The sequence below is a fragment of the Engystomops pustulosus genome, chromosome 6 (genome assembly GCF_040894005.1).
Source record: "Engystomops pustulosus chromosome 6, aEngPut4.maternal, whole genome shotgun sequence".
Lineage (NCBI taxonomy): Eukaryota > Metazoa > Chordata > Amphibia > Anura > Leptodactylidae > Engystomops > Engystomops pustulosus.
Window position 1 is genome coordinate 188,313,771 of NC_092416.1, and position 72,089 is coordinate 188,385,859.

Genomic DNA, 72,089 nt, shown 5'->3' on the forward strand with positions numbered 1-72,089 from the left:
CTATAACCCCAATCATCCAAGACTATAACCTCCACCATCCAGCACTATAACTCCCATCATCCAGCACTATAACCTCCACTATCCAGCACTATAACTCCCATCATCCAGCACTATAACCTCCACTATCCATCACTATAACCCCAATCATCAAGCTCTATAACCTCCACCATCCAGCACTATAACCTCCACTATCCATCACTATAACCCCAATCATCAAGCTCTATAACCTCCACCATCCAGCACTATAACCTCCACTATCCATCACTATAACCCCAATCATCCAGGACTATAACCTCCACCATCCAGCACTATAACCCCCATCATCCAGCTCTATAACCCCTATTATCCAGCACTATAACCTCCACTATCCATCACTATAACCCCAATCATCCAGCACTATAACCTCCACCATCCAGCACTATAACCCCCATCATCCATCACTTTAACCCCATCATCCAGCACTATAACCCCATCATCCAGCACTATAACCTCCCCCATCATCCATCACTATAACCTCCCCCATCATCCATCACTATAACTCCCTAACATCCAGCACTATAACCCCCATCATCCAGCTCTATAACCCCCATCATCCAGCACTATAACCCCCATCATCCATCACTTTAACCCCATCATCCATCACTTTAACCCCATCATCCAGCACTATAACCTCCCCCATCATCCAGCACTATAACCCCATCATCCAGCACTATAACCCCCATCATCCATCACTATAACCCCATCATCCATCACTATAACCTCCCCCATCATCCATCACTATAACCTCCCCCATCATCCATCACTATAACTCCCTAACATCCAGCACTATAACCCCCATCATCCAGCTCTATAACCCCCATTATCCAGCACTATAACCCCCATCATCCATCACTTTAACCCCATCATCCATCACTTTAACCCCATCATCCAGCACTATAACCTCCCCCATCATCCATCACTATAACCCCATCATCCAGCACTATAACCTCCCCCATCCATCACTATAACTCCCTAACATCCATCACTATAACCCCCATCATCCATCACTATAACCCCCATCATCCATCACTATAACCCCCATCATCCATCACTATAACCTCCCCTATCCATCATTATTACCCCTATCATCCATCACTATAACCCCCATCATGCAGCACTATAACCCCCATCATGCAGCACTATAACCCCCATCATCCATCACTTTAACCTTTCCCATCCATCACTATAACCCCCATCCTCCATCACTTTAACCTTTCCCATCCTTCACTATAACCACCATCATCCGGCACTATAACCCCCATCATCCATCACTATCACCTCCCCCATCCTTCACTATAACCCCTTACCATCCAGCACTATAACCCCCATCATGCAGCACTATAACCCCCATCATCCATCACTATAACACCTGTCATCCATCACTTTAACCTTTCCTATCCAGCACTATAACCCCCATCATCCAGCACTATAACCCCCTGCTGGTGTGATGATGTGGGGGCCATGGTATTGGACAGACACCCCTAGCGGTGATAGGAGGACACACTGCCCCCTGCTGGTGTGATATATGTGTATAGGACAGTCACCCCTAGAAGTGATAGGAGGATACACTGCCCCTGCTGGTGTGATGATGTGGGGACCATGGTATAGGACAGTCACCCCTAGTAGTGATAGGAGGACACACTGCCCCATGCTGGTGTGATGATGTGGGGCCATGGTATAGGACAGTCACCCCTAGAAGTGATAGGAGGACACACTGCCCCCTGCTGGTGAGATGATGTGGGGGCCATGGCATAGGACAGTCACCCCTAGCAGTGATAGGAGGACACACTGGCCCCTGCTGGTGTGATGATGTGGGGGCCATGGTATAGGACAGACACCCCTAGCAGTGATAGGAGGACACACTGCCCCCTGCTGGTGTGATGATGTGGGGGCCATGGTATAGGACAGACACCCCTAGTAGTGATAGGAGGACACTGCCCCCTGCTGGTGTGATGATGTGGGGGCCATGGTATAGGACAGTCACCCCTAGTAGTGATAGGAGGACACACTGTCCCCTGCTGCTGTAATGATGTGGGGGCCATGGTATAGGACAGACACCCCTAGCAGTGATAGGAGGATACACTGCCCCCTGCTGTTGTGATGATGTGGGGACCATGGTATAGGACAGACACCCCTAGGAGTGATAGGAGGACACACTGCCCCCTGCTGGTGTGATGATGTGGGGGCCATGGTATAGGACAGACACCCCTAGCAGTGATAGGAGGATACACTGCCCCCTGCTGGTGTGATGATGTGGGGCCATGGTATAGGACAGTCACCCCTAGTAGTGATAGGAGGACACACTGCCCCCTGCTGGTGTGATGATGTGGGGCCATGGTATAGGACAGTCACCCCTAGCAGTGATAGGAGGATACACTGCCCCCTGCTGGTGTGATGATGTGGGGGCCATGGTATAGGACAGACACCCCTAGTAGTGATAGGAGGACACACTGCCCCCTGCTGGTGTGATGATGTGGGGACAATGGTATAGGACAGTCACCCCTAGCAGTGAAAGGAGGACACACGGCCCCCTGCTGGTGTGATGATGTGGGGGCCATGACATAGGACAGACACCCCTAGCAGTGATAGGAGGACACACTGCCCCCTGCTAGTGTGATTATGTGGGGCCATGGCATAGGACAGACACCCCTAGCAGTGATAGGAGGATACACTGCCCCCTGCTGTTGTGATGATGTGGGGACCATGGTATAGGACAGACACCCCTAGGAGTGATAGGAGGACACACTGCCCCCTGCTGGTGTGATGATGTGGGGGCCATGGTATAGGACAGACACCCCTAGCAGTGATAGGAGGATACACTGCCCCCTGCTGGTGTGATGATGTGGGGCCATGGTATAGGACAGACACCCCTAGCAGTGATAGGAGGATACACTGCCCCCTGCTGGTGTGATGATGTGGGGCCATGGTATAGGACAGACACCCCTAGTAGTGATAGGAGGATACACTGCCCCCTGCTGGTGTGATGATGTGGGGCCATGGTATAGGACAGACACCCCTAGGAGTGATAGGAGGACACACTGCCCCCTGCTGCTGTGATGATGTGGGGCCATGGTATAGGACAGTCACCCCTAGCAGTGATAGGAGGACACACTGCCCCCTGCTGGTGTGATGATGTGGGGACAATGGTATAGGACAGTCACCCCTAGCAGTGAAAGGAGGACACACGGCCCCCTGCTGGTGTGATGATGTGGGGGCCATGACATAGGACAGACACCCCTAGCAGTGATAGGAGGACACACTGCCCCCTGCTAGTGTGATGATGTGGGGCCATGGCATAGGGCAGTGAACCCTGGAAGTTAAAGGAGGATACACTGCCCCCTGCTGTTGTGATGATGTGGGGACCATGGTATAGGACAGACACCCCTAGGAGTGATAGGAGGACACACTGCCCCCTGCTGGTGTGATGATGTGGGGGCCATGGTATAGGACAGACACCCCTAGCAGTGATAGGAGGATACACTGCCCCCTGCTGGTGTGATGATGTGGGGCCATGGTATAGGACAGACACCCCTAGTAGTGATAGAAGGACACACTGCCCCCTGCTGGTGTGATGATGTGGGGACAATAGTATAGGACAGTCACCCCTAGCAGTGAAAGGAGGACACACGGCCCCCTGCTGGTGTGATGATGTGGGGGCCATGACATAGGACAGACACCCCTAGCAGTGATAGGAGGACACACTGCCCCCTGCTAGTGTGATTATGTGGGGCCATGGCATAGGGCAGTGAACCCTGGAAGTTAAAGGAGGATACACTGCCCCCTGCTGTTGTGATGATGTGGGGACCATGGTATAGGACAGACACCCCTAGAAGTGATAGGAGGACACACTGCCCCCTGCTGGTGTGATGATGTGGGGGCCATGGTATAGGACAGACACCCCTAGCAGTGATAGGAGGATACAGTGCCCCCTGCTGGTGTGATGATGTGGGGCCATGGTATAGGACAGACACCCCTAGCAGTGATAGGAGGATACACTGCCCCCTGCTGGTGTGATGATGTGGGGCCATGGTATAGGACAGACACCCCTAGTAGTGATAGGAGGATACACTGCCCCCTGCTGGTGTGATGATGTGGGGCCATGGTATAGGACAGACACCCCTAGTAGTGATAGGAGGACACACTTCCCCCTGCTGCTGTGATGATGTGGGGCCATGGTATAGGACAGTCACCCCTAGCAGTGATAGGAGGACACACTGCCCCCTGCTGGTGTGATGATGTGGGGACAATGGTATAGGACAGTCACCCCTAGCAGTGAAAGGAGGACACACGGCCCCCTGCTGGTGTGATGATGTGGGGGCCATGACATAGGACAGACACCCCTAGCAGTGATAGGAGGACACACTGCCCCCTGCTAGTGTGATGATGTGGGGCCATGGCATAGGGCAGTGAACCCTGGAAGTTAAAGGAGGATACACTGCCCCCTGCTGTTGTGATGATGTGGGGACCATGGTATAGGACAGACACCCCTAGGAGTGATAGGAGGACACACTGCCCCCTGCTGGTGTGATGATGTGGGGGCCATGGTATAGGACAGACACCCCTAGCAGTGATAGGAGGATACACTGCCCCCTGCTGGTGTGATGATGTGGGGCCATGGTATAGGACAGACACCCCTAGCAGTGATAGGAGGATACACTGCCCCCTGCTGGTGTGATGATGTGGGGCCATGGTATAGGACAGACACCCCTAGTAGTGATAGGAGGATACACTGCCCCCTGCTGGTGTGATGATGTGGGGCCATGGTATAGGACAGACACCCCTAGTAGTGATAGGAGGATACACTGCCCCCTGCTGGTGTGATGATGTGGGGACCATGGTATAGGACAGACACCCCTAGTAGTGATAGGAGGATACACTGCCCCCTGCTGGTGTGATGATGTGGGGGCCATGGTATAGGACAGTCACCCCTAGCAGTGATAGGAGGACACTGCCCCCTGCTGGTGTGATGATGTGGGGCCATGGTATAGGACAGACACCCCTAGCAGTGATAGGAGGACACACTGCCCCCTGCTGGTGTGATGATGTGGGTGCCATGGTATAGGACTGTTACCCCTAGAAGTGATAGGAGGATACACTGCCCCCTGCTGGTGCGATGATGTGGGTGCCATGGTATAGGACAGTCACCCCTAGCAGTGATAGGAGGACCCACTGCCCCCTGCTGGTGTGATGATGTGGGTGCCATGGTATAGGACTGTTACCTCTAGAAGTGATAGGAGGATACACTGCCCCCTGCTGGTGTGATGATGTGGGTGCCATGGTATAGGACTGTTACCCCTAGAAGTGATAGGAGGACACACTGCCCCCTGCTGGTGTGATGATGTGGGTGCCATGGTATAGGACTGTTACCCCTAGTAGTGATAGGAGGATACACTGCCCCCTGCTGGTGCGATGATGTGGGTGCCATGGTATAGGACAGTCACCCCTAGCAGTGATAGGAGGACACACTGCCCCCTGCTGGTGTGATGATGTGGGTGCCATGGTATAGGACTGTTACCCCTAGAAGTGATAGGAGGATACACTGCCCCCTGCTGGTGTGATGATGTGGGTGCCATGGTATAGGACAGACACCCCTAGTAGTGATAGGAGGACACTGCCCCCTGCTGGTGTGATGATGTGGGGGCCATGGCATAGGTTAGTCACCCCTAGGAGTGATAGGAGGACACACTGCCCCCTGCTGGTGTGATGATGTGGGGGCCATGGTATAGGACAGTCACCCCTAGCAGTGATAGGAGGACACACTGCCCCCTGCTGGTGTGTTGATGTGGGGGCCATGGTATAGGACAGTCACCCCTAGAAGTGATAGGAGGACACACTGCCCCCTGCTGGTGTGATGATGTGGGGGACATGGCATAGGTGCCTAAACTACAACAAAGACCCGCTTATTTATCGCAAAGTGCCAACACAGAAATTTAATTTGTGATTTATACTCCCTTCTCTGTCACAGTTTTCATTGATACCAGCACCCGAGGACACCAATAAAGCAGAAAATAGTCCCAGGTAGCGCTGTCACTTTAAAATAGCTCTGTGCACAGCAAGTCCTGGGTTGTCTGCGACTGCAGGAAGATACATGGAGTCATCTCTGGTGATGGCCTGGGTGCCCACAGAAAGGGCTCTGAGTGCCACCTCTGGCACCAGTGCCATAGGTTAGCCATCACTGGTATAGGACAACCACCTCTAGTAGTGATAGGAGGACACACTGCCATGTGGGTGCCATGGTATAGGACAGCCACCCCTAGTAGTGATAGGAGGACACACTGCCCCCTTCTGGTGTGATGATGTGGGGGCCATGACATAGGACATAGTATTGTGGGAACACGTGGCGCCTTGGGGGGCAGGGGATGATGGTTTTGAAGGGGTCTGGAAGTATGATAGTGAAGATGAGATATGGAGGGAAGGGTAGGAAGGGGGGCTGCTGCGGGTCCTGTGGAACGCAGGAGTATCTGCGGTTAGATAAGTAGATAGCGATAAGACAGTAAAGTCCAAAGAAAAGCACAGGTAGGTGTGTGCGCGCTGCCCCTACGGCTAGAATTGTGGTAGAGAGGTAAAAAAAACTCCAAAAAGAGTATAGGAAGAACTTTTTCTGTAAAATATATAGTATTTATTTTTCAGAAAAAGTTCTTCCTATACTCTTTTTGGAGTTTTTTACCTCTCTACCACAATTCTAGCCGTAGGGGCAGCGCGCACACACCTACCTGTGCTTTTCTTTGGACTTTAATGACATAGGACAGACACCCCTAGCAGTGATAGGAGGACAGTACCCTCTCCTGTTGGGATGTGTGTAGACTGTGCGCGGTGGTTTTACTTGGGGAGACCGGGGAGGGGTGACTGGAAAGGTGTTCACACTTCATAAGTATTGCTTTAAATGTTCTTATATATCGATGACGCGTTTCGGAGAAGCACCGTCTCCTTCTTCAGATCAACGCGTGTAGCAAGGAGACGGTGCGTCTCCGAAACGCGTCATCAATAAAGCAACATTTAAAGCAATACTTATGATGTGTGGACACTGAACGATTACCATCCAGCTAGCGCCGTTCCAGTCACCCCTCCCCGGTCTCCCCAAATAACATAGGAAAACCACCCTATAGCGTCAGCAGCCTATAATCTCCATCACATAGTATTGCTCTGTATGTGACCTTGTATTGTATATTATATGACATCTTATGTATTACATGTCCTATTATGTTTATGCTCTCTAGTTCATTACATTGCATCCCCCATTGTGTGACTCTATACATTTCTATGACATAGTATCACACCCTATCACCCTCCCCCGCCCGGCCCTCTATCTGTGTTACACCCCCGGAACCAATATTCCCCGGAACCCTCTGGCGGCGCCGCTGTAGTAACGCCGATCCCCGCCCCCCTGCGCACTGTTTTGGGACATGCACACAAGGGTCAAAATACCGAGTTGGCGTTTTCGTGTCGGTTCTTTGCAGTGCTGCGGTACCGGAGCGTCTTCTCCTCGTGAACCCCGGCTCCCCCAGGCCAGCAGAGCTGTGTGAGTGCAGGGCTCCGGGGGGCGCAGTGCCGGCTCCTATATGACCGCCTCATCCCCACATACATGGAAGAAAGACTCCGGGAAGCGGCGGCTCTGGGAGACCTGGAAGAAGTGCAGCAGCTGCTGAGCTCAGGGGTGGACGTCAACTCCCAGAATGAGATCAACGGATGGTGAGGGTTATCCTCCCCCAGTGTACCACCAGTGTAATCCCCCCCCCCCCCCACTGCCCCTGTACCCATCACCCCCTCTGCCACTATCACCTGTGTACCCTACACTGCCCCTGTACCCATCACCCCCTCTGCCACTATCACCTGTGTACCCTACACTGCCCCTGTACCCATCACCCCCTCTGCCACTATCACCTGTGTACCCTACACTGCCCCTGTACCCATCACCCCCTCTGCCACTATCACCTGTGTACCCTACACTGCCCCTGTACCCATCACCCCCTCTGCCACTATCACCTGTGTACCCTACACTGCCCCTGTACCCATCACCCCCTCTGCCACTATCACCTGTGTACCCTACACTGCCCCTGTACCCATCACCCCCTCTGCCACTATCACCTGTGTACCCTACACTGCCCCTGTACCCATCACCCCCTCTGCCACTATCACCTGTGTACCCTACACTGCCCCTGTACCCATCACCCCCTCTGCCACTATCACCTGTGTACCCTACACTGCCCCTGTACCCATCACCCCCTCTGCCACTATCACCTGTGTACCCTACACTGCCCCTGTACCCATCACCCCCTCTGCCACTATCACCTGTGTACCCTACACTGCCCCTGTACCCATCACCCCCTCTGCCACTATCACCTGTGTACCCTACACTGCCCCTGTACCCATCACCCCCTCTGCCACTATCACCTGTGTACCCTACACTGCCCCTGTACCCATCACCCCCTCTGCCACTATCACCTGTGTACCCTACACTGCCCCTGTACCCATCACCCCCTCTGCCACTATCACCTGTGTACCCTACACTGCCCCTGTACCCATCACCCCCTCTGCCACTATCACCTGTGTACCCTACACTGCCCCTGTACCATCACCCCCTCTGCCACTATCACCTGTGTACCCTACACTGCCCCTGTACCCATCACCCCCTCTGCCACTATCACCTGTGTACCCTACACTGCCCCTGTACCCATCACCCCCTCTGCCACTATCACCTGTGTACCCTACACTGCCCCTGTACCCATCACCCCCTCTGCCACTATCACCTGTGTACCCTACACTGCCCCTGTACCCATCACCCCCTCTGCCACTATCACCTGTGTACCCTACACTGCCCCTGTACCCATCACCCCCTCTGCCACTATCACCTGTGTACCCTACACTGCCCCTGTACCCATCACCCCCTCTGCCACTATCACCTGTGTACCCTACACTGCCCCTATGCCCATCACCCCCTCTGCCACTATCACCTGTGTACCCTACACTGCCCCTATGCCCATCACCCCCTCTGCCACTATCACCTGTGTACCCTACACTGCCCCTGTACCCATCACCCCCTCTGCCACTATCACCTGTGTACCCTACACTGCCCCTGTACCCATCACCCCCTCTGCCACTATCACCTGTGTACCCTACACTGCCCCTGTACCCATCACCCCCTCTGCCACTATCACCTGTGTACCCTACACTGCCCCTGTACCCATCACCCCCTCTGCCACTATCACCTGTGTACCCTACACTGCCCCTGTACCCATCACCCCCTCTGCCACTATCACCTGTGTACCCTACACTGCCCCTGTACCCATCACCCCCTCTGCCACTATCACCTGTGTACCCTACACTGCCCCTGTACCCATCACCCCCTCTGCCACTATCACCTGTGTACGCTACACTGCCCCTGTACCCATCACCCCCTCTGCCACTATCACCTGTGTACCCTACACTGCCCCTGTACCCATCACCCCCTCTGCCACTATCACCTGTGTACCCTACACTGCCCCTATGCCCATCACCCCCTCTGCCACTATCACCTGTGTACCCTACACTTCCCCTGTACCCATCACCCCCTCTGCCACTATCACCTGTGTACCCTACACTGCCCCTATGCCCATCGCCCCCTGTACTATAACCTGTTTGACCCCTTCTGCCCCCTGTAAACTGCTATCACCTGTGTTCCAGCCGCTGCCCCTGGGCTCATAGCTCCCTGTACCCCACTATCATCTATGTGTTCACCCCACCTCCACTTTGCCTCTCTGTAGCCCACTATTATCTGTGTGACCCCCCACTACCACTTTGCCCCCCCTGTACCCCGCTATCATCTGTGTGACCCCACTACCACTTTGCCCCCCTGCACCCCGCTATCATCTGTGTGACCCCCACTACCACTTTGCCCCCCTGTACCCCGCTATCATCTGTGTGACCCTCTGTGCCTCACTGTGTGTACCAGCCACTCACCCTGTGCTTATCGCCCCTTGCAGTACCTGGCATCACCACCAGTACTCGCCTTCACCCCCTGTACCCATCACTGCCCCTGTTATCGCAGTGGGAGGGGCTTGTGATATCACAATGTATTTTATTATTGTCAATTTTTGAGGGTAAATCTTTGTAATTTCTGATTGAAAAAAAATCTACCAGGGGCGGTAATAATGGCCGGGGATTTGTGTGAACACATCCCAAGAATAGAGGAGTTCCCCCCCATTGGTACCCAGTATGAAGGGTGCTGCTGTTTAGTACCCGCTGCAGGATCAGGACCCCTCACAAGGGAAGAGATCAGCATCTGCACAACATGAGACAATGGGGCAGCACTGAGCTGCAGCTCCCAAAATTTCACTTAAATGACGAGATAGGGGATCAGAATCTGGTCCGATCCCCAGCAATCCTAGGAATGGGGTCTGTAAGTGCCTTGTGTGACTCTCTGTGTTCTCTGTCCCCCAGGACCTGTCTCCACTGGGCTTGTAAGAGGAATCACCTACGTGTGGTCACCTACCTGCTAGAGGCCGGGGCAGACAAAGACATTTTCACAAGCAAAGGCGAGAAAGCCGCCCAGCTGACATCTAAGAAAGACATCAAGAGGGTCCTAGGAGGTAAGAGCGGCAACAGACCACCCAAAATAAGCTCTAAGTATGAAGTAAAGGTGAGGAGTCCCAGCACCACAGAGTATTTCAGGAGAGGAGCTGATCATGTGGGGTATAGACTGAGAGTTACATAGTGGGGGAGCAGGACACAGCAGCACAGAGTATTTCAGGAGAGGAGCTGATCATGTGGGGGGTATAGACTGAGAGTTACATAGTGGGGGAGCAGGACACAGCAGCACAGAGTATTTCAGGAGAGGAGCTGATCATGTGGGGTATAGACTGAGAGTTACATAGTGGGGAGCAGGACACAGCAGCACAGAGTATTTCAGGAGAGGAGCTGATCATGTGGGGTATAGACTGAGAGTTACATAGTGGAGGAGCAGGACACAGCAGCACAGAGTATTTCAGGAGAGGAGCTGATCATGTGGGGTATAGACTGAGAGTTACATAGTGGGGAGCAGGACACAGCAGCACAGAGTATTTCAGGAGAGGAGCTGATCATGTGGGGTATAGACTGAGAGTTACATAGTGGGGGAGCAGGACACAGCAGCACAGAGTATTTCAGGAGAGGAGTGCGCTGATCTTTCGTCTTCTCTTGCAGTTGAAGATCTTGAACCTGATGACGTTAAGCCTGAGTGTGAATTAGGGTTTATTCCCAACTATCTGGCGAGTCCTCCCTTCCCTTTCACATACACCCGTGAAAACATCACAGAAGAGCCCCCCACCCCTTGTATAGAGAACGGCAACTCTCACCCCTCTCCGCCTCCAGCACCCACACCACCAGCGCTGCAGCCTGCCACCAGCTTCCCGGTGCTGAGCAATGGGGTGGAGAACATTCACATCACGACCTCGGTGAAGAAGGAAGACGCCTTCTCCTCCTTGTTCTATAACGGAGAAGTTCAGATCCCAGCGGAATGTCCTCACCCCCCGGTACAGAGCGGCACTGTCACCCAGAACCGCAGCGTGTATTCCCCTGTCCCGTCTAATCTTCCACATGGGGGCGCTCACGGTGGACCTATGCAAGTGTTTCAACCGTTCTTCTTTACCGGAGCTTTCCCATCCAATATGAAAGGTGAGTGAATGCTGCAGACATCCCCTTTAATATGGGGTCCGGGGGCTCAGGGAGTGTCACAGGCTCATAGGGGAGGTGGACTTCGAAATTTCCACACACTTAAAAAAACAAGTCTCCATATGGATGTGACAAAGGAAAATGTATACAGTTATGACTTGGACTCTCTGATACATTGTAACAAACTATCAGTACCGATTGAGAGATGTTTTTCTGCTGATGGGATACAATTGTAACAACCCCTCAGCTGTGACCAGTATTGAGACTGTAAGGGTGTTTTACAATGTTTCTGTTCTGATGATGGGGGAGGGGGGTTATAGATGGAGTGACGATGACGCTATCACCTTGTTATGCTCTCGTGTTTGTCTCTGTCGCACAGAATTGGTCCTGAAGGTAAGAATTCAGAGCAGTTCCCCCGCGGACAACGACTTCATTGAGGTAGAGATGGACCGCGAGGAGCTGACGTACCGGGAACTTCTCCGAGTCTGCAGCTATGAGCTGGGGGTCAGCCCCGAGAGCGTGGAGAGGATCAGGAAGCTTCCCAACACCATGCTCAGGAAGGTGGGAGCACTGCCAGGCATACTAACAACTGCACCCCCCAAAATATGGAGGAGGAGGAGGTTTTTGGCCTAGCACAGCCACCATCCATTCCCTTCACCTCCTCATACTTGTGCACACTGGGGTTGGGGCATCACGCATTTGCTATCAGTAAGGTAGAACAACAAACCTCCCCTTCCTCTTCACTGTCCTCTTTCCTTCCCCTTCTCCAAGACTCTGCAGCCCATCACCCTTCCGCCTCCTTTTCCCCCTGGACACTGCTTCCTATCGCCCACCCCTTCCCCTGGACTCTCCTGCGCCTCGGCCACCTCTTCCCCCCGGTCTCTGCTGCTTCCTGTCGCCCGCCCCCTTCGTTCCGGTCTCTGCTGCTTCCTATCGCCCGCCCCCTTTCCTCCGGACTCTGCTGCTTCCTATCGCCCGCCCCCTTCCCTCCGGGCTCTGCTGCTTCCTATCGCCCGCCCCCTTCCCTCCGGGCTCTGCTGCTTCCTATCGCCCGCCCCCTTCCCTCCGGGCTCTGCTGCTTCCTATCGCCCGCCCCCTTCCCGCCGGACTCTGCTGCTTCCTATCGCCCGCCCCCTTCCCGCCGGACTCTGCTGCTTCCTATCGCCCGCCCCCTTCCCGCCGGACTCTGCTGCTTCCTATCGCCCGCCCCCTTCCCGCCGGACTCTGCTGCTTCCTATGGCCCGCCCCCCTTCCCGCCGGACTCTGCTGCTTCCTATGGCCCGCCCCCCTTCCCGCCGGACTCTGCTGCTTCCTATGGCCCGCCCCCCTTCCCGCCGGACTCTGCTGCTTCCTATGGCCCGCCCCCCTTCCCGCCGGACTCTGCTGCTTCCTATGGCCCGCCCCCCTTCCCGCCGGACTCTGCTGCTTCCTATGGCCCGCCCCCCTTCCCGCCGGACTCTGCTGCTTCCTATGGCCCGCCCCCCTTCCCGCCGGACTCTGCTGCTTCCTATGGCCCGCCCCCCTTCCCGCCGGACTCTGCTGCTTCCTATGGCCCGCCCCCCTTCCACCCCCATACTTGTTGTGAGATAGTTCACCTTCATGTCTTGTGACTGCACAGCCCGGAGGGGGGGTAACCGTTCTGCTGTCCCTTCCCTCTAGGACAAGGATGTGGCCCGGCTGCAGGACTTCCAGGAGCTGGAGCTGGTCCTGAAACACGATCATGGCCTCTTCAGATCTTCCACGTCTCTGACTGACAGACCCTGCTTCAACAAGAAGGCCTCGCAGCTCACCTACTGACATTGGGCCCATAGACCCCACGACTAACCCACTGACAGCCAGCGGAGCGATAGTGGCCACACTCCCAGGTCATGGGGGAGGGGCCATCCAGTTACGCTCCATCACTCGTGTAATCTCCTGAAGCACAGGATCCACCCAGGAATAATTTTACTAATTTCTTATTATGTAAATTCCCTTTCCCCATTGACAGGGGGAGGGGTTATTGTGTTTTTAGGTTTAGTTTTTAACACAAAAGCCAGGTAAGGCTCTGCTGGGGGTGGTAATCCTGCTCATGCTACCTCTCCCAATCCACTCATACAGACAACAATATAGGGGTCCATGAGTTACCAGACACTTCTGTCCCTTGTGACTGTTATCCCCCAAATCCACGGCCCCGGAGTAAACGTGCAATAATAGGATGAGAAAGAGAATCCGGGGAGGGGGAGACGGCGAGTCCAGCTACAACAAAGACTATGCACCTGGGCTAATGCAGAGTATTGCCCTGTAGGGGGCAGTATTGTACCCAGAGTCCGGCTTGTAGGGGCAGTATTATACCAGCTATAGTCTGGCCTGTAGGGGGCAGTATTATACTAGTCATAGTATTGGCCTGTAGGAGGCAGTATTGTACCCAGAGTCCGGCTTGTAGGGGCAGTATTATACTGTCATAGTATTGGCTTGTAGTATTTTTTTTATTTCCTCCTACCAATAATTGATGGTCAGTTAATGGGGGCAGCAGTGAGCACCTTCCTCAGTACCATAGATTCTGTTCCCATGTCCCCCGCCTGCTGGTCAGATCACCTCGTGCATCACCATAGGCGGCCAGGTACAGGACGGCGGCTGTCCCATCACTGGACCTGGCGCCGTAACGTCATACTGTTTGGACTCTTGGACCCGCTATGTGTATGGTTAACCCTTGATCATCCTCCTCAGGACAGTAATAGAGGTGCAGGACCCTCCTGGGACTTCTTGTGTTTGGACCTGACCCTCCTGGAGTGTATTGGGTCTGGGGAAGGGGCACCACGTGGTCCACCTCTTGTCTTCCTCCTAGTAACATCCACATCCGCTGCTTTCACACTAACCTGTGCAGGACAGCACAATCTATGGCGCCCGGTCACACGGGACGTGTCCTATTCTCCGGCGCCCGGCTGTGGGTTATATACATTCATGTGTGAGGAGCCTCATTCTGAAGAAATTTGATGTCATTTAGTTGAGTATTTGTTTACAAATAAACTACTACAACATTATCTGTGCTCCTCCACGTCCTAAAGGGTTAACCTGAAGGACCTTCACTCCCCCCAGTCAGTCTGCGCTGCAGCTGTTGCCCAGCTCCCGTAGAGAACCTGTGAGTCCCCCTCCTATCACCCAGCTCACGTAGAGAGCCTGTGAGTCCCCCTCCTATCACCCAGCTCACGTAGAGAGCCTGTGAGTCCCCCTCCTATCACCCAGCTCGTATAGGGAGCCTGTGAGTCCCCCTCCTATCACCCAGCTCCCATAGAGAGCCTGTGAGTCCCCCTCCTATCACCCAGCTCGTATAGAGAGCCTGTGAGTCCCCCTCCTATCACCCAGCTCGTATAGAGAGCCTGTGAGTCCCCCTCCTATCACCCAGCTCGTATAGGGAGCCTGTGAGTCCTCCTCCTATCACCCAGCTCCCATAGAGAGCCTAAGAGTCCCCCTCCTATCACCCAGCTCCCATAGAGAGCCTAAGAGTCCCCCTCCTATCACCCAGCTCGTATAGAGAGCCTGTGAGTCCCCCTCCTATCACCCAGCTCGTATAGAGAGCCTGTGAGTCCCCCTCCTATCACCCAGCTCGTATAGAGAGCCTGTGAGTCCCCCTCCTATCACCCAGCTCGTATAGAGAGCCTGTGAGTCCCCCTCCTATCACCCAGCTCGTATAGAGAGCCTGTGAGTCCCCCTCCTATCACCCAGCTCGTATAGAGAGCCTGTGAGTCCCCCTCCTATCACCCAGCTCGTATAGAGAGCCTGTGAGTCCCCCTCCTATCACCCAGCTCGTATAGAGAGCCTGTGAGTCCCCCTCCTATCACCCAGCTCGTATAGAGAGCCTGTGAGTCCCCCTCCTATCACCCAGCTCGTATAGAGAGCCTGTGAGTCCCCCTCCTATCACCCAGCTCGTATAGAGAGCCTGTGAGTCCCCCTCCTATCACCCAGCTCGTATAGAGAGCCTGTGAGTCCCCCTCCTATCACCCAGCTCGTATAGAGAGCCTGTGAGTCCCCCTCCTATCACCCAGCTCGTATAGAGAGCCTGTGAGTCCCCCTCCTATCACCCAGCTCGTATAGAGAGCCTGTGAGTCCCCCTCCTATCACCCAGCTCGTATAGAGAGCCTGTGAGTCCCCCTCCTATCACCCAGCTCGTATAGAGAGCCTGTGAGTCCCCCTCCTATCACCCAGCTCGTATAGAGAGCCTGTGAGTCCCCCTCCTATCACCCAGCTCGTATAGAGAGCCTGTGAGTCCCCCTCCTATCACCCAGCTCGTATAGAGAGCCTGTGAGTCCCCCTCCTATCACCCAGCTCGTATAGACAGCCTGTGAGTCCCCCTCCTATCACCCAGCTCCTTTAGTGAGCCTGTGAGTCCCCCTCCTATCACCCAGCTCCTGTAGAGAACCTGTGAGTCCCCCTCCTATCACCCAGCTCCTATAGAGAGCCTGTGAGTCCCCCTCCTATCACCCGGCTCTTGTACAGAGACTGTGAGTCCTCCTCCTATCACCCGGCTCCCGTAGAGAGCCTGTGAGTCCCCCTCCTATCACCCGGCTCCCGTAGAGAGCCTGTGAGTCCCCCTCCTATCACCCGGCTCCCGTAGAGAGAGCCTGTGAGTCCCCCTCCTATCACCCGGCTCCCGTAGAGAGAGCCTGTGAGTCCCCCTCCTATCACCCGGCTCCCGTAGAGAGAGCCTGTGAGTCCCCCTCCTATCACCCGGCTCCCGTAGAGAGAGCCTGTGAGTCCCCCTCCTATCACCCGGCTCCCGTAGAGAGAGCCTGTGAGTCCCCCTCCTATCACCCGGCTCCCGTAGAGAGAGCCTGTGAGTCCCCCTCCTATCACCCGGCTCCCGTAGAGAGAGCCTGTGAGTCCCCCTCCTATCACCCGGCTCCCGTAGAGAGAGCCTGTGAGTCCCCCTCCTATCACCCGGCTCCCGTAGAGAGAGCCTGTGAGTCCCCCTCCTATCACCCGGCTCCCGTAGAGAGAGCCTGTGAGTCCCCCTCCTATCACCCGGCTCCCGTAGAGAGAGCCTGTGAGTCCCCCTCCTATCACCCGGCTCCCGTAGAGAGAGCCTGTGAGTCCCCCTCCTATCACCCGGCTCCCGTAGAGAGAGCCTGTGAGTCCCCCTCCTATCACCCGGCTCCCGTAGAGAGAGCCTGTGAGTCCCCCTCCTATCACCCGGCTCCCGTAGAGAGAGCCTGTGAGTCCCCCTCCTATCACCCGGCTCCCGTAGAGAGAGCCTGTGAGTCCCCCTCCTATCACCCGGCTCCCGTAGAGAGAGCCTGTGAGTCCCCCTCCTATCACCCGGCTCCCGTAGAGAGAGCCTGTGAGTCCCCCTCCTATCACCCGGCTCCCGTAGAGAGAGCCTGTGAGTCCCCCTCCTATCACCCGGCTCCCGTAGAGAGAGCCTGTGAGTCCCCCTCCTATCACCCGGCTCCCGTAGAGAGAGCCTGTGAGTCCCCCTCCTATCACCCGGCTCCCGTAGAGAGAGCCTGTGAGTCCCCCTCCTATCACCCGGCTCCCGTAGAGAGAGCCTGTGAGTCCCCCTCCTATCACCCGGCTCCCGTAGAGAGAGCCTGTGAGTCCCCCTCCTATCACCCGGCTCCCGTAGAGAGAGCCTGTGAGTCCCCCTCCTATCACCCGGCTCCCGTAGAGAGAGCCTGTGAGTCCCCCTCCTATCACCCGGCTCCCGTAGAGAGAGCCTGTGAGTCCCCCTCCTATCACCCGGCTCCCGTAGAGAGAGCCTGTGAGTCCCCCTCCTATCACCCGGCTCCCGTAGAGAGAGCCTGTGAGTCCCCCTCCTATCACCCGGCTCCCGTAGAGAGAGCCTGTGAGTCCCCCTCCTATCACCCGGCTCCCGTAGAGAGAGCCTGTGAGTCCCCCTCCTATCACCCGGCTCCCGTAGAGAGAGCCTGTGAGTCCCCCTCCTATCACCCGGCTCCCGTAGAGAGAGCCTGTGAGTCCCCCTCCTATCACCCGGCTCCCGTAGAGAGAGCCTGTGAGTCCCCCTCCTATCACCCGGCTCCCGTAGAGAGAGCCTGTGAGTCCCCCTCCTATCACCCGGCTCCCGTAGAGAGAGCCTGTGAGTCCCCCTCCTATCACCCGGCTCCCGTAGAGAGAGCCTGTGAGTCCCCCTCCTATCACCCGGCTCCCGTAGAGAGAGCCTGTGAGTCCCCCTCCTATCACCCGGCTCCCGTAGAGAGAGCCTGTGAGTCCCCCTCCTATCACCCGGCTCCCGTAGAGAGAGCCTGTGAGTCCCCCTCCTATCACCCGGCTCCCGTAGAGAGAGCCTGTGAGTCCCCCTCCTATCACCCGGCTCCCGTAGAGAGAGCCTGTGAGTCCCCCTCCTATCACCCGGCTCCCGTAGAGAGAGCCTGTGAGTCCCCCTCCTATCACCCGGCTCCCGTAGAGAGAGCCTGTGAGTCCCCCTCCTATCACCCGGCTCCCGTAGAGAGAGCCTGTGAGTCCCCCTCCTATCACCCGGCTCCCGTAGAGAGAGCCTGTGAGTCCCCCTCCTATCACCCGGCTCCCGTAGAGAGAGCCTGTGAGTCCCCCTCCTATCACCCGGCTCCCGTAGAGAGAGCCTGTGAGTCCCCCTCCTATCACCCGGCTCCCGTAGAGAGAGCCTGTGAGTCCCCCTCCTATCACCCGGCTCCCGTAGAGAGAGCCTGTGAGTCCCCCTCCTATCACCCGGCTCCCGTAGAGAGAGCCTGTGAGTCCCCCTCCTATCACCCGGCTCCCGTAGAGAGAGCCTGTGAGTCCCCCTCCTATCACCCGGCTCCCGTAGAGAGAGCCTGTGAGTCCCCCTCCTATCACCCGGCTCCCGTAGAGAGAGCCTGTGAGTCCCCCTCCTATCACCCGGCTCCCGTAGAGAGAGCCTGTGAGTCCCCCTCCTATCACCCGGCTCCCGTAGAGAGAGCCTGTGAGTCCCCCTCCTATCACCCGGCTCCCGTAGAGAGAGCCTGTGAGTCCCCCTCCTATCACCCGGCTCCCGTAGAGAGAGCCTGTGAGTCCCCCTCCTATCACCCGGCTCCCGTAGAGAGAGCCTGTGAGTCCCCCTCCTATCACCCGGCTCCCGTAGAGAGAGCCTGTGAGTCCCCCTCCTATCACCCGGCTCCCGTAGAGAGAGCCTGTGAGTCCCCCTCCTATCACCCGGCTCCCGTAGAGAGAGCCTGTGAGTCCCCCTCCTATCACCCGGCTCCCGTAGAGAGAGCCTGTGAGTCCCCCTCCTATCACCCGGCTCCCGTAGAGAGAGCCTGTGAGTCCCCCTCCTATCACCCGGCTCCCGTAGAGAGAGCCTGTGAGTCCCCCTCCTATCACCCGGCTCCCGTAGAGAGAGCCTGTGAGTCCCCCTCCTATCACCCGGCTCCCGTAGAGAGAGCCTGTGAGTCCCCCTCCTATCACCCGGCTCCCGTAGAGAGAGCCTGTGAGTCCCCCTCCTATCACCCGGCTCCCGTAGAGAGAGCCTGTGAGTCCCCCTCCTATCACCCGGCTCCCGTAGAGAGAGCCTGTGAGTCCCCCTCCTATCACCCGGCTCCCGTAGAGAGAGCCTGTGAGTCCCCCTCCTATCACCCGGCTCCCGTAGAGAGAGCCTGTGAGTCCCCCTCCTATCACCCGGCTCCCGTAGAGAGAGCCTGTGAGTCCCCCTCCTATCACCCGGCTCCCGTAGAGAGAGCCTGTGAGTCCCCCTCCTATCACCCGGCTCCCGTAGAGAGAGCCTGTGAGTCCCCCTCCTATCACCCGGCTCCCGTAGAGAGAGCCTGTGAGTCCCCCTCCTATCACCCGGCTCCCGTAGAGAGAGCCTGTGAGTCCCCCTCCTATCACCCGGCTCCCGTAGAGAGAGCCTGTGAGTCCCCCTCCTATCACCCGGCTCCCGTAGAGAGAGCCTGTGAGTCCCCCTCCTATCACCCGGCTCCCGTAGAGAGAGCCTGTGAGTCCCCCTCCTATCACCCGGCTCCCGTAGAGAGAGCCTGTGAGTCCCCCTCCTGTCACCCGGCTCCCGTAGAGAGAGCCTGTGAGTCCCCCTCCTGTCACCCGGCTCCCGTAGAGAGAGCCTGTGAGTCCCCCTCCTGTCACCCGGCTCCCGTAGAGAGAGCCTGTGAGTCCCCCTCCTGTCACCCGGCTCCCGTAGAGAGAGCCTGTGAGTCCCCCTCCTGTCACCCGGCTCCCGTAGAGAGAGCCTGTGAGTCCCCCTCCTGTCACCCGGCTCCCGTAGAGAGAGCCTGTGAGTCCCCCTCCTGTCACCCGGCTCCCGTAGAGAGAGCCTGTGAGTCCCCCTCCTGTCACCCGGCTCCCGTAGAGAGAGCCTGTGAGTCCCCCTCCTGTCACCCGGCTCCCGTAGAGAGAGCCTGTGAGTCCCCCTCCTGTCACCCGGCTCCCGCAGGGAGCCTGTGAGTCCCCCTCCTGTCACCCGGCTCCCGCAGGGAGCCTGTGAGTCCCCCTCCTGTCACCCGGCTCCCGCAGGGAGCCTGTGAGTCCCCCTCCTGTCACCCGGCTCCCGCAGGGAGCCTGTGAGTCCCCCTCCCGTCACCCGGCTCCCGCAGGGAGCCTGTGAGTCCCCCTCCCGTCACCCGGCTCCCGCAGGGAGCCTGTGAGTCCCCCTCCCGTCACCCGGCTCCCGCAGGGAGCCTGTGAGTCCCCCTCCCGTCACCCGGCTCCCGCAGGGAGCCTGTGAGTCCCCCTCCCGTCACCCGGCTCCCGCAGGGAGCCTGTGAGTCCCCCTCCCGTCACCCGGCTCCCGCAGGGAGCCTGTGAGTCCCCCTCCCGTCACCCGGCTCCCGCAGGGAGCCTGTGAGTCCCCCTCCCGTCACCCGGCTCCCGCAGGGAGCCTGTGAGTCCCCCTCCCGTCACCCGGCTCCCGCAGGGAGCCTGTGAGTCCCCCTCCCGTCACCCGGCTCCCGCAGGGAGCCTGTGAGTCCCCCTCCCGTCACGCGGCTCCCGCAGGGAGCCTGTGAGTCCCCCTCCCGTCACGCGGCTCCCGCAGGGAGCCTGTGAGTCCCCCTCCCGTCACGCGGCTCCCGCAGGGAGCCTGTGAGTCCCCCTCCCGTCACGCGGCTCCCGCAGGGAGCCTGTGAGTCCCCCTCCCGTCACGCGGCTCCCGCAGGGAGCCTGTGAGTCCCCCTCCCGTCACGCGGCTCCCGCAGGGAGCCTGTGAGTCCCCCTCCCGTCACGCGGCTCCCGCAGGGAGCCTGTGAGTCCCCCTCCCGTCACGCGGCTCCCGCAGGGAGCCTGTGAGTCCCCCTCCCGTCACCCGGCTCCCGCAGGGAGCCTGTGAGTCCCCCTCCCGTCACCCGGCTCCCGCAGGGAGCCTGTGAGTCCCCCTCCCGTCACCCGGCTCCCGCAGGGAGCCTGTGAGTCCCCCTCCTGTCACCCAGATCCTCGGTCTTCTCCTTTGGTCCTATGCCCGGTGGTTGCAGTCTGCGGCCTTCGTTGTACCTCAGTAAAGTTGTAGGCCCCATGACTTCTGGCCGTGCTCCAGAGGTCACATTTCATTCACAATTTCTCGCCCCGCCTGGGGGTAAAGTTCTACAAGCCACAATTCAGAGGATTAACTAAGATCTGTAAGATAAGGAGCCGGTAATTTTCTGCACACACAGACAGAGTGTTGGAGGTCTCGTAGTAGGAAGGTCGGGGCCTGCTATAGGACCTATAGGTGGAGCCACTATACAATGTCAGGATGACTCTGCAATATACGTTCAGCTTGGAGATCATAAACACTCCCTCTTTTCTCCTGCAACTTGCATATTGAGAAGCTCCAGCTTTCCTGAAGGTCTTCCATACATGAAACTGCTCTTCCATGGCTGCTGTAGGCAAGACGTACGGGGTCTCCCTCATGACATGCGTCCTGCTCCTTATATCATGTGCCCAGGCTGGGAAAATCCTTGTGGTACCAGTAGATGGAAGCCATTGGATTAATATCAAAATCCTCATGATGGAGCTGGTGCAGAGAGGACACGAGATGACCGTTCTTAGACCCTCGACCAGTCTTTACATTGAGGAATCTTCTGAAGACTACAAGGTGCTGACGATACCTATGTCCATACAACAAGCAATGAGCAGGAAGGACTTTGAAGACTATGCCTTGAACTGGATTTTCCAGCAAGCGTTCACCAAGCATGGGTCATCCTTCACCTTGGCATGGGAGTTCATCCAAGCTCTTCAGACAAGCACACAGATGGGCACCGTAGCCATTGGGGCCTTGTTTGAGAACCAGGAGATTCTGGAAGAGCTGAGGACTGGTGGCTTCGAGGTAATTCTTGCAGACCCTTACAATGTGGCAGGAGTGATGCTAGCCCATTACCTGAAGCTCCCAATAGTATTTTTTGGACGGTGGATGCCCACAGAGGATATGCATTTTGCTCTTGCTCCATCCCCACTCTCCTACGTACCCGTTATAAACTCTAGAATAACAGACCGGATGGTTTTCTCAGAAAGGGTTAAAAATGTGGTCCTCTATGGGCTATACCAGGCCGCCAGCCACCTCCTGATATACCCAGCCTACGACAAACTGGTTCAGCGCTATCTCAACACAGACATCCGCGTGTTTGACATGTACAAGAAGGCCGACATCTACCTGATGAAAGTGGACTTTGTGTTTGAGTTTCCCCGGCCAACCATGCCCAATTTCGTGTACATCGGGGGCTTCCAGTGCAAAGCCCCCAAACCCCTGACTCAGGACATCCAAGACTTCATGGATAACTCAGAGCACGGTGTTGTGGTCTTCTCTCTGGGCACCATCGTTAGGACCCTGCCGCTTAACATTGCCAGAGAGATCGCAGCGGGATTGGCTCGGCTGAAGGAGCGGGTAATCTGGCGTTACTCCGGAGAACCTTTGGACACCCTCGGGAATAACACCAAGACCGTTGAATGGCTTCCACAGAACGATCTTCTCAGTCACCCTAAGACCAAGGTATTCCTGGCACACGGTGGGGAAAACGGGGTCTATGAGGCCATTTGCCATGGTGTTCCCATAGTGGGGTTCCCACTTTTTGGTGACCAGTATGAAAATATCCTCCGCCTAAAAACCAGAGGAGCAGCTGTCCTCCTGGAGAAGGCTCAAGATATCACCGCTGATGATGTATTCAGTGCTGTACGTCAGGTTATCGATGACCCTACCTACAGCCGGGCCATGAAGCATCTCTCTGAGCTGCACCATGATGTCCCTGTTCCACCCAGAGACTTGGCCGTGTTCTGGACGGAGTTTGTCATGCGTCATGGAGGAGCCGGACATCTGCAGGCAGCGGGTAATGACCTCCCATGGTACCAGTATTATCTCCTGGATGTCACCGCTGTCCTGCTTACATCTCTTCTCCTCTGCTCTTACCTTACATACAAACTCCTCCGCGCTCTGCTGCGGAGCTGCTGCAGGAGGAAGCAAAGGAGGAAGCAGAAGAGATCATGAGGTCAGAGTCTTATCTGGAGGGTAAGAGGTAGATCTGGACCCTGCAGCCGCTGAAGATGCAGCCGAGTCATAGAAATGTCTGCAGCCGTGTGTGAACGTGTCTCAGAAGTCTGTATGTAAGGATGGAGGAGAATCTGCAGGCGCATCAGTGACGGTGTGACTGCAGCATGTGAATAGTGTCTTATACATCTGATACAATAACATTACACCCATGTGCTCTATGAAATAAAACATCTGCACAGTTCTGTTCTTGTCAGAGGCTTCACTATTCCGGATCATAGAGGGGGTCCGGAGCAGGGGACCTCCCATTACATTGTCCTATCTGTGTCCATAATGTTGTATAGCGCGGGAGCAGCGCCATCATGGGTTACCCAGGTGAAATGTAGCAACAGGAACATATATACATATAGGGGCTACCTATAATAGGGGCAGATCCCTAGAGCTGTAGTATCCTGATCCGATGCTCAAGCCGTGCTGTACACAGGGGGGCCCATCATGAAAGATGGGGGTCACTGTACCGGAGAACCATAATGACGGATACGGGTGAACAGAAGTCAAAACACATAATCTAGGATGGGGGTGTTCAAATCAGGGGGGCCAAAATATGAGATGGGGGTGTTCAAATGGGGGGGGGGCAAAATATGGGATGGGGGTGTTCAGGATGGGGGGGCCATATTATAGGATGGGGGTGTTCGGGATCGGGGGGCCAAAATATGGGATGGGGGTGTTCAGGATCGGGGGGGCCATATTATAGGATGGGGGTGTTGAGAATCGGGGGGCCATAATATAGGATGGGGGTGTTCAGGATCGGGGGGCATAATATAGGATGTGGGTGTTTAGGATCAGGGGCCCATAATAAAGGATCAGGGTGTTCAGGATTGAGGGGCCATAATATAGGGGGGGGGGCTACCGTATCAGGCACCCAGAGGTTTTACAGATCCGCCACAGCCGTCAGTGATTTTCTTCTTCTTTATTTTCCAAGACTCGTTTTATTTGTCTTATTTTTTTGTGTGATAAGTTACAGTTTCTTGGGTTTAATTTCCAGGGTCTTGGATTTACACAACTTCAATTTATACAGATTATAGGGGGCAGAAAGAAAGTTTACTTTTTTTTTTCTATTTAAAGCAAAGTCCAAATCATTAAACCATCAGGTTCTTTATCCTGCACAGAGAAAGCAGCAGAGCTCCTGGGTGATGGACCACAAGTCCCATGACCCCTCAGCAGCACATGCAGTCCTGGAGGTTCCCTGCACACGTGAATCAGTGTCGGCACAAGTCCCTGTCAGTCTTCACATCCATTGATACATTGTGGCACTGGCAGTTCTCCGGCAGATGTGTTCTACCACTGCAGGGGCTGCAAGGGGTAGTTGTAGAACTACAAGTCACATGACACCCAACTGTCCAATCCTAGTTTCCAGTTGTCCTCTATTCTGTGTTCTATATACAGTAGATTGTACAATCCCCCTCCCTGTCCTCTATACTGGGATCTATATACAGTACGGTAGATTGGACAACCCCACTCCCTGTCCTCTATACTGGGATCTATATAGGTGCAGGGAGAGGGCATCTCAGATATCGGTGCCTGTAATGACTGACACCTATGGGGTCCGTGGGCCCCTGGAGCAAGGTCTGGAGAGATGGAGAAGGAGCTCAGGGGTTCGTGCAGCTTCTCTACACATCGTCCTCTCTCCAGCACCTCCAACCCATTGGCCCACCGGGATTTTCCTCAGTGGGATGGATGACCAGTCTGCACTGTATACAGAGGTGTGAAAAATCATTTCCCTTTCCTGATTTTCTGAGTTTGTGTCACATAGGCCGCGTTCACACCAAGGCTCCAATCGTGATCACATGGAAACACAATTACTAAAAGCAATGTAATCAGGGGGAAGCCTTGGATCGTGTCTCAATGTGCGGCCTTAAATGTTTCAGGTCAACAAACTAATTTCCCTAAATAGACCTGCGTGACAAGGGGGAGTAGACCAAGAGATCCTCAGAAGTTCATGACTCCACCATGAGAAAGAGACAGGGCAAATATACGTAGTCTGCATGGCGGAGATCTGAGCTGAACACACCTGCTGAGCAAAGGAACATAAACCTGTCTCAGTTCTGTAAGAAAACTTGATTATCCCCAAATGTTTGGGAGAAGGACTGACACGACAAAGGTAGACCTAGAGGTGTATGTTATGCAGGGGTAGGGATTGGACTGGTGAGAGAGACAGACGGACCTGAGACTAAAACCCTTCCCAGCTATTCCTGCCTGATTGCCTTACCTACCCTAAGCGGTAGGTGACAACTGGTCAACATTTCCTTCCTGCCCCAAAGTGCAAACACTGAGACACGACAAAACAATCAGTGACGGATAGTTGCCAAATATAGAACCAAAAGGAAAATCCATTACAAAATTACCAAGCAAAAGGATAGTCCGAGAATTAGGCAAAGAGGCCAGAAGACAGAATGAACACAGCTAGCTCAGCACAAGGCTATAGAAATAGTGCACAAAACTTTATATGAAATGCTAGAGCCCCGGTCCAGAAGATGATTGGATCAGTTCTCCAACATCAGACACGGCAGCAATGAGAGGTTCTGTCAATCACAGTGGACCGGGGAAATAGAAGAAGTCCCCTATGTTGTTGTCGGAGGCTCGGAGCTCTTCCATGGATTGGTCCATTTCCTCCACCCATCTTCATTCGACGGGAGGGATAACTTTTCGCACCTTTTTCATGGTGGAGAGCCGACCCGGCAGCATGGAGAGGTGGTGGGGGAGAGCCAAGTGGAGGTGCCATCAATCCATAGCGATGTCCCATTCCCAGCACATGTGGAACATGGTGGAGCGCCGGCAGTTGGGTGACGCTGGGAGATAAGTTGTCCTATACCACTGGGCGAGGATCTTGTAGTCCCCTGGACTAGTCGCACCATAGAAAATAGAGACCCTATCGAGACAGGGGGTGAGGTATATACAGGGTAGATATACAGGGGGTGAGGTATACACAGGGGGTGAGGTATATACAGAGTAGATATACAGGGGGTGAGGTATATACAGGGTAGATATACAGGGGGTGAGGTATACACAGGGGGTGAGGTATATACAGAGTAGATATACAGGGGGTGAGGTATATACAGGGGGTGAGGTATATACAGGGGGTGAGGTATATACAGGGGGTGAGGTATATACAGGGGGTGAGGTATATACAGGGTAGATATACTGGGGGTGAGGTATATACAGGGTAGATATACTGGGGGTGAGGTGTATACAGGGTAGATATACAGGGGGTGAGGTGTATACAGGGTAGATATACAGGGGGTGAGGTATATACAGGGGGTGAGGTATACACAGGGTAGATATACAGGGGGTGAGGTATAAACAGGGTAGATATACAGGGGGTGAGGTATATACAGGGTAGATATACAGGGGGTGAGGTATATACAGGGGGTGAGGTATATACAGGGTAGATATACTGGGGGTGAGGTATATACAGGGTAGATATACTGGGGGTGAGGTGTATACAGGGTAGATATACAGGGGGTGAGGTGTATACAGGGTAGATATACAGGGGGTGAGGTATATACAGGGGGTGAGGTATACACAGGGTAGATATACAGGGGGTGAGGTATAAACAGGGTAGATATACAGGGGGTGAGGTATATACAGGGGGTGAGGTATATACAGGGTAGATATACTGGGGGTGAGGTATATACAGGGTAGATATACTGGGGGTGAGGTGTATACAGGGTAGATATACAGGGGGTGAGGTGTATACAGGGTAGATATACAGGGGGTGAGGTATATACAGGGGGTGAGGTATACACAGGGTAGATATACAGGGGGTGAGGTATAAACAGGGTAGATATACAGGGGGTGAGGTATATACAGGGTAGATATACAGGGGGTGAGGTATATACAGGGGTGAGGTATATACAGGGTAGATATATGGGGGATGTATACACAGGGGGTGAGGTATATACAGGGTAGATATACAGGGGGTGAGGTATATACAGGGTAGATATACAGGGGGTGAGGTATATACAGGGTAGATATACAGGGGGTGAGGTATATACAGGGTAGAGATACAGGGGGTGAGGTATATACAGGGTAGATATACTGGGGGTGAGGTGTATACAGGGTAGATATACAGGGGGTGAGGTGTATACAGGGTAGATATACAGAGGGTGAGGTATATACAGGGGGTGAGGTATACACAGGGTAGATATACAGGGGGTGAGGTATAAACAGGGTAGATATACAGGGGGTGAGGTATATACAGGGTAGATATACAGGGGGTGAGGTATATACAGGGGTGAGGTATATACAGGGTAGATATATGGGGGATGTATACACAGGGGGTGAGGTATATACAGGGGGTGAGGTATATACAGGGTAGATATACAGGGGGTGAGGTATATACAGGGTAGATATACAGGGGGTGAGGTATATACAGGGTAGATATACAGGGGGTGAGGTATATACAGGGTAGAGATACAGGGGGTGATGTATATACAGGGGGTGAGGTATATACAGGGGGTGAGGTATACACAGGGTAGATATACAGGGGTGAGGTATATACAGGGGGTGAGATATATACATGGTAGATATACAGGGGGTGAGGTATATACAGGGGGTGAGGTATATACAGGGTAGATATACAGGGGGTGAGGTATATACATGGTAGATATACAGGGGGTGAGGTATACACAGGGTAGATATACAGGGGGTGAGGTATACACAGGGTAGATATACAGGGGGTGAGGTATACACAGGGTAGATATACAGGGGGTGAGGTATACACAGGGTAGATATACAGGGGGTGAGGTATACACAGGGTAGATATACAGGGGTGAGGTATATACAGGGGGTGAGGTATATACAGGGTAGATATACAGGGGGTGAGGTATATACAGGGTAGAAATATAGGGGGTGAGGTATATACAAGGGGTGAGGTATATACAGGGTAGATATACAGGGGGTGAGGTATATACAGGGTAGATATACAGGGGGTGAGGTATATACAGGGTAGATATACAGGGGGTGAGGTATATACAGGGGGTGAGGTATATACAGGGTAGATATACTGGGGGTGAGGTATACACAGGGGGTGAGGTATATACAGGGGGTGAGGTATATACAGAGTAGATATACAGGGGGTGAGGTATACACATGGGGTGAGGTATATACAGGGGGTGAGGTATATACAGGGGGTGAGGTATATACAGGGGGTGAGGTATATACTGGGGGTGAGGTATACACAGGGGGTGAGGTATATACAGAGTAGATATACAGGGGGTGAGGTATACACAGGGGGTGAGGTATATACAGGGGGTGAGGTATATACAGGGGGTGAGGTATATACAGGGGGTGAGGTATATACTGGGGGTGAGGTATACACAGGGGGTGAGGTATATACAGAGTAGATATACAGGGGGTGAGGTATACACAGGGGGTGAGGTATATACAGGGGGTGAGGTATACACAGGGGGTGAGGTATATACAGGGGGTGAGGTATATACAGGGTAGATATACAGGGGGTGAGGTATATACAGGGTAGAAATATAGGGGGTGAGGTATATACAGGGTAGATATACAGGGGGTGAGGTATATACAGGGTAGATATGCAGGGGGTGAGGTATATACAGGGTAGATATACAGGGGGTGATGTATATACAGGGTAGATATACAGGGGGTGATGTATATACAGGGTAGATATACTGGGGGTGAGGTATATACTGGGGGTGAGGTATATACAGGGTAGATATATAGGGGAGGTATATACATAGTATGTTGTGTACAGAATATATACATAGGGGGCGTGGCTATACTCAGGACAGCTGTAGGTCACATGACTGCGCTTGACGTCAGGGCCCCGCCCATTGCAGTTGGCAGCACTCCTATAAATAGAGCCTTCATGTCTGTGATGAGTGACAGCTGAATCCGCCAATCACTTGACACCTGCTGACCCACATTTCTCAGCTCGCACATCTATTGGCTCCTTACTGTCCAATCACTTCTCCCAAATCGTCCAGCCTCGTGACGTACTTATCCCTCCCTCTCAACTGACAGCCACATTAACTTATAGGAGCGCGGTTTCTCTGAGGGCTCGCTTCGCTATTGGTAGAATTGTCCCTTCGTTCCCGCCCCTTGCTCGTAGAATGGCGGAGACCCCGTATAAATAATCTACCTGACAGGAGACGGGGCTCAAGTCAAGTACAACGCAGGGAGAGGGGCAGGAGCGGCCTAGCAGCCCCGGTGCGGAGGTGTCAGCTCGGTAAGGCCCGCTCCGTGTGTGACTGGACGCGGCTGGCGGGGACATATGTGACGGGGGCCGGGGCGGCTCTCAGCGGCCTCAACCTGTCCCTGAGCCGGAGCTGCTGCCTCTGCGGCCCGGACACAGCCGACACTCAGCGCCCGCGCGCAGCCGAGCACCCGACATATGTCACCGGAATCACAGCCCGGCCCGGGGTGACGTGTCAGGACCTCCGACCCGAGTGTGACAGGACCTGCAGGATACAGGCCCCTGTGTGTGTGACTGCCAGGACCTGCAGTGTACAGGCCCCTGTGTGTGTGACTGCCAGGACCTGCAGTGTACAGGCCCCTGTGTGTGTGACTGCCAGGACCTGCAGTGTACAGGCCCCTGTGTGTGTGACTGCCAGGACCTGCAGTGTACAGGCCCCTGTGTGTGTGACTGCCAGGACCTGCAGTGTACAGGCCCCTGTGTATGTGACTGACAGGACCTGCAGTGTACAGGCCCCTGTGTATGTGACTGACAGGACCTGCAGTGTACAGGATACAGGCCCCTGTGTATGTGACTGCCAGGACCTGCAGTGTACAGGCCCCTGTGTATGTGACTGCCAGGACCTGCAGTGTACAGGCCCCTGTGTATGTGACTGCCAGGACCTGCAGTGTACAGACCCCTGTGTATGTGACTGCCAGGACCTGCAGTGTACAGGATACAGGCCCCTGTGTGTGTGACTGCCAGGACCTGCAGTGTACAGGATACAGGCCCCTGTGTGTGTGACTGCCAGGACCTGCAGTGTACAGGATACAGGCCCCTGTGTGTGTGACAGGACCTGCAGTGTACAGGATACAGGCCCCTGTGTGTGTGACAGGACCTGCAGTGTACAGGATACAGGCCCCTGTGTGTGTGACAGGACCTGCAGTGTACAGGATACAGGCCCCTGTGTGTGTGACTGCCAGGACCTGCAGTGTACAGGATACAGGCCCCTGTGTGTGTGACTGCCAGGACCTGCAGTGTACAGGATACAGGCCCCTGTGTGTGTGACTGCCAGGACCTGCAGTGTACAGGCCCCTGTGTATGTGACTGCCAGGACCTGCAGTGTACAGGATACAGGCCCCTGTGTGTGTGACTGACAGGACCTGCAGTGTACAGGATACAGGCCCCTGTGTGTGTGACTGACAGGACCTGCAGTGTACAGGCCCCTGTGTATGTGACTGACAGGACCTGCAGTGTACAGGATACAGGCCCCTGTGTATGTGACTGACAGGACCTGCAGTGTACAGGCCCCTGTGTATGTGACTGACAGGACCTGCAGTGTACAGGCCCCTGTGTATGTGACTGACAGGACCTGCAGTGTACAGGCCCCTGTGTATGTGACTGACAGGACCTGCAGTGTACAGGCCCCTGTGTATGTGACTGACAGGACCTGCAGTGTACAGGCCCCTGTGTATGTGACTGACAGGACCTGCAGTGTACAGGCCCCTGTGTATGTGACTGACAGGACCTGCAGTGTACAGGCCCCTGTGTATGTGACTGACAGGACCTGCAGTGTACAGGCCCCTGTGTATGTGACTGACAGGACCTGCAGTGTACAGGCCCCTGTGTATGTGACTGACAGGACCTGCAGTGTACAGGCCCCTGTGTATGTGACTGACAGGACCTGCAGTGTACAGGCCCCTGTGTATGTGACTGACAGGACCTGCAGTGTACAGGCCCCTGTGTATGTGACTGACAGGACCTGCAGTGTACAGGCCCCTGTGTATGTGACTGACAGGACCTGCAGTGTACAGGCCCCTGTGTATGTGACTGACAGGACCTGCAGTGTACAGGCCCCTGTGTATGTGACTGACAGGACCTGCAGTGTACAGGCCCCTGTGTATGTGACTGACAGGACCTGCAGTGTACAGGATACAGGACCCTGTGTATGTGACTGACAGGACCTGCAGTGTACAGGATACAGGACCCTGTGTATGTGACTGCCAGGACCTGCAGTGTGCAGGATACAGGCCCCTGTGTATGTGTGACTGCCAGGACCTGCAGTGTACAGGCCCCTGTGTATGTGACTGTCAGGACCTGCAGTGTACAGGCCCCTGTGTATGTGACTGTCAGGACCTGCAGTGTACAGGCCCCTGTGTATGTGACTGACAGGACCTGCAGTGTACAGGCCCCTGTGTATGTGTGACTGCCGGGACCTGCAGTGTACAGGATACAGGCCCCTGTGTATGTGACTGACAGGACCTGCAGTGTACAGGCCCCTGTGTATGTGACTGACAGGACCTGCAGTGTACAGGCCCCTGTGTATGTGACTGACAGGACCTGCAGTGTACAGGCCCCTGTGTATGTGACTGACAGGACCTGCAGTGTACAGGATACAGGCCCCTGTGTATGTGACTGCCAGGACCTGCAGTGTACAGGATACAGGCCCCTGTGTATGTGTGACTGCCAGGACCTGCAGTGTACAGGATACAGGCCCCTGTGTGTGTGACTGCCAGGACCTGCAGTGTACAGGATACAGGCCCCTGTGTGTGTGACTGCCAGGACCTGCAGTGTACAGGCCCCTGTGTATGTGACTGCCAGGACCTGCAGTGTACAGGCCCCTGTGTGTGTGACTGCCAGGACCTGCAGTGTACAGGCCCCTGTGTGTGTGACTGACAGGACCTGCAGTGTACAGGCCCCTGTGTGTGTGACTGACAGGACCTGCAGTGTACAGGCCCCTGTGTGTGTGACTGACAGGACCTGCAGTGTACAGGCCCCTGTGTGTGTGACTGACAGGACCTGCAGGGTACAGGCCCCTGTGTGTGTGACTGACAGGACCTGCAGTGTACAGGGTACAGGCCCCTGTGTGTGTGACTGCCAGGACCTGCAGTGTACAGGGTACAGGCCCCTGTGTGTGTGACTGCCAGGACCTGCAGTGTACAGGATACAGGCCCCTGTGTATGTGTGACTGCCAGGACCTGCAGTGTACAGGATACAGGCCCCTGTGTGTGTGACTGCCAGGACCTGCAGTGTACAGGATACAGGCCCCTGTGTGTGTGACTGCCAGGACCTGCAGTGTACAGGATACAGGCCCCTGTGTGTGTGACTGCCAGGACCTGCAGTGTACAGGATACAGGCCCCTGTGTGTGTGACTGCCAGGACCTGCAGTGTACAGGATACAGGCCCCTGTGTGTGTGACTGCCAGGACCTGCAGTGTACAGGATACAGGCCCCTGTGTGTGTGACTGCCAGGACCTGCAGTGTACAGGCCCCTGTGTGTGTGACTGCCAGGACCTGCAGTGTACAGGCCCCTGTGTGTGTGACTGCCAGGACCTGCAGTGTACAGGCCCCTGTGTGTGTGACTGCCAGGACCTGCAGTGTACAGGCCCCTGTGTGTGTGACTGCCAGGACCTGCAGTGTACAGGCCCCTGTGTGTGTGACTGCCAGGACCTGCAGTGTACAGGCCCCTGTGTGTGTGACTGCCAGGACCTGCAGTGTACAGGCCCCTGTGTGTGTGACTGCCAGGACCTGCAGTGTACAGGCCCCTGTGTGTGTGACTGCCAGGACCTGCAGTGTACAGGCCCCTGTGTGTGTGACTGCCAGGACCTGCAGTGTACAGGCCCCTGTGTGTGTGACTGCCAGGACCTGCAGTGTACAGGCCCCTGTGTGTGTGACTGACAGGACCTGCAGTGTACAGGATACAGGCCCCTGTGTATGTGTGACTGCCAGGACCTGCAGTGTACAGGATACAGGCCCCTGTGTATGTGTGACTGCCAGGACCTGCAGTGTACAGGATACAGGCCCCTGTGTGTGTGACTGCCAGGACCTGCAGTGTACAGGATACAGGCCCCTGTGTATGTGTGACTGCCAGGACCTGCAGTGTACAGGATACAGGCCCCTGTGTATGTGTGACTGCCAGGACCTGCAGTGTACAGGATACAGGCCCCTGTGTGTGTGACTGCCAGGACCTGCAGTGTACAGGATACAGGCCCCTGTGTGTGTGACTGCCAGGACCTGCAGTGTACAGGATACAGGCCCCTGTGTGTGTGACTGACAGGACCTGCAGTGTACAGGATACAGGCCCCTGTGTGTGTGACTGACAGGACCTGCAGTGTACAGGATACAGGCCCCTGTGTGTGTGACTGCCAGGACCTGCAGTGTACAGGATACAGGCCCCTGTGTGTGTGACTGACAGGACCTGCAGTGTACAGGATACAGGCCCCTGTGTGTGTGACTGCCAGGACCTGCAGTGTACAGGATACAGGCCCCTGTGTGTGTGACTGCCAGGACCTGCAGTGTGTGTACAGGATACAGGCCCCTGTGTGTGTGACTGCCAGGACCTGCAGTGTACAGGATACAGGCCCCTGTGTGTGTGACTGCCAGGACCTGCAGTGTACAGGATACAGGCCCCTGTGTATGTGTGACTGCCAGGACCTGCAGTGTACAGGATACAGGCCCCTGTGTGTGTGACTGCCGGGACCTGTAGTGGGTTCTGCATGTAATGTATAGTAGTTGTAGGGTCCTGTGTGTGGCCATTAGTATGTAATGTAGGGGCTGTCAGGGTCCTGTATGTAATCTGTACATATAGTTGTCACTGACTGGCCTAGTATGTAATGTATAGGGGCCATATGTCCTGTATGATGAGCATATATATGTATATAATGTCCATATGTATCATGTATGTAACGCTCCGCACACATCTGCCCTGGGTATAGTAACCTGTATATAATGTGCCACCTATAGTCTCTGGTATAACCCTGGCGCTGGGCATGGGCTGTGCACTCCTGGTCTGTGCTCGCCCTGGGCTGCTGTATGGGGCGTTCTCGCCCTGCTGTGGGCTGTAGTATGGGGCGTTCTCTCCCTGCTGTGGGCTGCTGTATGGGGCGTTCTCGCCCTGCCCTGGGCTGCTGTATGGGGCGTTCTCGCCCTGCTGTGGGCTGTAGTATGGGGCGTTCTCGCCCTGCCCTGGGCTGCTGTATGGGGCGTTCTCGCCCTGCCCTGGGCTGCTGTATGGGGCGTTCTCGCCCTGCCCTGGGCTGCTGTATGGGGCGTTCTCGCCCTGCCCTGGGCTGCTGTATGGGGCGTTCTCGCCCTGCCCTGGGCTGCTGTATGGGGCGTTCTCGCCCTGCCCTGGGCTGCTGTATGGGGCGTTCTCGCCCTGCTGTGGGCTGCTGTATGGGGTGTTCTCGCCCTGCCCTGCCCTGGGCTGCTGTATGGGGCGTTCTCGCCCTGCCCTGGGCTGCTGTATGGGGCGTTCTCGCCCTGCTGTGGGCTGTATTATGGGGCGTTCTCGCCCTCCTGTGGGCGTGTTGCTCTGTGACAGGTCTGACATGTTTTATTAAGTACTTTTCTTGCGTCTTGCTCTCTGTTCTCCACCCCTGCTGATCCAAGCAAATGTGTAAAGGTCGCCTTGTAGCGTCCCGCAGATTGTGTTACCTCCAGGGGGAGGGGGCCGGGGGCCGCGCGGGGATTAGGCTGCCTCCTGCACAGTCACAGAGTTCAGGGTGTGCTGTGTGTGAGGCCCGGACCTGTGCTGCACCAGGTAGATCTGGATGGGAGATGAGGTCCGGAAACTGCAGGCCAGAGGTCGTGTTCTGCAGCTCCCAGAACTCCTCGTCTTGTGATCCAACCTGTTTATACCTGGGACGACCCGGAGAAAGCTCGGAGCGCAGCAAATATTGACTCTTCGTGTGCCGAGAGCTGGCGCTGTGTACACGGAGAGGGGACAGTGTCTGACTAGTATTCATGATACTCTATGTAGAGCTTTATGTGTTCTCTGCCGGGTCAATCACTGTGACCCGGGCCTCACCTTTATGTCCAGCACGATCCGGGGCCTCGGTGCCATATGGATAATGAGGGGGGGGGGGGCGGTATATTATACATCTGCTCCACAATCAGACATGTGACCCAGACCTCACCTTTATGTCCGGCAGGATCGGGGGCCTCGGTGCAATATGGGTAATAGGGGGAGGTATATTATACATCTGCTCCACAATCAGACATGTGACCCAGACCTCACCTTTATGTCCGGCAGGATCGGGGGCCTCGGTGCCATATGGATAATGGGGGGGGGGGGGGGGGGTATATTATAGATCTGCTCCACAATCAGACATGTGATGTAGAACTTCACCATTTACAACCAAAACTGACCGGATTTTCTTTATATTTTTTTCAGGAGAAACCAAAGGCTTTCAGCGTTGCTTCCTCCCTGCCACATTGTCGCCATCTTTGCTGGGATCAGATATGCAGCTTGAAATCCAGGTAGCTCTGAATTTTATCATTTCTTATCTGTATAACAAGCTGCCGCGGAGGAGGGTCAACATCTTTGGGGAAGAACTCGAGAGGCTTCTGAAGAAGAAATATGAGGGGCACTGGTATCCGGACAAACCTTACAAGGGTTCGGGGTACAGGTGCATACACGTGGGGGAGAAGGTGGAGCCGGTCATAGAGCAGGCGGCCAATGAAAGCGGCCTGGACATTGAAGATATCCGCAGGAACCTCCCCCAGGACCTCAATGTGTGGGTGGACCCTTCCGAGGTCTCCTACCAGATCGGGGAGAAGGGACAAGTCAAAGTTCTCTACGTTGATGACAACAATGAGAACGGCGCGGAGCTGGATAAGGAGATTAAGAACAGTTTTAACCCCGAGGCCCAGGCCTTCATGCCCATCACTGACCAAGCGTCTCCCGTCTCCAGCTCGCCATCGCCCCCCTTTGGTGACTCCGCTACAGTAAGCCCCAGCTTCATGCCCAGAGCCACCCCCCAGCCTTTAACCTTCACCACTGCCACTTTTGCCGCCACCAAGTTCGGATCTACAAAAATGAAGACGAACGCCCGGAATAAGCTGGCGCGCTCCTCCCCGACGCAGTTCGGCTTCAATGTGAATAACTTGTTAAAGCAGAGCGCCATGTCGTCGTCCGTGCACTCTGTCTACAGCCTTGGCCTTAGCAACCTCCCTCAGAAGACGTCCGCCCTCTCCCCCAACGCTAAGGAGTTCATCTTCCCTGGTGTCCCGGATCCCGGCCGCTCGGGTGACCTGGGCCCGCTACCCTACAGCAGCGCCTTTGACGTGTTTGCAGCTTATGGCGGCCTCAATGACAAGTCCCTGGTGGAAGGATTGAGCTTGAGCCTGAGTAACGTGCAGTACAGTAACCAGCAATTCCAGCCGCCGGTGATGGCGAACTAACCGGAGCGCCGCCGCTTCCTGATCCAAAGTATTGTACAAGCTGCATGACCGTCGCCCTCTTACTCGCCCTCAGCTTGTCGCCCCTGTACATCCGAGGTCGGTTGCAGAAGCACATCATTTTTCTCCTCATTTAATCTTTCTATTTTTCTCGTTTTTTCTTTGGTTCGGCAGAAACTTTACCTTCTGTGTTCACTACATTTTTTTAATGGATTATTGCCTCTTACAGTATTTAGAAGCTAATTTTTTATAGGCATTTTTTTTGTTCTGTTTTTCTAAAATTGAAACCTTCTCGTCCTGTATAATACACGACTCATAGGCCGTCCTGCCTGAAAGGTGGATACGGGAGGAGGGGTAAAAAAAAAAATAAATAAATTAAAATAAATAAATTAAAGAAAATATATATATATTGTCTAAATGTATAAAGGGGAATGAGTTTTTTTTTCCAGCTCTGTCTGTGTTTTATATCTAAATATATTTACATGACACATTTCAAGATTTTTACGGATCTGTGATTCCTTCAGCAGCTTTATGTAGGGTTTTTTTTTGTTTAGTTTTTTTTATTAATTTCTCGAGTTGTAAAGTCTTGGGAGACTCCAGGTGTTCAAAAAAATAAAAAATAAAAAAGTAAAAGTTTATTCCTCGCTGTATCTTATAATATAGAGGAGAACCTGTAATTTCAGAGTTGTATTTTCTGTTACAAATTGAGATTTTTGCTATATAAGATGGAGAATATGTCATTGTAATTTTTGTATCTAAATTGTGCAATACTTGATAAAAAAAAAAAAAAAAGAGATGTTAAAGTCTATGAAGTCAGTGTCTTACATGTTAAGAGCTGAGATAGTTTCTATTTAGTTTGTATTAAAATTATTTTAAATTAAAGTAATCTTCATTTTGGTACTGAAGCTTTCGGTGTCATGTTTTTCTTGTCTCCCCCCATATCGAAGGGGGAGGAGGGGTCTGCCCTGACACAATAAAAGTTGCTGCTGTGGTGTAATGAATGGCTTCACCTCCATTCATGGTCCAGACCGGAGCGTCAGCATCTCTGCCTCTGTGCGCGATTAATAGGGAATCAATGGAAACGCTGAGTTACTTGTTACAAAGTGAATGGAATTTTTTTTTTTTTCTCCCCTAGGCTGACGAGGAGGGTGATGATTCTGGATAAAAGTGGGAAATTCTCTAGAGCGTCAGACGCTTTATGGGAAGGTGTAAAGCTTTGTGACAGGGCAAAAGCATCATAGACCCCCACTATGTAACTCTCAGTCTATACCCCACATGATCAGCGCCTCTCCTGAAATACTCTGTGCTGCTGTGTCCTGCTCCCCACTATGTAACTCTCAGTCTATACCCCACATGATCAGCTCCTCTCCTGAAATACTCTGTGCTGCTGTGTCCTGCTCCCCCACTATGTAACTCTCAGTCTATACCCCACATGATCAGCTCCTCTCCTGAAATACTCTGTGCTGCTGTGTCCTGCTCCTCCACTATGTAACTCTCAGTCTATACCCCACATGATCAGCTCCTCTCCTGAAATACTCTGTGCTGCTGTGTCCTGCTCCTCCACTATGTAACTCTCAGTCTATACCCCACATGATCAGCTCCTCTCCTGAAATACTCTGTGCTGCTGTGTCCTGCTCCCCCACTATGTAACTCTCAGTCTATACCCCACATGATCAGCTCCTCTCCTGAAATACTCTGTGCTGCTGTGTCCTGCTCCCCCACTATGTAACTCTCAGTCTATACCCCACATGATCAGCTCCTCTCCTGAAATACTCTGTGCTGCTGTGTCCTGCTCCCCACTATGTAACTCTCAGTCTATACCCCACATGATCAGCTCCTCTCCTGAAATACTCTGTGCTGCTGTGTCCTGCTCCTCCACTATGTAACTCTCAGTCTATACCCCACATGATCAGCTCCTCTCCTGAAATACTCTGTGCTGCTGTGTCCTGCTCCCCACTATGTAACTCTCAGTCTATACCCCACATGATCAGCTCCTCTCCTGAAATACTCTGTGCTGCTGTGTCCTGCTCCCCACTATGTAACTCTCAGTCTATACCCCACATGATCAGCTCCTCTCCTGAAATACTCTGTGCTGCTGTGTCCTGCTCCTCCACTATGTAACTCTCAGTCTATACCCCACATGATCAGCTCCTCTCCTGAAATACTCTGTGCTGCTGTGTCCTGCTCCCCCACTATGTAACTCTCAGTCTATACCCCCCACATGATCAGCTCCTCTCCTGAAATACTCTGTGCTGCTGTGTCCTGCTCCCCACTATGTAACTCTCAGTCTATACCCCACATGATCAGCTCCTCTCCTGAAATACTCTGTGCTGCTGTGTCCTGCTCCCCCACTATGTAACTCTCAGTCTATACCCCCCACATGATCAGCTCCTCTCCTGAAATACTCTGTGCTGCTGTGTCCTGCTCCCCCACTATGTAACTCTCAGTCTATACCCCCCACATGATCAGCTCCTCTCCTGAAATACTCTGTGCTGCTGTGTCCTGCTCCTCCACTATGTAACTCTCAGTCTATACCCCACATGATCAGCTCCTCTCCTGAAATACTCTGTGCTGCTGTGTCCTGCTCCCCCACTATGTAACTCTCAGTCTATACCCCCCACATGATCAGCTCCTCTCCTGAAATACTCTGTGCTGCTGTGTGCTGCTCCCCCACTATGTAACTCTCAGTCTATACCCCACATGATCAGCTCCTCTCCTGAAATACTCTGTGCTGCTGTGTCCTGCTCCCCCACTATGTAACTCTCAGTCTATACCCCACATGATCAGCTCCTCTCCTGAAATACTCTGTGCTGCTGGGACCTCCACCCTTTGTTCTCCCCAGGACACTACATAACCTGGATGACACATTGTAGCAGCACAGGTCATTCAGTGATGTCACTAGTAAATAGCAACAAAACAAGGTGATACAATGTATCGCATGAGAAAGAGGGGAAGAAATGTCTGGAATGTGACATCTCTGCCTGATACACAGCGGTGACGCCCAGGGGAGGTGTCACACTTCACTTTTAAGGGTTAACTGATTATAATCCGGGGCTGTGCCTGACTGTAAACTGCACTGAAAACTCCTTGCAAGAAGCTAAGGAAATATTAAAAAAATTATGAGGAATTATTCCCATCCTCCACAGTATCCCGTGTGATCTGCACAGATGAATCATTGTATTTTTATCTCATGCATTTCCATTCACTACATGCAGTGTCGTCACAGTAGCATCTACCTGAGACATTTCACACAGGAGAGAGAAGAGCCCAGATACCCAGATCAGGACTTTACACCTCACCCACAGCGCAATAATATATCCATGGGGGCAGTATTATAGTAGTTATATTCCTGTACATAGGGGGCAGTATTATAGTAGTTATATTCCTGTACATAGGGGGCAGTATTATATTAGTTATATTCCTGTACATAGGGGGCAGTATTATAGTAGTTATATTCCTGTACATAGGGGGCAGTATTATAGTAGTTATATTCCTGTACATAGGGGGCAGTATTATAGTAGTTATATACCTGTACATAGGGGGCAGTATTATAGTAGTTATATTCCTGTACATAGGGGGCAGTATTATAGTAGTTATATCCCTGTACATAGGGGGCAGTATTATAGTAGTTATATTCCTGTACATAGGGGGCAGTATTATAGTAGTTATATTCTTGTACATAGGGGGCAGTATTATAGTAGTTATATACCTGTACATAGGGGGCAGTATTATAGTAGTTATATACCTGTACATAGGGGGCAGTATTATAGTAGTTATATTCTTGTATATAGGGGGCAGTATTATAGTAGTTATATTCTTGTACATAGGGGGCAGTATTATAGTAGTTATATTCCTGTACATAGGGGGCAGTATTATAGTAGTTATATTCTTGTACATAGGGGGCAGTATTATAGTAGTTATATTCCTGTACATAGGGGGCAGTATTATAGTAGTTATATTCTTGTACATAGGGGGCAGTATTATAGTAGTTATATACCTGTACATAGGGGGCAGTATTATAGTAGTTATATACCTGTACATAGGGGGCAGTATTATAGTAGTTATATTCTTGTATATAGGGGGCAGTATTATAGTAGTTATATTCTTGTACATAGGGGGCAGTATTATAGTAGTTATATTCCTGTACATAGGGGGCAGTATTATAGTAGTTATATTCCTGTACATAGGGGGAAGTATTATAGTAGTTATATTCCTGTACATAGGGGGCAGTATTATAGTAGTTATATTCCTGTACATAGGGGGCAGTATTATAGTAGTTATATCCCTGTACATAGGGGGAAGTATTATAGTAGTTATATTCCTGTACATAGGGGGCAGTATTATAGTAGTTATATTCCTGTACATAGGGGGCAGTATTATAGTAGTTATATCCCTGTACATAGGGGGCAGTATTATAGTAGTTATATCCCTGTACATAGGGGGCAGTATTATAGTAGTTATATTCCTGTACATAGGGGGCAGTATTATAGTAGTTATATTCTTGTACATAGGGGGCAGTATTATAGTAGTTATATTCCTGTACATAGGGGGCAGTATTATAGTAGTTATATTCCTGTACATAGGGGGCAGTATTATAGTAGTTATATTCCTGTACATAGGGGGCAGTATTATAGTAGTTATATTCCTGTACATAGGGGGCAGTATTATAGTAGTTATATTCCTGTACATAGGGGGCAGTATTATAGTAGTTATATTCCTGTACATAGGGGGCAGTATTATAGTAGTTATATTCCTGTACATAGGGAGCAGTATTATAGTAGTTATATTCCTGTACATAGGGAGCAGTTTTATAGTAGTTATATTCCTGTACATAGGGGGCAGTATTATAGTAGTTATATTCCTGTACATAGGGAGCAGTATTATAGTAGTTATATTCCTGTACATAGGGGGCAGTATTATAGTAGTTATATTCCTGTACATAGGGGGCAGTATTATAGTAGTTATATTCCTGTACATAGGGGGCAGTATTATAGTAGTTATATTCTTGTACATAGGGGGCAGTATTATAGTAGTTATATTCCTGTACATAGGGGGCAGTATTATAGTAGTTATATTCCTGTACATAGGGGCCAGTATTATAGTAGTTATATTCCTGTACATAGGGGGCAGTATTATAGTAGTTATATTTTTGTACATAGGGGGCAGTATTATAGTAGTTATATTCTTGTACATAGGGGGCAGTATTATAGTAGTTATATTCTTGTACATAGGGGGGCAGTATTATAGTAGTTATATTCCTGTACATAGGGGGCAGTATTATAGTAGTTATATTCCTGTACATAGGGGGCAGTATTATAGTAGTTATATTCCTGTACATAGGGGGCAGTATTATAGTAGTTATATTCCTGTACATAGGGGGCAGTATTATAGTAGTTATATTCTTGTACATAGGGGGCAGTATTATAGTAGTTATATTCCTGTACATAGGGGGCAGTATTATAGTAGTTATATTCTTGTACATAGGGGGCAGTATTATAGTAGTTATATTCCTGTACATAGGGGGCAGTATTATAGTAGTTATATTTTTGTACATAGGGGGCAGTATTATAGTAGTTATATTCTTGTACATAGGGGGCAGTATTATAGTAGTTATATTCTTGTACATAGGGGGCAGTATTATAGTAGTTATATTCTTGTACATAGGGGGCAGTATTATAGTAGTTATATTCTTGTACATAGGGGGCAGTATTATAGTAGTTATATTCCTGTACATAGGGGGCAGTATTATAGTAGTTATATCCCTGTACATAGGGGGCAGTATTATAGTAGTTATATTCCTGTACATAGGGGGCAGTATTATAGTAGTTATATTCCTGTACATAGGGGGCAGTATTATAGTACTTATATTCTTGTACATAGGGGGGCAGTATTATAGTAGTTATATTCCTGTACATAGGGGGCAGTATTATAGTAGTTATATTCTTGTACATAGGGGGCAGTATTATAGTAGTTATATTCTTGTACATAGGGGGCAGTATTATAGTAGTTATATTCTTGTACATAGGGGGCAGTATTATAGTAGTTATATTCTTGTACATAGGGGGCAGTATTATAGTAGTTATATTCTTGTACATAGGGGGCAGTATTATAGTAGTTATATTCCTGTACATAGGGGGGCAGTATTATAGTAATTATATTCCTGTACATAGGGGGCAGTATTATAGTAGTTATATTCCTGTACATAGGGGGCAGTATTATAGTAGTTATATTCTTGTACATAGGGGACAGTATTATAGTAGTTATATTCTTGTACATAGGGGGCAGTATTATAGTAGTTATATTCCTGTACACAGGGGGCAGTATTATAGTAGTTATATTCCTGTACACAGGGGGCAGTATTATAGTAGTTATATTCCTGTACACAGGGGGCAGTATTATAGTAGTTATATCCCTGTACATAGGGGGCAGTATTATAGTAGTTATATTCTTGTACATAGGGGGCAGTATTATAGTAGTTATATTCCTGTACATAGGGGCAGTATTATAGTAGTTATATTCCTGTACATAGGGGGCAGTATTATGGTAGTTATATTCCTGTACATAGGGGGCAGTATTATGGTAGTTATATTCCTGTACATAGGGGGCAGTATTATAGTAGTTATATCCCTGTACATAGGGAGCAGTATTATAGTAGTTATATCCTTGTACATAGGGGGCAGTATTATAGTAGTTATATTCCTGTACATAGGGGGCAGTATTATAGTAGTTATATTCCTGTACATAGGGGACAGTATTATAGTAGTTATATTCCAGTACATAGGGGGCAGTATTATAGTAGTTATATTCCTGTAAATAGGGAGCAGTATTATAGTAGTTATATTCCTGTACATAGGGGACAGTATTATAGTAGTTATTTTCCAGTACATAGGGGGCAGTATTATAGTAGTTATATTCCTGTGCATAGGGAGCAGTATTATAGTAGTTATATCCTTGTACATAGGGGGCAGTATTATAGTAGTTATATTCCTGTACATAGCAGGCAGTATTATAGTAGTTATATTCCTATACATAGGGGGCAGTATTATAGTAGTATAGTAGTTATATTCCTGTACATAGGGGACAGTATTATAGTAGTTATTTTCCATTACATAGGGGGCAGTATTATAGTAGTTATATTCCTGTAAATAGGGGGCAGTATTATAGTAGTTATATCCTTGTACATAGCAGGCAGTATTATAGTAGTTATATTCCTGTACATAGGGGGGCAGTATTATAGTAGTTATATTCCTGTACATAGGGGGCAGTATTATAGTAGTTATATTCCTGTACATAGGGGGCAGTATTATAGTAGTTATATCCCTGTACATAGGGGGCAGTATTATAGTAGTTATATTCCTGTACATAGGGGGCAGTATTATAGTAGTTATATTCTTGTACATAGGGGGCAGTATTATAGTAGTTATATTCCTGTACATAGGGGCAGTATTATAGTAGTTATATTCCTGTACATAGGGGGCAGTATTATGGTAGTTATATTCCTGTACATAGGGGGCAGTATTATGGTAGTTATATTCCTGTACATAGGGGGCAGTATTATAGTAGTTATATCCCTGTACATAGGGAGCAGTATTATAGTAGTTATATCCTTGTACATAGGGGGCAGTATTATAGTAGTTATATTCCTGTACATAGGGGGCAGTATTATAGTAGTTATATTCCTGTACATAGGGGACAGTATTATAGTAGTTATATTCCAGTACATAGGGGGCAGTATTATAGTAGTTATATTCCTGTAAATAGGGAGCAGTATTATAGTAGTTATATTCCTGTACATAGGGGACAGTATTATAGTAGTTATTTTCCAGTACATAGGGGGCAGTATTATAGTAGTTATATTCCTGTGCATAGGGAGCAGTATTATAGTAGTTATATCCTTGTACATAGGGGGCAGTATTATAGTAGTTATATTCCTGTACATAGCAGGCAGTATTATAGTAGTTATATTCCTGTACATAGGGGGCAGTATTATAGTAGTTATATTCCTATACATAGGGGGCAGTATTATAGTAGTATAGTAGTTATATTCCTGTACATAGGGGACAGTATTATAGTAGTTATTTTCCAGTACATAGGGGGCAGTATTATAGTAGTTATATTCCTGTAAATAGGGGGCAGTATTATAGTAGTTATATCCTTGTACATAGCAGGCAGTATTATAGTAGTTATATTCCTGTACATAGGGGGCAGTATTATAGTAGTTATATTCCTGTACATAGGGGGGCAGTATTATAGTAGTTATATTCCTGTACATAGGGGGCAGTATTATAGTAGTTATATTCCTGTACATAGGGGGCAATATTATAGTAGTTATATCCCTGTACATAGGGGGCAGTATTATAGTAGTTATATTCCTGTAAATAGGGAGCAGTATTATAGTAGTTATATCCTTGTACATAGGGGGCAGTATTATAGTAGTTATATTCCTGTACATAGGGGGCAGTATTATAGTAGTTATATTCCTGTACATAGGGGGCAGTATTATAGTAGTTATATTCCTGTACATAGGGGGCAGTATTATAGTAGTTATATTCCTGTACATAGGGGGCAGTATTATAGTAGTTATATTCCTGTACATAGGGGGCAGTATTATAGTAGTTATATTCCTGTACATAGGGAGCAGTATTATAGTAGTTATTTTCCTGTACATAGGGGGCAGTATTATAGTAGTTATATACCTGTACATAGAGGCAGTATTATAGTAGTTATATTCCTGTACATAGGGGGCAGTATTATAGTAGTTATATACCTGTACATAGAGGCAGTATTATAGTAGTTATATTCCTGTACATAGGGGGCAGTATTATAGTAGTTATATACCTGTACATAGAGGCAGTATTATAGTAGTTATATTCCTGTACATAGGGGGCAGTATTATAGTAGTTATATTCCTGTACATAGGGGGAAGTATTATAGTAGTTATATTCCTGTACATAGGGAGTAGTATTATAGTAGTTATATTCCTGTACATAGGGAGCAGTATTATAGTAGTTATATTCCTGTACCTAGGGGGCAGTATTATAGTAGTTATATTCCTGTACATAGGGGGCAGTATTATAGTAGTTATATTCCTGTACATAGGGGGCAGTATTATAGTAGTTATATCCCTGTACATAGGGGGCAGTATTATAGTAGTTATATTCCTGTAAATAGGGAGCAGTATTATAGTAGTTATATCCTTGTACATAGGGGGAGTATTATAGTAGTTATATTCCTGTACATAGGGGGCAGTATTATAGTAGTTATATTCCTGTACATAGGGGGCAGTATTATAGTAGTTATATTCCTGTACATAGGGGGCAGTATTATAGTAGTTATATTCCTGTACATAGGGGGCAGTATTATAGTAGTTATATACCTGTACATAGGGGGCAGTATTATAGTAGTTATATTCCTGTACATAGGGGGCAGTATTATAGTAGTTATATCCCTGTACATAGGGGGCAGTATTATAGTAGTTATATTCCTGTACATAGGGGGCAGTATTATAGTAGTTATATTCTTGTACATAGGGGGCAGTATTATAGTAGTTATATACCTGTACATAGGGGGCAGTATTATAGTAGTTATATACCTGTACATAGGGGGCAGTATTATAGTAGTTATATTCTTGTATATAGGGGGCAGTATTATAGTAGTTATATTCTTGTACATAGGGGGCAGTATTATAGTAGTTATATTCCTGTACATAGGGGGCAGTATTATAGTAGTTATATTCTTGTACATAGGGGGCAGTATTATAGTAGTTATATTCCTGTACATAGGGGGCAGTATTATAGTAGTTATATTCTTGTACATAGGGGGCAGTATTATAGTAGTTATATACCTGTACATAGGGGGCAGTATTATAGTAGTTATATACCTGTACATAGGGGGCAGTATTATAGTAGTTATATTCTTGTATATAGGGGGCAGTATTATAGTAGTTATATTCTTGTACATAGGGGGCAGTATTATAGTAGTTATATTCCTGTACATAGGGGGCAGTATTATAGTAGTTATATTCCTGTACATAGGGGGAAGTATTATAGTAGTTATATTCCTGTACATAGGGGGCAGTATTATAGTAGTTATATTCCTGTACATAGGGGGCAGTATTATAGTAGTTATATCCCTGTACATAGGGGGAAGTATTATAGTAGTTATATTCCTGTACATAGGGGGCAGTATTATAGTAGTTATATTCCTGTACATAGGGGGCAGTATTATAGTAGTTATATCCCTGTACATAGGGGGCAGTATTATAGTAGTTATATCCCTGTACATAGGGGGCAGTATTATAGTAGTTATATTCCTGTACATAGGGGGCAGTATTATAGTAGTTATATTCTTGTACATAGGGGGCAGTATTATAGTAGTTATATTCCTGTACATAGGGGGCAGTATTATAGTAGTTATATTCCTGTACATAGGGGGCAGTATTATAGTAGTTATATTCCTGTACATAGGGGGCAGTATTATAGTAGTTATATTCCTGTACATAGGGGGCAGTATTATAGTAGTTATATTCCTGTACATAGGGGGCAGTATTATAGTAGTTATATTCCTGTACATAGGGGGCAGTATTATAGTAGTTATATTCCTGTACATAGGGAGCAGTATTATAGTAGTTATATTCCTGTACATAGGGAGCAGTTTTATAGTAGTTATATTCCTGTACATAGGGGGCAGTATTATAGTAGTTATATTCCTGTACATAGGGAGCAGTATTATAGTAGTTATATTCCTGTACATAGGGGGCAGTATTATAGTAGTTATATTCCTGTACATAGGGGGCAGTATTATAGTAGTTATATTCCTGTACATAGGGGGCAGTATTATAGTAGTTATATTCTTGTACATAGGGGGCAGTATTATAGTAGTTATATTCCTGTACATAGGGGGCAGTATTATAGTAGTTATATTCCTGTACATAGGGGCCAGTATTATAGTAGTTATATTCCTGTACATAGGGGGCAGTATTATAGTAGTTATATTTTTGTACATAGGGGGCAGTATTATAGTAGTTATATTCTTGTACATAGGGGGCAGTATTATAGTAGTTATATTCTTGTACATAGGGGGGCAGTATTATAGTAGTTATATTCCTGTACATAGGGGGCAGTATTATAGTAGTTATATTCCTGTACATAGGGGGCAGTATTATAGTAGTTATATTCCTGTACATAGGGGGCAGTATTATAGTAGTTATATTCCTGTACATAGGGGGCAGTATTATAGTAGTTATATTCTTGTACATAGGGGGCAGTATTATAGTAGTTATATTCCTGTACATAGGGGGCAGTATTATAGTAGTTATATTCTTGTACATAGGGGGCAGTATTATAGTAGTTATATTCCTGTACATAGGGGGCAGTATTATAGTAGTTATATTTTTGTACATAGGGGGCAGTATTATAGTAGTTATATTCTTGTACATAGGGGGCAGTATTATAGTAGTTATATTCTTGTACATAGGGGGCAGTATTATAGTAGTTATATTCTTGTACATAGGGGGCAGTATTATAGTAGTTATATTCTTGTACATAGGGGGCAGTATTATAGTAGTTATATTCTTGTACATAGGGGGCAGTATTATAGTAGTTATATTCCTGTACATAGGGGGCAGTATTATAGTAGTTATATCCCTGTACATAGGGGGCAGTATTATAGTAGTTATATTCCTGTACATAGGGGGCAGTATTATAGTAGTTATATTCTTGTACATAGGGGGCAGTATTATAGTAGTTATATTCCTGTACATAGGGGGCAGTATTATAGTAGTTATATTCCTGTACATAGGGGCCAGTATTATAGTAGTTATATTCCTGTACATAGGGGGCAGTATTATAGTAGTTATATTTTTGTACATAGGGGGCAGTATTATAGTAGTTATATTCTTGTACATAGGGGGCAGTATTATAGTAGTTATATTCTTGTACATAGGGGGGCAGTATTATAGTAGTTATATTCCTGTACATAGGGGGCAGTATTATAGTAGTTATATTCCTGTACATAGGGGGCAGTATTATAGTAGTTATATTCCTGTACATAGGGGGCAGTATTATAGTAGTTATATTCCTGTACATAGGGGGCAGTATTATAGTAGTTATATTCTTGTACATAGGGGGCAGTATTATAGTAGTTATATTCCTGTACATAGGGGGCAGTATTATAGTAGTTATATTCTTGTACATAGGGGGCAGTATTATAGTAGTTATATTCCTGTACATAGGGGGCAGTATTATAGTAGTTATATTTTTGTACATAGGGGGCAGTATTATAGTAGTTATATTCTTGTACATAGGGGGCAGTATTATAGTAGTTATATTCTTGTACATAGGGGGCAGTATTATAGTAGTTATATTCTTGTACATAGGGGGCAGTATTATAGTAGTTATATTCTTGTACATAGGGGGCAGTATTATAGTAGTTATATTCCTGTACATAGGGGGCAGTATTATAGTAGTTATATCCCTGTACATAGGGGGCAGTATTATAGTAGTTATATTCCTGTACATAGGGGGCAGTATTATAGTAGTTATATTCCTGTACATAGGGGGCAGTATTATAGTACTTATATTCTTGTACATAGGGGGGCAGTATTATAGTAGTTATATTCCTGTACATAGGGGGCAGTATTATAGTAGTTATATTCTTGTACATAGGGGGCAGTATTATAGTAGTTATATTCTTGTACATAGGGGGCAGTATTATAGTAGTTATATTCTTGTACATAGGGGGCAGTATTATAGTAGTTATATTCTTGTACATAGGGGGCAGTATTATAGTAGTTATATTCTTGTACATAGGGGGCAGTATTATAGTAGTTATATTCCTGTACATAGGGGGGCAGTATTATAGTAATTATATTCCTGTACATAGGGGGCAGTATTATAGTAGTTATATTCCTGTACATAGGGGGCAGTATTATAGTAGTTATATTCTTGTACATAGGGGACAGTATTATAGTAGTTATATTCTTGTACATAGGGGGCAGTATTATAGTAGTTATATTCCTGTACACAGGGGGCAGTATTATAGTAGTTATATTCCTGTACACAGGGGGCAGTATTATAGTAGTTATATTCCTGTACACAGGGGGCAGTATTATAGTAGTTATATCCCTGTACATAGGGGGCAGTATTATAGTAGTTATATTCTTGTACATAGGGGGCAGTATTATAGTAGTTATATTCCTGTACATAGGGGCAGTATTATAGTAGTTATATTCCTGTACATAGGGGGCAGTATTATGGTAGTTATATTCCTGTACATAGGGGGCAGTATTATGGTAGTTATATTCCTGTACATAGGGGGCAGTATTATAGTAGTTATATCCCTGTACATAGGGAGCAGTATTATAGTAGTTATATCCTTGTACATAGGGGGCAGTATTATAGTAGTTATATTCCTGTACATAGGGGGCAGTATTATAGTAGTTATATTCCTGTACATAGGGGACAGTATTATAGTAGTTATATTCCAGTACATAGGGGGCAGTATTATAGTAGTTATATTCCTGTAAATAGGGAGCAGTATTATAGTAGTTATATTCCTGTACATAGGGGACAGTATTATAGTAGTTATTTTCCAGTACATAGGGGGCAGTATTATAGTAGTTATATTCCTGTGCATAGGGAGCAGTATTATAGTAGTTATATCCTTGTACATAGGGGGCAGTATTATAGTAGTTATATTCCTGTACATAGCAGGCAGTATTATAGTAGTTATATTCCTATACATAGGGGGCAGTATTATAGTAGTATAGTAGTTATATTCCTGTACATAGGGGACAGTATTATAGTAGTTATTTTCCATTACATAGGGGGCAGTATTATAGTAGTTATATTCCTGTAAATAGGGGGCAGTATTATAGTAGTTATATCCTTGTACATAGCAGGCAGTATTATAGTAGTTATATTCCTGTACATAGGGGGGCAGTATTATAGTAGTTATATTCCTGTACATAGGGGGCAGTATTATAGTAGTTATATTCCTGTACATAGGGGGCAGTATTATAGTAGTTATATCCCTGTACATAGGGGGCAGTATTATAGTAGTTATATTCCTGTACATAGGGGGCAGTATTATAGTAGTTATATTCTTGTACATAGGGGGCAGTATTATAGTAGTTATATTCCTGTACATAGGGGCAGTATTATAGTAGTTATATTCCTGTACATAGGGGGCAGTATTATGGTAGTTATATTCCTGTACATAGGGGGCAGTATTATGGTAGTTATATTCCTGTACATAGGGGGCAGTATTATAGTAGTTATATCCCTGTACATAGGGAGCAGTATTATAGTAGTTATATCCTTGTACATAGGGGGCAGTATTATAGTAGTTATATTCCTGTACATAGGGGGCAGTATTATAGTAGTTATATTCCTGTACATAGGGGACAGTATTATAGTAGTTATATTCCAGTACATAGGGGGCAGTATTATAGTAGTTATATTCCTGTAAATAGGGAGCAGTATTATAGTAGTTATATTCCTGTACATAGGGGACAGTATTATAGTAGTTATTTTCCAGTACATAGGGGGCAGTATTATAGTAGTTATATTCCTGTGCATAGGGAGCAGTATTATAGTAGTTATATCCTTGTACATAGGGGGCAGTATTATAGTAGTTATATTCCTGTACATAGCAGGCAGTATTATAGTAGTTATATTCCTGTACATAGGGGGCAGTATTATAGTAGTTATATTCCTATACATAGGGGGCAGTATTATAGTAGTATAGTAGTTATATTCCTGTACATAGGGGACAGTATTATAGTAGTTATTTTCCAGTACATAGGGGGCAGTATTATAGTAGTTATATTCCTGTAAATAGGGGGCAGTATTATAGTAGTTATATCCTTGTACATAGCAGGCAGTATTATAGTAGTTATATTCCTGTACATAGGGGGCAGTATTATAGTAGTTATATTCCTGTACATAGGGGGGCAGTATTATAGTAGTTATATTCCTGTACATAGGGGGCAGTATTATAGTAGTTATATTCCTGTACATAGGGGGCAGTATTATAGTAGTTATATCCCTGTACATAGGGGGCAGTATTATAGTAGTTATATTCCTGTAAATAGGGAGCAGTATTATAGTAGTTATATCCTTGTACATAGGGGGCAGTATTATAGTAGTTATATTCCTGTACATAGGGGGCAGTATTATAGTAGTTATATTCCTGTACATAGGGGGCAGTATTATAGTAGTTATATTCCTGTACATAGGGGGCAGTATTATAGTAGTTATATTCCTGTACATAGGGGGCAGTATTATAGTAGTTATATTCCTGTACATAGGGGGCAGTATTATAGTAGTTATATTCCTGTACATAGGGAGCAGTATTATAGTAGTTATTTTCCTGTACATAGGGGGCAGTATTATAGTAGTTATATACCTGTACATAGAGGCAGTATTATAGTAGTTATATTCCTGTACATAGGGGGCAGTATTATAGTAGTTATATACCTGTACATAGAGGCAGTATTATAGTAGTTATATTCCTGTACATAGGGGGCAGTATTATAGTAGTTATATACCTGTACATAGAGGCAGTATTATAGTAGTTATATTCCTGTACATAGGGGGCAGTATTATAGTAGTTATATTCCTGTACATAGGGGGAAGTATTATAGTAGTTATATTCCTGTACATAGGGAGTAGTATTATAGTAGTTATATTCCTGTACATAGGGAGCAGTATTATAGTAGTTATATTCCTGTACCTAGGGGGCAGTATTATAGTAGTTATATTCCTGTACATAGGGGGCAGTATTATAGTAGTTATATTCCTGTACATAGGGGGCAGTATTATAGTAGTTATATCCCTGTACATAGGGGGCAGTATTATAGTAGTTATATTCCTGTAAATAGGGAGCAGTATTATAGTAGTTATATCCTTGTACATAGGGGGAGTATTATAGTAGTTATATTCCTGTACATAGGGGGCAGTATTATAGTAGTTATATTCCTGTACATAGGGGGCAGTATTATAGTAGTTATATTCCTGTACATAGGGGGCAGTATTATAGTAGTTATATTCCTGTACATAGGGGGCAGTATTATAGTAGTTATATACCTGTACATAGGGGGCAGTATTATAGTAGTTATATTCCTGTACATAGGGGGCAGTATTATAGTAGTTATATCCCTGTACATAGGGGGCAGTATTATAGTAGTTATATTCCTGTACATAGGGGGCAGTATTATAGTAGTTATATTCTTGTACATAGGGGGCAGTATTATAGTAGTTATATACCTGTACATAGGGGGCAGTATTATAGTAGTTATATACCTGTACATAGGGGGCAGTATTATAGTAGTTATATTCTTGTATATAGGGGGCAGTATTATAGTAGTTATATTCTTGTACATAGGGGGCAGTATTATAGTAGTTATATTCCTGTACATAGGGGGCAGTATTATAGTAGTTATATTCTTGTACATAGGGGGCAGTATTATAGTAGTTATATTCCTGTACATAGGGGGCAGTATTATAGTAGTTATATTCTTGTACATAGGGGGCAGTATTATAGTAGTTATATACCTGTACATAGGGGGCAGTATTATAGTAGTTATATACCTGTACATAGGGGGCAGTATTATAGTAGTTATATTCTTGTATATAGGGGGCAGTATTATAGTAGTTATATTCTTGTACATAGGGGGCAGTATTATAGTAGTTATATTCCTGTACATAGGGGGCAGTATTATAGTAGTTATATTCCTGTACATAGGGGGAAGTATTATAGTAGTTATATTCCTGTACATAGGGGGCAGTATTATAGTAGTTATATTCCTGTACATAGGGGGCAGTATTATAGTAGTTATATCCCTGTACATAGGGGGAAGTATTATAGTAGTTATATTCCTGTACATAGGGGGCAGTATTATAGTAGTTATATTCCTGTACATAGGGGGCAGTATTATAGTAGTTATATCCCTGTACATAGGGGGCAGTATTATAGTAGTTATATCCCTGTACATAGGGGGCAGTATTATAGTAGTTATATTCCTGTACATAGGGGGCAGTATTATAGTAGTTATATTCTTGTACATAGGGGGCAGTATTATAGTAGTTATATTCCTGTACATAGGGGGCAGTATTATAGTAGTTATATTCCTGTACATAGGGGGCAGTATTATAGTAGTTATATTCCTGTACATAGGGGGCAGTATTATAGTAGTTATATTCCTGTACATAGGGGGCAGTATTATAGTAGTTATATTCCTGTACATAGGGGGCAGTATTATAGTAGTTATATTCCTGTACATAGGGGGCAGTATTATAGTAGTTATATTCCTGTACATAGGGAGCAGTATTATAGTAGTTATATTCCTGTACATAGGGAGCAGTTTTATAGTAGTTATATTCCTGTACATAGGGGGCAGTATTATAGTAGTTATATTCCTGTACATAGGGAGCAGTATTATAGTAGTTATATTCCTGTACATAGGGGGCAGTATTATAGTAGTTATATTCCTGTACATAGGGGGCAGTATTATAGTAGTTATATTCCTGTACATAGGGGGCAGTATTATAGTAGTTATATTCTTGTACATAGGGGGCAGTATTATAGTAGTTATATTCCTGTACATAGGGGGCAGTATTATAGTAGTTATATTCCTGTACATAGGGGCCAGTATTATAGTAGTTATATTCCTGTACATAGGGGGCAGTATTATAGTAGTTATATTTTTGTACATAGGGGGCAGTATTATAGTAGTTATATTCTTGTACATAGGGGGCAGTATTATAGTAGTTATATTCTTGTACATAGGGGGGCAGTATTATAGTAGTTATATTCCTGTACATAGGGGGCAGTATTATAGTAGTTATATTCCTGTACATAGGGGGCAGTATTATAGTAGTTATATTCCTGTACATAGGGGGCAGTATTATAGTAGTTATATTCCTGTACATAGGGGGCAGTATTATAGTAGTTATATTCTTGTACATAGGGGGCAGTATTATAGTAGTTATATTCCTGTACATAGGGGGCAGTATTATAGTAGTTATATTCTTGTACATAGGGGGCAGTATTATAGTAGTTATATTCCTGTACATAGGGGGCAGTATTATAGTAGTTATATTTTTGTACATAGGGGGCAGTATTATAGTAGTTATATTCTTGTACATAGGGGGCAGTATTATAGTAGTTATATTCTTGTACATAGGGGGCAGTATTATAGTAGTTATATTCTTGTACATAGGGGGCAGTATTATAGTAGTTATATTCTTGTACATAGGGGGCAGTATTATAGTAGTTATATTCTTGTACATAGGGGGCAGTATTATAGTAGTTATATTCCTGTACATAGGGGGCAGTATTATAGTAGTTATATCCCTGTACATAGGGGGCAGTATTATAGTAGTTATATTCCTGTACATAGGGGGCAGTATTATAGTAGTTATATTCCTGTACATAGGGGGCAGTATTATAGTACTTATATTCTTGTACATAGGGGGGCAGTATTATAGTAGTTATATTCCTGTACATAGGGGGCAGTATTATAGTAGTTATATTCTTGTACATAGGGGGCAGTATTATAGTAGTTATATTCTTGTACATAGGGGGCAGTATTATAGTAGTTATATTCTTGTACATAGGGGGCAGTATTATAGTAGTTATATTCTTGTACATAGGGGGCAGTATTATAGTAGTTATATTCTTGTACATAGGGGGCAGTATTATAGTAGTTATATTCCTGTACATAGGGGGGCAGTATTATAGTAATTATATTCCTGTACATAGGGGGCAGTATTATAGTAGTTATATTCCTGTACATAGGGGGCAGTATTATAGTAGTTATATTCTTGTACATAGGGGACAGTATTATAGTAGTTATATTCTTGTACATAGGGGGCAGTATTATAGTAGTTATATTCCTGTACACAGGGGGCAGTATTATAGTAGTTATATTCCTGTACACAGGGGGCAGTATTATAGTAGTTATATTCCTGTACACAGGGGGCAGTATTATAGTAGTTATATCCCTGTACATAGGGGGCAGTATTATAGTAGTTATATTCTTGTACATAGGGGGCAGTATTATAGTAGTTATATTCCTGTACATAGGGGCAGTATTATAGTAGTTATATTCCTGTACATAGGGGGCAGTATTATGGTAGTTATATTCCTGTACATAGGGGGCAGTATTATGGTAGTTATATTCCTGTACATAGGGGGCAGTATTATAGTAGTTATATCCCTGTACATAGGGAGCAGTATTATAGTAGTTATATCCTTGTACATAGGGGGCAGTATTATAGTAGTTATATTCCTGTACATAGGGGGCAGTATTATAGTAGTTATATTCCTGTACATAGGGGACAGTATTATAGTAGTTATATTCCAGTACATAGGGGGCAGTATTATAGTAGTTATATTCCTGTAAATAGGGAGCAGTATTATAGTAGTTATATTCCTGTACATAGGGGACAGTATTATAGTAGTTATTTTCCAGTACATAGGGGGCAGTATTATAGTAGTTATATTCCTGTGCATAGGGAGCAGTATTATAGTAGTTATATCCTTGTACATAGGGGGCAGTATTATAGTAGTTATATTCCTGTACATAGCAGGCAGTATTATAGTAGTTATATTCCTATACATAGGGGGCAGTATTATAGTAGTATAGTAGTTATATTCCTGTACATAGGGGACAGTATTATAGTAGTTATTTTCCATTACATAGGGGGCAGTATTATAGTAGTTATATTCCTGTAAATAGGGGGCAGTATTATAGTAGTTATATCCTTGTACATAGCAGGCAGTATTATAGTAGTTATATTCCTGTACATAGGGGGGCAGTATTATAGTAGTTATATTCCTGTACATAGGGGGCAGTATTATAGTAGTTATATTCCTGTACATAGGGGGCAGTATTATAGTAGTTATATCCCTGTACATAGGGGGCAGTATTATAGTAGTTATATTCCTGTACATAGGGGGCAGTATTATAGTAGTTATATTCTTGTACATAGGGGGCAGTATTATAGTAGTTATATTCCTGTACATAGGGGCAGTATTATAGTAGTTATATTCCTGTACATAGGGGGCAGTATTATGGTAGTTATATTCCTGTACATAGGGGGCAGTATTATGGTAGTTATATTCCTGTACATAGGGGGCAGTATTATAGTAGTTATATCCCTGTACATAGGGAGCAGTATTATAGTAGTTATATCCTTGTACATAGGGGGCAGTATTATAGTAGTTATATTCCTGTACATAGGGGGCAGTATTATAGTAGTTATATTCCTGTACATAGGGGACAGTATTATAGTAGTTATATTCCAGTACATAGGGGGCAGTATTATAGTAGTTATATTCCTGTAAATAGGGAGCAGTATTATAGTAGTTATATTCCTGTACATAGGGGACAGTATTATAGTAGTTATTTTCCAGTACATAGGGGGCAGTATTATAGTAGTTATATTCCTGTGCATAGGGAGCAGTATTATAGTAGTTATATCCTTGTACATAGGGGGCAGTATTATAGTAGTTATATTCCTGTACATAGCAGGCAGTATTATAGTAGTTATATTCCTGTACATAGGGGGCAGTATTATAGTAGTTATATTCCTATACATAGGGGGCAGTATTATAGTAGTATAGTAGTTATATTCCTGTACATAGGGGACAGTATTATAGTAGTTATTTTCCAGTACATAGGGGGCAGTATTATAGTAGTTATATTCCTGTAAATAGGGGGCAGTATTATAGTAGTTATATCCTTGTACATAGCAGGCAGTATTATAGTAGTTATATTCCTGTACATAGGGGGCAGTATTATAGTAGTTATATTCCTGTACATAGGGGGGCAGTATTATAGTAGTTATATTCCTGTACATAGGGGGCAGTATTATAGTAGTTATATTCCTGTACATAGGGGGCAGTATTATAGTAGTTATATCCCTGTACATAGGGGGCAGTATTATAGTAGTTATATTCCTGTAAATAGGGAGCAGTATTATAGTAGTTATATCCTTGTACATAGGGGGCAGTATTATAGTAGTTATATTCCTGTACATAGGGGGCAGTATTATAGTAGTTATATTCCTGTACATAGGGGGCAGTATTATAGTAGTTATATTCCTGTACATAGGGGGCAGTATTATAGTAGTTATATTCCTGTACATAGGGGGCAGTATTATAGTAGTTATATTCCTGTACATAGGGGGCAGTATTATAGTAGTTATATTCCTGTACATAGGGAGCAGTATTATAGTAGTTATTTTCCTGTACATAGGGGGCAGTATTATAGTAGTTATATACCTGTACATAGAGGCAGTATTATAGTAGTTATATTCCTGTACATAGGGGGCAGTATTATAGTAGTTATATACCTGTACATAGAGGCAGTATTATAGTAGTTATATTCCTGTACATAGGGGGCAGTATTATAGTAGTTATATACCTGTACATAGAGGCAGTATTATAGTAGTTATATTCCTGTACATAGGGGGCAGTATTATAGTAGTTATATTCCTGTACATAGGGGGAAGTATTATAGTAGTTATATTCCTGTACATAGGGAGTAGTATTATAGTAGTTATATTCCTGTACATAGGGAGCAGTATTATAGTAGTTATATTCCTGTACCTAGGGGGCAGTATTATAGTAGTTATATTCCTGTACATAGGGGGCAGTATTATAGTAGGTATATTCCTGTACATAGGGGGCAGTATTATAGTAGTTATATCCCTGTACATAGGGGGCAGTATTATAGTAGTTATATTCCTGTAAATAGGGAGCAGTATTATAGTAGTTATATCCTTGTACATAGGGGGCAGTATTATAGTAGTTATATTCCTGTACATAGGGGGCAGTATTATAGTAGTTATATTCTTGTACATAGGGGGCAGTATTATAGTAGTTATATTCCTGTACATAGGGGGCAGTATTATAGTAGTTATATTCCTGTACATAGGGGGCAGTATTATAGTAGTTATATTCCTGTACATAGGGGGCAGTATTATAGTAGTTATATTCCTGTACATAGGGAGCAGTATTATAGTAGTTATATTCCTGTACATAGGGGGCAGTATTATAGTAGTTATATACCTGTACATAGAGGCAGTATTATAGTAGTTATATTCCTGTACATAGGGGGCAGTATTATAGTAGTTATATACCTGTACATAGAGGCAGTATTATAGTAGTTATATTCCTGTACATAGGGGGCAGTATTATAGTAGTTATATACCTGTACATAGAGGCAGTATTATAGTAGTTATATTCCTGTACATAGGGGGCAGTATTATAGTAGTTATATTCCTGTACATAGGGGGAAGTATTATAGTAGTTATATTCCTGTACATAGGGAGCAGTATTATAGTAGTTATATTCCTGTACATAGGGAGCAGTATTATAGTAGTTATATTCCTGTACCTAGGGGGCAGTATTATAGTAGTTATATTCCTGTACCTAGGGGGCAGTATTATAGTAGTTATATTCCTGTACATAGGGGCAGTATTATAGTAGTTATATTCTTGTACATAGGGGGCAGTATTATAGTAGTTATATTCTTGTACATAGGGGGCAGTATTATAGTAGTTATATTCTTGTACTGTTACCTCACTCACACTGCTGTGCTCTGTGCTCTCTGCAGCCAGTGTTATGTATTTTCCCTGGAGAGATGTGTAATCAGACGTCACACTGCTGTGCTCTGTGCTCTCTGCAGCCAGTGTTATGTATTTTCCCTGGAGAGATGTGTAATCAGACGTCACACTGCTGTGCTCTGTGCTCTCTGCAGCCAGTGTTATGTATTGTTCCTGGAGAGATGTGTAATCAGACCTCACACTGCTGTGCTCTGTGCTCTCTGCATCCATTGTTATGTACTGTCCCTGGAGAGATGTGTAATCAAACCTCACACTGCTGTGCTCTGTGCTCTCTGCAGCCAGTGTTATGTATTGTCCCTGGAGAGATGTGTATTCAGACCTCACACTGCTGTGCTCTGTGCTCTCTGCATCCATTGTTATGTACTGTCCCTGGAGAGATGTGTAATCAGACCTCACACTGCTGTGCTCTGTGCTCTCTGCAGCCAGAGTTATGTAATGTCCCTGGTGAGATGTGTAATCAGACCTCACACTGCTGTGCTCTGTGCTCTCTGCAGCCAGTGTTTTGTATTGTCCCTGGAGAGATGTGTAATCAGACCTCACACTGCTGTGCTCTGTGCTCTCTGCAGCCAGTGTTATGTATTGTCCCTGGAGAGATGTGTAATCAGACCTCACACTGCTGTGCTCTGTGCTCTCTGCAGCCAGTGTTATGTATTGTCCCTGGAGAGATGTGTAATCAGACCTCACACTGCTGTGCTCTGTGCTCCCTGCAGCCAGTGTTATGTATTGTCCTGGATGTCCGGGGCCTACAGTTGCCCTGAGGAGACAGATGTCCGGGGCCTACAGGTGCCCTGAGGAGACAGATGTCCGGGCCCTACAGGTGCCCTGAGGAGACAGATGTCCCGGGCCTACAGGTGCCCTGAGGAGACAGATGTCCGGGGCCTACAGGTGCCCTGAGGAGACAGATGTCCGGGGCCTACAGGTGCCCTGAGAAGACAGATGTCCGGGCCCTACAGGTGCCCTGAGGAGACAAATGTCCGGGCCCTACAGGTGCCCTGAGGAGACAGATGTCCGGGGCCTACAGGTGCCCTGGGGAGACAGATGTCCGGGCCCTACAGGTGCCCTGAGGAGACAGATGTCCGGGCCCTACAGGTGCCCTGAGGAGACAGATGTCTGGGCCCTACAGGTGCCCTGAGGAGACAGATGTCCGGGCCCTACAGGTGCCCTGAGGAGACAGATGTCCGGGCCCTACAGGTGCCCTGAGGAGACAGATGTCCGGGGCCTACAGGTGCCCTGAGGAGACAGATGTCCGGGGCCTACAGGTGCCCTGAGGAGACAGATGTCCGGGCCCTACAGGTGCCCTGAGGAGACAGATGTCCGGGCCCTACAGGTGCCCTGAGGAGACAGATGTCCGGGCCCTACAGGTGCCCTGAGGAGACAGATGTCCGGGCCCTACAGGTGCCCTGAGGAGACAGATGTCCGGGCCCTACAGGTGCCCTGAGGAGACAGATGTCCGGGGCCTACAGGTGCCCTGAGGAGACAGATGTCCGGGGCCTACAGGTGCCCTGAGGAGACAGATGTCCGGGCCCTACAGGTGCCCTGAGGAGACAGATGTCCGGGGCCTACAGGTGCCCTGAGGAGACAGATGTCCGGGGCCTACAGGTGCCCTGAGGAGACAGATGTCCGGGCCCTACAGGTGCCCTGAGGAGACAGATGTCCGGGCCCTACAGGTGCCCTGAGGAGACAGATGTCCGGGCCCTACAGGTGCCCTGAGGAGACAGATGTCCGGGCCCTACAGGTGCCCTGAGGAGACAGATGTCCGGGCCCTACAGGTGCCCTGAGGAGACAGATGTCCGGGCCCTACAGGTGCCCTGAGGAGACAGATGTCCGGGGCCTACAGGTGCCCTGAGGAGACAGATGTCCGGGCCCTACAGGTGCCCTGAGGAGACAGATGTCCGGGCCCTACAGGTGCCCTGAGGAGACAGATGTCCGGGCCCTACAGGTGCCCTGAGGAGACAGATGTCCGGGCCTTACAGGTGCCCTGAGGAGACAGATGTCCGGGCCCTACAGGTGCCCTGAGGAGACAGATGTCCGGGCCCTACAGGTGCCCTGAGGAGACAGATGTCCGGGGCCTACAGGTGCCCTGAGGAGACAGATGTCCGGAGCCTACAGGTGCCCTGAGGAGACAGATGTCCGGGGCCTACAGGTGCCCTGAGGAGACAGATGTCCGGGGCCTACAGGTGCCCTGAGGAGACAGATGTCCGGGGCCTACAGGTGCCCTGAGGAGACAGATGTCCGGGCCCTACAGGTGCCCTGAGGAGACAGATGTCCGGGCCCTACAGGTGCCCTGAGGAGACAGATGTCCGGGGCCTACAGGTGCCCTGAGGAGACAGATGTCCGGGCCCTACAGGTGCCCTGAGGAGACAGATGTCCGGGCCCTACAGGTGCCCTGAGGAGACAGATGTCCTGGATTACTATTAATTACTATTCAGTGATTAGTTGCAGATCAGAAATTCTGAACACACATTACAGAACTTCTGTTTTATGGGGAGGACGCTGGAGGCATCATGTGGTGATGATAGTGACTGCTTATCTTGAGGGTGAAGGACCTTTTGATGGTTCCTCAGACTTAACTGACAGTTCAATGGCTTGATAGCCACATCTGATGAGATGTATTGGGACTTACTGATCATTAATGTCACTACTTAGTGGGGCAGATTTACTTACCCGGTCCATTCGCGATCCAGCGGCGCGTTCTCTGCAGTGGATTTGGGTCTTCCGGTGATTCACTAAGGTAGTTCCTCCGACGTCCACCAGGTGTGGATGCGCTGAAGTCTGCTGAGGCCCACCGGAGTTCACGATCCTATTCCTGGTGCAGGTAAGTGCGTGTCCAGCGACACTTTTTTTTAAAAAAAATGCGGCGGTTTCTCCGAATCCGTTAGGTTTTCGTTCGGCCACGCCCCCTGATTTCCGTCACGTGCACGCCGGCGCCGATGCGCCACAATCCGATCACGTGCGTCAAAAACCCGGAGCATTTTAAGGAAAATCGCCACAAATCGGAAAGATACGGGTAACCCGTCGGGAAAATGTAAATCGGGCCCTTAGTAAATGACCCCCAATGTTTCTTGTCTCGTAATTCATGGTCTTTGGCTTCTATATGAGGGACCTGCCACCCATTGGGATTAGAGGTCCCACACCTGGCAACCAGAACCAATTGTGATCACTTCTGTCTAGGGGTAGTCTTAAAATTTAAGGACAAAGTTTTCATCTGTTTCATTGATAAACCATAAATTGAATTTTTTTCCGTAGCTGTAGCTGTATGGGACTTGTTTTTTGCAGGTTGAGTTCTGTTTTTGAATATCATCTAAAAAAAACGTATAGATAAACCTCCTTCTTTCTAAGGTTCGATAAAATTACTGCAATTCCAAATAAATTTGTTAGAATTTCTTTACAAAAAACATAAAAAAAATTCTAAGAGTTATAGAATGTTATTAAGTGTTACTAAGAGTTATTCCAGTGTGGGGGCTCGTATCTTGTGGGACCAGCTGAAGTTTCATTGGTCTCTTCAATTGTAAAATAGTATAAAATGCATATTCCAGATTTTTTTTTAAATATTAAATATTTTATTCCCACAAAGACAAGTTTCTTATTTGTCCTCAGGATAACAAAACAACACATTCTCTAATTCACTGTTATTAACAAGAATCCAACATATCCCAGATACAAGTCCCACCTGTCTCTACCAGTCCTGGTTGACACAAGTTCAGTTGCCCCTGGTTTCCGACCATGGGTCTTCTGACTTTAGGGACGGCCGCCATCTTGCCTTACGCTGTGGAGCTGAGCTGTTCTCTGTTCTCGGTACCCAGGCCCCCATTCCCCCAGATTTTCAGGACGAAGCTCACACTGATGCGCAGACACTGACTTCCTGCCGGCAAATTACAGTAGCAGTGAAAGGAGAACTACAAGCTACAGGCTGATAAGTTCTTTATCTGGGGAGGGAGGCACAGCAGATCTGATAGAGCAGAGATGTAGCAAGAGCTGAGAGTATCATTGTGTGTAATAGGCATCTCATGGATCTCATCTCTGATCTGTCTCATCTCTCTCTATGGGGCACATTTACTCACCCGTCCCGTTGCGATCCCCGAGGAGCGTTGTCCGACGAGGATTCGGAGCTGCATCCAATTTCCTGCATGTGTCGCTTCCCCGCTCAGGTCCGCCGGAGTTCACCTTCTTCTTCCTGGTGCATGTAAGTGCTGATCTTGGGGCACAATTTGATTTTTAAATTCTGCAGTTTGTCCGAATCAGTCAGGTTGTCCAGAGGCCACGCCCTCCGATTTGTGTTGCATGAAAGCCGGCGCTGATGGGCCAATATTCGATTGCGTGCGCCAAAATCCGGTAGTGTGCGGGGTCTATAAGGGGGCCGGGGCTGTGTGGGGTCTATAAGGGGGACTGCGTGGGGTCTATAAGAGGGACTGTGTGGGGTCTATAAGGGGGACTGTGTGGGGTCTATAAGGGGGGCCGGGGCTGTGCGGGGTCTATATCTGGGCCCGGTGCTGTGTGGAGTCTATAAGGGGGGCTGTGTGGGGTCTATAAAAGGGGCTGGGGCTGTGCGGGGTCTATAGCTGGGCCCGGAGCTGTGTGGGGTCTATAAGGGGGGCTGTGTGGGGTCTATAAGGGGGGCTGGGGCTGTGCGGGGTCTTTAGCAGGGCCCTGCGCTGTGTGGAGTCTATAGGGGGCCGGTGCCTTGTGGGGTCTATAGGGCAGCCGGCCCTGTGTGGGGTCTATAAGGGGAGGCCGGGGCTGTGCGGGGTTTATAGCAGAGCCTGACGCTGTGTGGGGTCTATTAGGGGGGCCGGGCTGTGCGGGGACTATAGAGGGACCCGGTGCTGTGTAGGATCTATAGGGGGATGGTGCTGAGCAGGGCCCACCGTTGTGTGCGGTCTATAGGGGCTTGGCGCTGTGTGGGGTCTATAGGGGGTCGGCGCTGTGCGGGGTCTATAGGGGGTCGGTGCTGTGTGGGGTCTATAAGGGGGGCCCGGTGCTGTGTGGGGTCTATAGGGCAGCCGGCACTGTGTGGGTTCTATAAGGGGGGCCGGGGCTGTGCGGGGTTTATAGCAGAGCCCGACGCTGTGTGGGGTCTATAAGGGGGGCCGGGCTGTGTGTGGTCTATAGTGGGGCCCAGTGCTGTGTAGGATCTATAGGGGGGGCTGGTGCTGTGCGGGGTTTATAGCAGGGCCCACCTCTGTGTGCGGTCTATAGGGGGACTCGCACTGTGTGGGGTCTATAGCAGGGCCCAGCGCTGTGTGGGGTCTATAGGGGCTTGCCGCTGTGTGGGGTCTATAGGGGGTCGGCGCTCTGTGGGGTCTATAGGGGCTTGGCGCTGTGTGGGGTCTATAGGGGCTTGGCGCTGTGTGGGGTCTATAGGGGGTCGGCGCTGTGCGGGGTCTATAGGGGCTTAGCGCTCTGTGGGGTCTATAGGGGCTTGGCGCTGTGTGGGGTCTATAGGGGGTCGGCGCTGTGCGGGGTCTATAGAGGCTTAGCGCTCTGTGGGGTCTATAGGGGGTCGGTGCTGAGCGGGGTCTATAGGGGCTTGGCGCTGTGTGGGGTCTATAGGGTCTTGGCTATGTGTGGGGTCTCCGCGATTATGTCTGATGTGATTATAGCTGCTTGCTCTGTGTATAGACGCCATAAAGGATTTGTAAGATCTCTGCTGCTTGTGATACAATAAAACTGGTTAACCCCTTATGTGCCTGCCTCTTCATTGTGTCTGATAACTTCTCTATTCTTGATGATCCACACTTTCGCCTCTCTGGGGGAAGTGCCCAGACCTAGAGAAAAGGGAAACAGGACCCAGACGTAGAGAGAAGGGAAACAGGACCCAGACGTAGAGAGAAGGGAAACAGGACCCAGACCTAGAGAGAAGGGCGACAGGACCCAGACCTAGAGAAAAGGGAAACAGGACCCAGACGTAGAGAGAAGGGTGACAGGACCCAGACCTAGAGAAAAGGGAAACAGGACCCAGACCTAGAGAGAAGGGAAACAGGACCCAGACCTAGAGAGAAGGGAAACAGGACCCAGACCTAGAGAGAAGGGAAACAGGACCCAGACCTAGAGAGAAGGGAAACAGGACCCAGACCTAGAGAGAAGGACGACAGGGCTCAGACCTAGAGAGAAGGGCAACAGGGCCCAGACCTAGAGAGAAGGACGACAGGGCCCAGACCTAGAGAGAAGGACGACAGGGCCCAGATCTAGAGAAAAGGGAGACAGGGCCCAGACCTAGAGAGAAGGGAAACAGGGCCCAGACCTAGAGAGAAGGGCGACAGGGCCCAGATCTAGAGAAAAGGGAGACAGGGCCCAGACCTAGAGAGAAGGGCGACAGGACCCTGACCTAGAGAGAAGGGCGACAGGGCCCAGACCTAGAGAGAAGGGAGACAGGGCCCAGGACCTAGAGAGAAGGACGACAGGGCCCAGATCTAGAGAAAAGGGAGACAGGGCCCAGACCTAGAGAGAAGGGCGACAGGACCCAGACCTAGAGAGAAGGGCGACAGGGCCCAGACCTAGAGAAAAGGACGACAGGACCCAGACCGAGAGAGAAGGATGACAGGGCCCAGACCTAGAGAGAAGGGCGACAGGACCCAGACCTAGAGAGAAGGGCGACAGGACCCAGACCTAGAGAGGACGACAGGGCCCAGACCTAGAGAGAAGGACGACAGGGCCCAGACCTAGAGAGAAGGACGACAGGACCCAGACCTAGAGAGAAGGATGACAGGGCCCAGACCTAGAGAGAAGGGCGACAGGACCCAGACCTAGAGAGAAGGACGACAGGGCCCAGACCTAGAGAGAAGGACGACAGGGCCCAGACCTAGAGAGAAGGACGACAGGGCCCAGACCTAGAGAGAAGGACGACAGGGCCCAGACCTAGAGAGAAGGGAGACAGGACCCAGACCTAGAGAGAAGGACGACAGGGCCCAGACCTAGAGAGAAGGACGACAGGGCCCAGACCTAGAGAGAAGGGAAACAGGACCCAGACCTAGAGAGAAGGGCAACAGGGCCCAGACCTAGAGAGAAGGAGGACAGGGCCCAGACCTAGAGAGAAGGACGACAGGGCCCAGATCTAGAGAAAAGGGAGACAGGGCCCAGACCTAGAGAGAAGGGAAACAGGGCCCAGACCTAGAGAGAAGGGCGACAGGGCCCAGATCTAGAGAAAAGGGAGACAGGGCCCAGACCTAGAGAGAAGGGCGACAGGACCCTGACCTAGAGAGAAGGGCGACAGGGCCCAGACCTAGAGAGAAGGGAGACAGGGCCCAGGACCTAGAGAGAAGGACGACAGGGCCCAGATCTAGAGAAAAGGGAGACAGGGCCCAGACCTAGAGAGAAGGGCGACAGGACCCAGACCTAGAGAGAAGGGCGACAGGGCCCAGACCTAGAGAAAAGGACGACAGGACCCAGACCTAGAGAGAAGGATGACAGGGCCCAGACCTAGAGAGAAGGGCGACAGGACCCAGACCTAGAGAGAAGGGCGACAGGACCCAGACCTAGAGAGGACGACAGGGCCCAGACCTAGAGAGAAGGACGACAGGGCCCAGACCTAGAGAGAAGGACGACAGGACCCAGACCTAGAGAGAAGGATGACAGGGCCCAGACCTAGAGAGAAGGGCGACAGGACCCAGACCTAGAGAGAAGGACGACAGGGCCCAGACCTAGAGAGAAGGACGACAGGGCCCAGACCTAGAGAGAAGGACGACAGGGCCCAGACCTAGAGAGAAGGACGACAGGGCCCAGACCTAAAGAGAAGGGAGACAGGACCCAGACCTAGAGAGAAGGACGACAGGGCTCAGACCTAGAGAGAAGGGCGACAGGGCCCAGACCTACAGAGAAGGGCGACAGAGCCCAGACCTAGAGAGAAGGGCGACAGAGCCCAGACCTAGAGAGAAGGGCGACAGTACCCAGACCTAGAGAGAAGGGCGACAGGACCCAGACCTAGAGAGAAGGACGACAGGGCCCAGACCTAGAGAGAAGGACGACAGGGCCCAGACCTAGAGAGAAGGACGACAGGGCCCAGACCTAGCAAGAAGGGAGACAGGGCCCAGACCTAGATAGAAGGATGACAGGGCCCAGACCTAGATAGAAGGATGACAGGGCTCAGACCTAGAGAGAAGGGCAACAGGGCCCAGACCTAGAGAGAAGGACGACAGGGCCCAGACCTAGAGAGAAGGGTGACAGGGCCCAGACCTAGAGAGAAGGGCGACAGGGCCCAGACCTAGAAATAAGGGCAACAGGGCCCAGACCTAGAGAGAAGGACGACAGGGCCCAGACCTAGAAAGAAGGGTAACAGGGCCCAGACATAGAGAGAAGGACGACAGGGCTTAGACGTAGAAAGAAGGGAGACAGGGCCCAGACCTAGAGAGAAGAACGACATTGCCCGGACCTAGAGAGAAGGACGACAGGGCCCAGACCTATAGAGAAGGCTGACAGGGCCCAGACCTAAAGAGAAGGCTGACAGGGCCCAGACCTAGAGAGAAGGACGACAGGGCCCAGACCTAGAGAGAAGGGCGACAGGACCCAGACCTAGAAAGAAGGGTGACAGGGCCCGGACCTAGAGAGAAGGCTGACAGGGCCCAGACCTAAAGAGAAGGATTACAGGGCCCAGAACTAGAGAGAAGGGCGACAGGGCCCAGACCTAGAGAGACGGACGACAGGGTCCAGACCTAGAGAGAAGGGCGACAGGACCCAGACCTAGAGAGAAGGGTGACAGGGCCCAGACCTAGAGAGAAGGAAGACAGGGTCCAGACCTAGAGAGAAGGACGACAGGGTCCAGACCTAGAGAGAAGGACGACAGGGCCCAGACCTAGAGAGAAGGACGACAGGGCCCAGACATAGAGAGAAGGGTTACAGGGTCCAGACCTAGAGAGAAGGACTACAGGGTCCAGACCTAGAGAGAAGGACGACAGGGCCCAGACCTAGAGAGAAGAGAGACAGGACCCAGACCTAGAGAGAAGGGTGACAGGACCCAGATCTAGAGAGAAGAGAGACAGGACCCAGACCTAGAGAGAAGGGTGACAGGGCCCAGACCTAGAGAGGAGGGTTATAGGACCAAGACTTAGAGAGAAGGACCACAGGGCCCGGACCTAGAGAGAAGAGTGACCGGGCTCAGACCTAGAAAGGAGGGCGACAGGGCCCAGACCTAAAGAGAAGGACCACAGGGCCCAGACCTAGAGAGAAGGGCGACAGGGCCCAGACCTAGAGAGAAGAGTGACCGGGCTCAGACCTAGAGAGAAGGGCGACAGGGCCCAGACCTAGAGAGAAGAGAGACAGGGCCCAGACCTAGAGAGAAGAGAGACAGGACCCAGACCTAGAGAGAAGGGTGACAGGGCCCAGATCTAGAGAGAAGAGAGACAGGACCCAGACCTAGAGAGAAGGGTTATAGGACCAAGACTTAGAGAGAAGGACCACAGGGCCCAGACCTAGAGAGAAGGGCGACAGGGCCCAGACCTAGAGAGAAGGACGACAGGACCCAGACCTAGAGAGAAGGATGACAGGGCCCAGACCTAGAGAGAAGGGCGACAGGACCCAGACCTAGAGAGAAGGGCGACAGGACCCAGACCTAGAGAGAAGGACGACAGGGCCCAGACCTAGAGAGAAGGACGACAGGGCCCAGACCTAGAGAGAAGGACGACAGGGCCCAGACCTAAAGAGAAGGGCGACAGGGCTCAGACCTAGAGAGAAGAGTGACCGGGCTCAAACCTAGAGAGAAGGGCGACAGGACCCACACCTAGAGAGAAGGGCGACAGGACCCACACCTAGAGAGAAGGACGACAGGGCCCAGACCTAGAGAGAAGGGCGACAGGGCTCAGACCTAGAGAGAACAGTGACCGGGCTCAGACCTAGAAAGAAGGGCAACAGGGCCCAGACCTAGAGAGAAGGACGACAGGGTCCAGACCTAGAGAGAAGGGCGACAGGACCCAGACCTAGAGAGAAGGGTGACAGGGCCCAGACCTAGAGAGATGGACGACAGGGCCCAGACCTAGAGAGAAGGGAGACAGGGCCCAGACCTAGAGAGGACGACAGGGCCCAAACCTAAAAAGAAGGGCAACAGGGCCCAGACCAAGAGAGAAGGACGACAGGCCCAGACGTAGAAAGAAGGGAGACAGGGCCCAGACCTAGAGAGAAGGACGACAGGGCTCAGACCTAGAGAGAAGGGCGACAGGGCCCAGACCTAGAAAGAAGGGCAACAGGGCCCAGACCTACCGAGAAGGATGACAGGGCCCAGACCTAGAGAGAAGGCTGACAGGGCCCAGACCTAAAGAGAAGGATTACAGGGCCCAGACCTAGAGAGAAGGACGACAGGGCCCGGGCCTAGAGAGAAGGGCGACAGGGTCCAGACCTAGAGAGAAGGACAACAGGGCCCAGACCTAGAGAAAAGGACGAGAGGGTCCAGACCTAGAGAAAAGGGTGACAGGGCCCAGACCTAGAGAGAAGGGCAACAGGGCCCAGACCTAGAGAGAAGGGCGACAGGGCCCAGACCTAGAGAGAAGGACGACAGGGTCCAGACCTAGAGAGAAGGGCGACAGGACCCAGACCTAGAGAGAAGGGTGACAGGGCACAGACCTAGAGAGAAGGATTACAGGGCCCGGGCCTAGAGAGAAGGGCGACAGGGCCCGGACCTAGAGAAAAGGGTGACAGGGTCCAGACCTAGAGAGAAGGGCGACAGGGCCCAGACCTAGAGAGAAGAGAGACAGGACCCAGACCTAGAGAGAAGGGTGACAGGGCCCAGATCTAGAGAGAAGAGAGACAGGACCCAGACCTAGAGAGAAGGGTGACAGGGCCCAGACCTAGAGAGAAGGACGACAGGGCTCAGACCTAGAGAGAAGGGCGACAGGGCCCAGACCTAGAAAGAAGGGCAACAGGGCCCAGACCTAAAGAGAAGGACGACAGGGCCCTGACCTAGAGAGAAGGCTGACAGGGCCCAGACCTAGAGAGAAGGACGACAGGGCCCAGACCTAGAGAGAAGGGCGACAGGGCCCGGGCCTAGAGAGAAGGGGGACAGGGCCCAGACCTAGAGAGAAGGACAACAGGGCCCAGACCTAGAGAGAAGGGTGACAGGGCCCAGACCTAGAGAGAAGGACGACAGGGCCCAGACCTAAAAAGAAGGGCAACAGGGCCCAGACCTAGAGAGAAGGGCGACAGGGTCCAGACCTAGAGAAAAGGGTGACAGGGCCCATACCTAGAGAGAAGGGCAACAGGGCCCAGACCTAGAGAGAAGGACGACAGGGTCCAGACCTAGAGAGAAGGACGACAGGGTCCAGACCTAGAGAGAAGGACGACAGGGCCCAGACCTAGAGAGAAGGGTTACAGGGTCCAGGCCTAGAGAGAAGAGAGACAGGGCCCAGACCTAGAGAGAAGGGCAACAGGGCCCAGACCTAGAGAGAAGAGTGACAGGGTCCAGGCCTAGAGAGAAGGGCGACAGGGTCCAGACCTAGAGAGAAGGGTGACAGGGCCCAGACCTAGAAAGAAGGGCAACAGGGCCCAGACCTAGAGAGATGGGCAACAGGGCCCAGACCTAGAAAGAAGGGCAACAGGGCCCAGACCTAGAGAGAAGGGCGACAGGGTCCAGACCTAGAGAGAAGGGCGACAGGACCCAGACCTAGAGAGAAGGGTGACAGGGCACAGACCTAGAGAGAAGGATTACAGGGCCCGGGCCTAGAGAGAAGGGCGACAGGGCCCGGACCTAGAGAAAAGGGTGACAGGGTCCAGACCTAGAGAGAAGGGCGACAGGGCCCAGACCTAGAGAGAAGAGAGACAGGACCCAGACCTAGAGAGAAGGGTGACAGGGCCCAGACCTAGAGAGAAGGGTGACAGGGCCCAGACCTAGAAAGAAGAGCGACAGGGCCCAGACCTAGAGAGAAGGACGACAGGGTCCAGACCTAGAGAGAAGGGCGACAGGACCCAGACCTAGAGAGAAGGGTGACAGGGCCCAGACCTAGAGAGAAGGATTACAGGGCCCAGACCTAGAGAGAAGGACGACAGGGCCCAGACCTAGAAAGAAGAGCGACAGGGCCCAGACCTAGAGAGAAGAACGACAGGGCCCAGACCTAGAGAGAAGGATGACAGGGCTCAGACCTAGAGAGAAGGGCGACAGGGCCCAGACCTAGAAAGAAGGGCAACAGGGCCCAGACCTAAAGAGACGGACGACAGGGCCCAGACCTAGAGAGGAGGGCAACAGGACTCAGACCTAGAGAGAAGGGCGACAGGGCCCAGACCTAGAGAGAAGGGTGACAGGGCCCAGACCTAGAGAGAAGGGTGACAGGGCCCAGACCTAGAGAGAAGGGCGACAGGGCCCGGGCCTAGAGAGAAGGGCGACAGGGCCCAGACCTAGAGAGAAGGGTGACAGGGCCCAGACCTAGAGAAAAGGATGACAGGGTCCAGACCTAGAGAGAAGAGCGACAGGACCCAGACCTAGAGAGAAGGGCGACAGGGTCCAGACCTAGAGAAAAGGGTGACAGGGCCCAGACCTAGAGAGAAGGTCAACAGGGCCCAGACCTAGAGAGAAGGACGACAGGGTCCAGACCTAGAGAGAAGGGCGACAGGACCCAGACCTAGAGAGAAGGGCGACAGGACCCAGACCTAGAGAGAAGGGAGACAGGGCCCAGACCTAGAGAGAAGGATTACAGGGCCCAGACCTAGAGAGAAGGACGACAGGGCCCGGACCTAGAGAGAAGGGCGACAGGGCCCGGACCTAGAGAGAAGGACGACAGGGTCCAGACCTAGAGAGAAGGGCGACAGGACCCAGACCTAGAGAGAAGGGTGACAGGGCCCAGACCTAGAGAGAAGGACGACAGGGCCCAGACCTAGAAAGAAGAGCGACAGGGCCCAGACCTAGAGAGAAGAACGACAGGGCCCAGACCTAGAGAGAAGAACGACAGGGCCCAGACCTAGAGAGAAGGACGACAGGGCTCAGACCTAGAGAGAAGGGCGACAGGGCCCAGACCTAGAAAGAAGGGCAACAGGGCCCAGACCTAAAGAGACGGACGACAGGGCCCAGACCTAGAGAGGAGGGCAACAGGGCTCAGACCTAGAGA

The 72,089-nt window shown here is 49.7% G+C and overlaps 2 protein-coding genes and 1 pseudogene across 2 annotated transcripts; all 3 read left to right on the top strand.

Annotated features, from left to right (window-relative positions):
• The first annotated feature begins 7,346 nt into the window (after nt 1-7,346).
• Nucleotides 7,347-14,684, top strand: ANKRD40 (ankyrin repeat domain 40). The gene is made up of 5 exons (XM_072112764.1): nt 7,347-7,728; nt 10,456-10,604; nt 11,197-11,667; nt 12,044-12,225; nt 13,324-14,684. The coding sequence occupies exons 1-5, from the start codon at nt 7,622-7,624 to the stop codon at nt 13,459-13,461; spliced, it is 1,047 nt and encodes a 348-aa protein (XP_071968865.1). The 5' UTR covers nt 7,347-7,621; the 3' UTR covers nt 13,462-14,684.
• Nucleotides 14,685-21,051: 6,367 nt separating this feature from the next.
• LOC140066208 (UDP-glucuronosyltransferase 2A2 pseudogene) lies at nt 21,052-23,298 on the top strand (annotated as a pseudogene).
• Nucleotides 23,299-29,151: 5,853 nt separating this feature from the next.
• Nucleotides 29,152-37,341, top strand: TOB1 (transducer of ERBB2, 1). The gene is made up of 2 exons (XM_072112766.1): nt 29,152-29,309; nt 35,430-37,341. The coding sequence occupies exon 2, from the start codon at nt 35,498-35,500 to the stop codon at nt 36,437-36,439; it is 942 nt and encodes a 313-aa protein (XP_071968867.1). The 5' UTR covers nt 29,152-29,309; nt 35,430-35,497; the 3' UTR covers nt 36,440-37,341.
• The last annotated feature ends 34,748 nt before the right edge of the window (nt 37,342-72,089 follow it).

Excerpts from the sequence above, each read along its gene's own strand:
- ANKRD40 (XM_072112764.1), top strand. The coding sequence starts at position 7,622 with ATGGAAGAAAGACTCCGGGAAGCGGCGGCTCTGGGAGACCTGGAAGAA. Across the intron at positions 7,729-10,455 it reads CAGAATGAGATCAACGGATG|GACCTGTCTCCACTGGGCTT; the intron begins GTGAGGGTTATC and ends TCTGTCCCCCAG. Across the intron at positions 10,605-11,196 it reads CATCAAGAGGGTCCTAGGAG|TTGAAGATCTTGAACCTGAT; the intron begins GTAAGAGCGGCA and ends CTTCTCTTGCAG.
- TOB1 (XM_072112766.1), top strand. The coding sequence starts at position 35,498 with ATGCAGCTTGAAATCCAGGTAGCTCTGAATTTTATCATTTCTTATCTG.